The sequence below is a fragment of the Diadema antillarum genome, unplaced genomic scaffold (genome assembly GCF_040938485.1).
Source record: "Diadema antillarum isolate AM-2024a unplaced genomic scaffold, OU_Dant_1.0 seq00000070_RagTag, whole genome shotgun sequence".
NCBI classification, from domain to species: Eukaryota; Metazoa; Echinodermata; class Echinoidea; order Diadematoida; family Diadematidae; genus Diadema; species Diadema antillarum.
In genome coordinates, this window is record NW_027271169.1 from 1,005,858 (window position 1) to 1,074,838 (window position 68,981).

Below are 68,981 nucleotides of genomic sequence, written 5' to 3' on the forward strand. Positions count from 1 at the left end.
ACAGTGATGATGTCCATGTTCATCACCACCTGACGTCCCTTTTGGAAGCAGTTGAGTAATGTGGCATCCACTCTTCTTATACCAGCTGCCAGCACTGTGCACAAACACAACCCTCCTACACAGCATCATCTTAGAGCTAAGTCACATCTTGATGCAGCATTGCCAATGTTAGTCCATTGTTCCAAGTCCTGCGTTTCTGATCAACAGTTCAGCTGAAGGAGCAGCACTGGGGGAGGAGGAGGAGGAGGAGGGAGTGATGGTCATTTCTCCTCCGCCTCCTTTTCCACATCATTCTGACAAATGTCCTGCAAGGCCTGCAGCTTGTCGGCCAGTGCCTGACCAAAGGTGAGCCGGTACTTGGGACTGTGATGGTCCAGGAGGGAGTAGATGGTCTCAAAGTAGGAGCTGGATATATCCTTGGAGACAGTGTCGAAGCTGTGTCCAATGATCTGCATGAAGAAGTCAGACAGAGAAATAAACAGATTACAGTCTATAAAATGCAAGGGGTACAATGGGCATGGATTTAATGAGCTCCAAAGTTGGAATGTAGCAAAGATTTCATCTCCCCCAATGATGCTAAATCTTGCATTCTTTTTCAAAAAATCCCTATTGTACCTTTGTTTGCATATTTAGAAAGAGACAAGCACCTCAGTATGCATGAAAAACAGATGCACAAAGAAGATAGACTGACAAAGAGTTGGATCTCCTGGTTATTAACGAAATGGAATGAAGTGTTCATCTTGGAAAAATGTACAGTATTTCATGAAATACACTTTGTAGCTCTCAGCTTAAAAAAAAGAATCATGCATATTCTGAATAACATGTTAGATAGCACTAAGTCTAAAAGCTATTCTATCTAGACACGTACAAAACATCTATTTCATATAATTTGATTAAAAGTATTGTGAGTATTATTTGATAAGCTAGTAGTTGTGAATACATATATGTATATGGTTGGTGTCTCATGTTATTAGAAATTGTAGAGAAGTTGTGGAAAGAAGATGGCATATTTTCAGCAATGTTATTTGACTGTGGTGCACTTTACCTGACTTTAGACATAAGTATATTACTAGTCCTCTTTTAAGATCTATGAATAGAATATACGTGAGTTTTGTTTTGTTTTTATTTCCCCCGGTGGTTTCACAAAAATTGAAGTTTAAGAAACGATTCAATTTTAAACTTAATGAGTGGTTAATGCTTTTAGCACCCACAGAGCAGAGGCATTAGAATCAAATGATTTCAACCTAAACTTGAAGGTTTTTCAGACGTTACAAAGTAGTCCAAAGTTTTGGGATCAAAATGCATGCGTGCTTGATTAATGAGATGACATCGCCTATAGATGCATTGTGTTACCATATGTTTCAATGGGGCTATTTTTAGTCGCATTCATTTCATTTCCCTGGCCACCCCCACTGGCTCCACTGTGCATCTATCCATCTTTCACTGTGTTATCTCGGCATGGAAGGTGCGAGTCTCACAGCTGCTCATTCCACGTGACTTCATCCAATCATATCACGGCATCATCCAGCCAGCAGTGCATCCCCCAAGGGGTCTACCGAGTACCTTCAGTGACCAGCTCATAGCCAGAGGAGTATTTCTCTACCTCATTTAAAGGGGGACATTAACCTTCCAAAATAGATATAAATCATGCAGGTCATTAATGAGTATTACACACTATCATTATAAACAGCAAAGAGGAACAACCTGCGGTATACACTGTACTGTAAAACCAGAAACATTCCTGTACATGAAACTTTTGTGAATTTCGCGAGGAGCCAAGATTCATGAAAGAAAATGCACACAAAAGTTTTTTTTTTTCCTACAAAATGTCTTGAATGCCAGTAGCAATTCACAAAAGTTGAATGCTGCAAAAAATGCTGTCAGCTCCAATAAGTGAAAGTTTCGTGGAGTGAATGCTTCTGGTGTTACAGTTACACCATGTACATCATGGGAGCTTGACTTCTAACACACTTCTTGCATTTGGTAAATGTATTCTACAAACAGTTCCTAAAAGTTCCAAATATTTCAGATTTTTATGAGTATTGAGTAACATCAAAACATGTACATTACAATCAAAAAACAAAAAAAAAGAAGAAGAAGGAAATAATCAGAAGCCAAAAGCTTTGCTCCCATCTTTGTATATCCTACAATGTATGTTCACATGTTTGCAAGGTCAGCTGCCTTTTTATATGTCTACAGTAGCAATTGTACAACTCTAACCCCATATATGCCCTACGTGGAGGGAACACTGTATGCAGGTGAGAAATGCATGCATGCATAGGGGAAGTGTGGGAGAGTTGAGCCACTTTTTACGTTTAGTGATACTGTTCAATAACTATACACAATTTATGGATTATTCGTTCGCTGGTATATACTACAACTATTCAGGCATAATATGATAGCCCAATGAGACACCTAGCACAAACTACTTGGGGGTGACACTTCAACAAAAATATTTTGCAAAATGGCTCAAGTCTCCCTTGATGTGGTGAGAGTTGAGCCACGGGGTTGGGAGAGTTGAGCCACTCTGCTATAGGCCCTACATATCATACAATTTGTATTAAGAAGTTCAGGCTTATAAAAGAAAATGACTATGGAAACCTATCTAAGGAAAGATGGTGTAATGGTAACAGAGGGGGCGGGGCATCTGTTTGACTTACGGGTCATCGGATGGATAATGTGGATGTTGTTGGGGTCCACCTACGATCACATGATCAGGATTTCTAGATGCATTCTGATTGGATTTGCGTAATAAGTCAACTGTTGGTGTTATGAAGAAGAAACTGCCCGTAGGGCGTCACCCCTGGCGAGAACACCACATGCCTTTCCGATATTCCTCACCTCATCCAATTGCAGACCCGTTTCTTTGACCAAAAAATGACACTCATTGAGCCACTTGAAGGGAGGGTTGAGCCACTTGAGGGCTGAGCCATTGGAATACAGGGTTTAGCCATGGCACAACTCTCCCTCGACACGTTGGCACAACTCTCCCCACAGTCGCCATTTAAACTAACCCTCAAAACCTATGAAATTGACCACATCAAACATGTTGAAATTTGCTGAAAGAAACAAATGATATACAGACTATCTGCTAATCCAACTGATTCACACTTATCCTCTACCATAGGTGTGAGAGAAAACCACATATCTGACAAGTGGACATTCACTTTTGGTGACCAAAAATGTTTTTTCTTTGACTATTTTGTCATGCTTCGTCCAACGTCGCTGCCTCATACACTGGTATATAGTTAATCATAGGCATGAACAAGAAATGGCAGCAGCTGACTGCTGTCAGTCACTATGAAGATGTGAGGTGGCCTGGATCAACTCTCCCAGTGGCTCAACTCTCCCACACTTCCCCTACATACACTGCATAGTCAGATTTTTTATATTCGACATAAATTATATTGTAACCGTCAGCAACATAACTGCATAATACTAGGAGGGAATACAAAAGTGAGAGTGAAATAGCTTTAAATCCCTCGGGATGGGCTTTACGGAGGAAAGGTGGAGGAAAGGTGATAGTGCTTCTCCGACAGCAGTACATATTTCTATTCTGGACATCGATCCTCCTACCATATCACCGCAGAGAAAGCACGCCTTGTATTTAAAGTCAGACATCCGAGGAAGGCATCCTGTGACATCTTTTCATAAATCATTTTCCAATATTTGGAGTCATGGCCCGCACTTTATCACCTAAGAACATATATCTCGTATTCATATATTACTTCACTCATGGGGATGTATTTTATGACCTCTAATAACATTTCATGGGATCCCTTTTGAAGAGAATCAGGGGAAAATTTTCATGGGGTGAAGGCCGATTGCACTATGCAAAAACAGAAAACTAAAGCAAAACACAGGAGAGGACAAAAGAAAATAACATTTAACAAAACCAACTAGATATGTCGCTACAGCGACTGGTTATACCCCCGCCAAACAACATTTCATAAGCTTTGGTCAAAACAACATTTCATAAGCTTTGGTCAAAAAACTGAGGAAGTAGTTAAATCCGCAAGATCTTTCCTTGATCTTCTGCCATTAATATGCCATTACCATGGCAACGTACTTTCGGGTACTGTCGAAAAATGCGTCTTGCACATCTACAACCAAAGGCACACATCTGTACCAAGTTTCATGGAAATTGGGAAAAAACTGAGGAAGTAGTTTGCAACACAAAATTTTCCATCATTTTGGCTCATAATATGTGAGCTGTTACCATGGCAACATACTTTTTGTCACTGTCAAGAAATGTGTCATGCTGACCTATATCCTAAGACAAACATTCAATATGAATTCCATGAGAATTGGAAGAACAGGGATGAAGCAGTTTTGCCATGAAGCATTTTGCCCTATATTTTACCAATAACATGCCGTTACCATGGCAACGCACTTTTTGCCACTGCGGAAATATGTGTCTTGCACATTAACATATTCATATGAACATCTGTACCTAATTTCATAAAAATTGATCAAAAACTGTGGGAGGAGTTCGCGACGCAAGATTTGTACCCATTTTTGCCCATAATATGCCGTTACCATGGCAACGTACTTTTGGGTACTGTCAAAAAATACGTCTTGCACATCTACAACCCAAGGCACACATCTGTGCCAAGTTTTATGGGAATCGGTTGAAAACTGAGGAAGTAGTTCGCGACGCAAGATTTGCAACGGACCGACCGCCCGACCGACCGACCGCCTGACCGCCTGACCGCCCGACCGACCGCCCGCCCGACCGCCCGACCGACCGTCCGCTGATTCCTATATACCCCCTTCAAACTTCGTTTGGCGGGGGTATAATAACAAAAGCTGATGTTTGTGGTAAAGCATAGAACATAATCACTGTGATTATTGCTCATACTTTCACTTTTTCCTATAAAAAAATCCTCCTAAACACGACTTTTTCCTGAGATCAGATCTCATGTCTTGTCTATATCCTTCCTGTGGATTCAGAAAAATCAAAGTATCAGTTAAAGGACAAGTTCACCTTCATAGACATGTGGGTTGAGTTAATGCAGCAATATTAGTAGAACACATCAATGAGAATTTTAGGAAAATCGGACAATCCGTTCAATAGTTATGAATTTTTGAAGTTTCTGCTCAGTCACGGCTGGATGAGAAGACTGCTATAGCTTGTGATGTCATATATGAGTACAACTATATAAAGAAAGTATAAAGAAAATTCAAGATATTCTCACTTTTCTCACATAATAAAAGAACACTCGACTTCTCTCTTTCAGAAGTCAGGGGGAATAATATTACCCCTAACATTAAGTCAGTAACAGGTCGAGGAAATGTGCACTTTATTAAAAAAAGTCAAGTTTTGTGAAATTCTCTTTTCATTTTCCTTATATTGTTGTACGCATGTGACATCATACACTGTAGTAGTCTTCTCCTCCAGCAGTGATTGTACAGATATTTTAAAAATTCATAACTTTTGAACGGATTGTCGGATTTCCCCCAAACTTTCACTGATGTGTTCTACTAACATTGTTACCTTCACTCAATCCACATGTATATGAAGGTGAACTTGTCCTTTAAGATGTAAGGTTAAAGGGACCAGTACACAATAATGATGAGTTCTATCCAAAAGTGATGTCATACATTTCCATGACTGTGTGGCTATTTTGAAAGGTCCCATATAAAGTAATACAAAGAAATACACGCATTGATGACATGTTAACTGGCTATCATCTTGGTACACTACAATTTTCAATAATTGAAACATCAAATTCTGTCAAGATAATTCCTTCAGCAGTTTATCATCCTTTTAAAAGGGAACTGAAAGATATACACAAAGAAATCACCTAGCTCACAACTGAACCAAGCTGCAATATGTGCTGTACCATGGGAGATATGAAAAATTAGGAGACCTGGAAAGCTACCATACAAAATGTCAGGAAGGGTCAGGCTTAAATCCCAAAAGCAACAATACGAGGCATGGCTTGCCATACCCCTGGCAGTCAAAAAGGGCTGTTACACTTGACATGCATTGTGAGCATATCCTCTTGGGAATGTCAGGCACTGAAGTCCAACTCTCATCTATACTGTATTATGCTGGACCTTCAGTTTGCATGGAAGTCTGTACATGCCGCCTTGTCATGAGAATTCAAAAATGGAGTGTAAGAGAGAAACTGCCGATTAAACTTCTGCAATGAATGTTAAAGCTAGTCACGCTGAGTGATTTGTAGTTTTGATCATGTCAAATTGTGAAACTGAAATAAAACTGCTGAAGATGTCTGCTTAAGTATTCCTAAACCTACCAGTATGAGGGACGGCAGCACATTTTTCTTCATAAATGCAAACTGATCATCATACCACTTTATATTTGACTGTCAAAAATACAGTCTGATGTTATATTTCAAAATCTCAACTTTACCCATACATTCTACTGATACACAATGTTTTCTTTCACATGTTTATTCAATAAAAACTCCACATGCGATAACTTTATTCTGAGGATTTCTCAACAACGCACTCCAGCTTTAGAGAAATAATTCTCAGCAGCGCAGCATGCTAGACTTTGGAGCATCCGGGACTCAAGTGCAAGACAGCCAAATCTGTATTTAGCTCTGTCTGGAACTCGAAGCCAGACAAACAAGAGGTAGGTGTGCTCAAGTGGGGGAAGAGATTTGTTGGGGGGCTTCAGTCCATCACACCCAGAATAACCTGCCAGAATGGACTAGTCTTTTTCCCAAGCCTACATCTGCAGACATATTTCCCCCTTCAACGTGTTCTTGTAGCTCAGCGAATTGCAAATCCGAACTCTGAAGGGAAAAGTCGACTGCGATGTTCAATATTAAAGATATCTTGAATGGTGAAAGGTGTTCAGTAAAATCTTTGAAAATTTGGTTGCATTCAGACAAAGTAAAATGAAGAGAACTAAATGTATTAAACTATCAATTCAACAATTCCTTTGTGTCCATCATGGGTACTTCAATAATTGTATCTGTGATGGCAAACAGTAACAGTATTGATCTTTATCAAACTTTTGATAAGAATCATTACTTACTCTGGATTGGAATATGAATGAGAGTACATGTATAATAACCTGCCAATCATTTATATATTAATTACAGTCACAAAAGAATGATGGCATTTCATGATACTATTACATGTTTACTACACACTAGAGATATACAAGTACAAAGTAAGTATAGTTGCCTAATACTCATCTGTTAGTTTGTTTATACCAGCTTTATTACAATTAAGTATATGGATGTTTCTCTACTTATTACAATGTGAGCAGTGAATAATGACAAGGGCATTGTATTAAACAAAGAGAAGAATGCCAATAATATGAATTATACAATGACAATGCAATGAATACTCCATTCTTGCATGTAGTGACTAACTCTGTCTATGCTCAAATCCACTCAATGCAAAGATGAGTTCACTACATTTATATAGACAAAATTCAAACGAATGAAATGATGTTCAGCTTCATTGAAATCACACAGGTATGCAGTGAAATGGTTACAAAGTTTAGCACATTTTCTCCAAAACTATAAAATTAGGTATCTATAAGCACATACAAGTTTGTACATGTCTTATATGCAAATTAGATCAGATGCTGATGTCCTCACCACATAGCTCTCCCCTTCACACACACCCATACACACATACACACACACACACACACACACACACAAATATTTCAAACAAATTGTGTCATTAGTTTATATAATTTTGTGGTAACTCTACCCCTTATCCCATCAAAGTTATCATTGTTAAATCATTACAAAATAACAATAGTTAATACAAGAGACGATTGTGTTTTCATTCATATGGCAAAAGTGAAAATTAGTGCAGGTCAAATGCAAAACTGGTAAGGTAGTGACATCAACACCTATGACTCCAATTAGCATATATTTCAATGCAACTAATATATCAGTATTTTGTAAAGATGTCTGAAATAGTAAGGCAAGGGTCCCATAACTTGCACATTGTGTGTCCTACTTTCCTGGAACCTCTAACCTTCTACTGATCTGTCTGTCTGATCTTTACTCTATCATTATATCGTACAAGACAGTGTTAGACATGGTGTCTCATTGCACTATTAAGACGTCAGCTGAGATTTGTCCAGTGATGTGAGGATCTTGAAGCACATAAAATGTTAATTAACCACTTAAATTGATGACTCGGGGGAAATAGATCAGATATTCTAGTGACTTGGAATGCAGTGACCTAGGAAAAGCATTCCTCTCATCACCCATGCACCTGGAAGACACTAAAAGGAATTAAAAATGCAGTGAATCACGTTTGAAGAAGCAAGTAGCCAGTTACGAGGGTTTGCACAGGGTGAAATGCAATGCTGCACCATCATTTCTCCTTGATGAAGTGTGAGAGGCCCCATTCACACACAAAGAAAATGATGTTTTTTAAAATTGATTTCTGCATCAAAATAAAAAAACAAACAAACCCTGAATTCTCGCGAGTGGACACAATAGAATCATTAACTCTCTCACACAATAGGCAATGCTATGCAAAAATTGATCCAGCTTGATTATTATTTTTTTTTGTGGAACTCTTGAGATATTTTGCCCTGCATGGCATGTGATGCAATATTTGGTACCCTGGGGTACCAAATGAAAATTCGCCATTTTGTTGAATTAATGTTTGTTTTTTTCCAGCGCTAAACCCTGGCTTACCAAAAAATGTGTCAAAATATTTTTTAGTATTATTATGCACAAAAATGTTTTCTTATTTGTGATTATGCAACAATTAATGCATGCAACTGATAATTATTTTCTGCTCTGTTATAATCTTAACTGTTTGATATTATTGTACATATTATTGTTAGGACTGATTTTAAATTATGTTAAATTTGAATGAGATTGGAAAGTAAATTCTGTTTATTATCCAAGACAGTGTCAATTTGATTCACTAATGTTCTTGCATTGAGTGAATGAATGATCAAGTGTGTTTTTATTAAGAAAGCATAAAACATCTGGGTGCTAGAAATTACTTCGAAAAACACCTATGGTGCTAGTTCATTGCGACGACTTTGCCGTATCCGAATTCGGAATCGGCGTACTGTATCTGAATTCGGATACGCATTATAAATAATGGGCATGAGATGGCGCTATACAATGCGGTACTCCGGGTTACAACAGTACCCCGGTGTACGGCGTGCCAAATCATGTGTGAAAGGCCTGCTTAGAGACAATAGATTTTTGAAAAAATCCAGCAATGCAAAGTTGCTACACAAGGTCCGCACACTCAGGTGAACAGGGTCAAACTCCCATCATTGTTTAGGCATGCGCAGTCTGGAGATTCAAACCATTTCATTTGCAGCCACATGAATATCACTGGCATGTGTGAACAATGGTAAAATTATAAAATAGATTCTTGCACCGCGATACAAAAACCAATAACTCCTGTGTCTGAATGCTTCCATGAGGTAAACTGAAGCTTTGGGCAAACATTATGTAGACTTCAACCCCTATCCATTTCTGACAAGCTGAGAACACTTTGTAGCCTCCAGAGTCAACAGTATTCCACAGAAATGAATTTCTGCAAACACTCCTTTCTTCCCAAATTAGTTATATTTTTCCCCCAGTTACTGCTTTCTGTTTCAAACTGGAAATGTGCATTGTGACACAATGGAAACAGTGTATCCCTCACGATGTTGCGAAATATCTGCCATACAGTAAATAAACCTGATTTGACTCTGATAAACATCTGATCTCATGGCGAAACTTAGACCCATCGGCCCGAATCTCACGAAGATGGTACAATTGAAACCATGGTTTAAAGGGACTGTACAGTACTGGTTGAGGTGGGGATTCATGTTTTGATCATTCCTAAGTGAGATAATGAGAAACCTCTTATGAAATAAGAAAGAGCATGTAATTTTAAGAAGGATTTAACATTTATTTGATGAAAATTGGTTTTCAAATGGCTGAGATATCTAAAAAAGTGATAATAATAAAAGGCAACAGGCCACATCTCTTATTAGGATCTCTTTGTTTCGCCTTGTTTTTGGATATTATCTCAGCCATTTCAAAACCGATTTTCTTCAAATAAACTTTTGATGCCCCTTAGAATAACATGCTCTTTGACGTCTCATAGAGTGAGTTCTGAATATCTCGCAAAACGTTAAAGGGGATGGCTAGTAACCAATCAGTGTGAATCAGTGGGAATGCTGAGGGATGATTGTTCCAATCCTTGTGGGATTCATTTAAGAGTACATTATATATCTACTGCTGTGTGAAAACTATTTGCTTCAGAACGGTCTCATATTCAAGTAATGTGCAGATTAATGCCCCGTCACTGACCAGGGACGCTTACCTGGAAACATTAAACTGCACACTACTTGAATATGAGACCATTCTGAAGCAAATAATTTTCACACAAGAATAGATATATAATGTACTCTTAAATGAACCCCACAAGGATTGGAACAATCATCCTCCAGCATTCCCACTGATTCCCACTGATCAGTTACTAGCCATCCCCTTTAAGAGCTTAATCTTAACCTCAACCAGAACTGTACACACCCTTTAAACCATGGACAAAGACCACAATTTTTTATGGGGCGCCAAGTGTCGCATGGCCTATTTCGTCACGGAATCAGTCATTTCGTCAATGAAATGTTAACACTTTGTAACGAAATCACTTCAATGGTTTCAATTGTACCACCTTCGTGAATTCGGGCCGATGGGTCTAAGTTTCGCCATGATGCATAAAATATTAAGTTCATTTGAGTTTTGAAGAAAATCCATCAAGAAATGTGGACGGTATCTTAGAACAAAAAATATATTAAACATGGTGGTGACTTTTGATCCTGTACAGGGCGGAACATTGGGGGTAGCATCCAGACAACGTCGAGAACACAATTAGTGGGTCTTGAAACCTAGACTAATCTTTCACATCCCCCCCCCCCCCCCTTTTGTGCATGGGTACCTTCGTCTGTAATAGAATATGACCGGGATGAAAGTAATTGGCCATAGCAAAGACATGTACAACTTGACTCCAGACATTTCACTTCTATCGATACACGGCTACTACAGTGTAAAGTCATTAGACAGATCATTAACATTTTCTAGGCTGCCAAACAGTCTATTAGGCAGGAATGTACAACCCTAAATCTACCCCCTTTGGTGAAGATACCACGCCAACATAATGATTATACCAGCTCATGCACATTTAATCTGGACAATCTTCCTGGATGCTTCTGAGGAGGGTTTCCTGGAATGTTTATCTACAGTAATATGTATGTCTACAATGTATGTGCCTTTGTTGACAGAACTATAATTTGTCACTGTGCACATACATTTCCTCATTACTGTGTTTCTTCCTTCTGTTTTCACATCTTCTCAAAACAACAAGAAACAAGACTCACCAACATGAAACAAGACTCACCAAACAAGCTTTTGTAAACACCATTCACTGCATTTTATGAAGTACAATGAATGCAATTGTATGCTAATGGCAAAAATACTGACTTTACTAAAAATGCACACAAAGAGGAAGAAATCAGTAATAGAAAAAGAGCCGAATAAATCTCATGATTAAAGGTTATGTGAAACCTTTCACAAATTCACAGCATGATTTTATTTGAATCTTCCATTTCATATTTTTGGCATACATGCGCATGGGATGAGTTCTCATTCCTTTGGGCTCCTAAATGCTTCCCTAGCAGGACAACCCCTGCCTCATCAGCTGTTTACCCGCTGCGTTGGAGGTGAATTATGATGCCACAGACAAAACTTATTTGCATACTGAAACAAAATCAGTTTTGTACATACTCTGCTACAACTTGGGTACCGGAAGATGGTGTAAAACACCTCTCTCACCTCTCAGTGAGCACTGTAACACAGATAAAACATATCTACTGTATGCTGTAAAGACAGACTTGAAACTACCAGTAACAACAACTACAATGTACTACAAAGCAAAGAAAAAAAAATCAGGTACTACATACGCCTACTACTCAGCTCAAATTGTGACTCTTCATATGCCCAAACAGTGCATGTATAATATTGTACTGTACATTGTAGCTATTCACACAAGTGAACTACAACACATACCGTTAGATGTAATCTACTTCTTAATATCGGAACAAAATGAGATATATGTCAAACTTCAAGAGTAATCCAAACAAAGGGTATGCCGCTAAACACTGCCGGAAATAATGAGCTGGATATCAAAACAAAATAATAATCTCCTACATGTATAAATATCTCATTACTGCTGCACCATCACAAAGAGACTGCTACATTGACCCCCTATTGGTCCATGAACATATCGTCCAATTACCTCTGGGAGTGACAGACAGATGCCTCCAGGGGAGAAAGGGGGAGGAGGGAAGGGGGAGGGGGAAGGGGGAGGGGGAAGGGGGAGGGGACTGGGAGGAAATAATCTCCAGCACACAGAGTACAGGTCTTGATAGAGAAGTTTGGTGCTGAAGAGTTTGTATGATCAAGTGTTTGCCGCATTGTAATTGGAATTGCACTTCGGGATATCTGTACATCTGAAACATCTTTCAACCCACATATACTTCACACATTTTGAATTACACTGAATAAGAATACAAAAAACGGGCAATTCTGTGAAAAATGTTACTTTTCCTAAAAATCCTAAATCTGCAATAATTTTAAAAAGATATGAGCTACACGGACAAATTTAGCATCAAATGTTAGAACTTGTCAAGCTCTTTCATTTGAGTGGTATTTTGATACAACTGAAGTGCATTTAGGCATTCTTTTCTTCAAAAAACCCATTTTGGGCAAAGTTTTTGATAATTTTTGTAAAAACACACAATCTTTGACTCTCATAATTCCATATTCAGCAACACTTCAGCATTTGTTTTAAAGTGGTTTATGGTTATGAATGACAAAACCCCCCACTAATACTAGCCTTGTCTGAGATACGAACTGTGTTAAAATATGAATATTGGGACTTTAAAGAGTGGACAAAGTTGTAAAGTTGCAAATTTGAACACTCACTATTGGATCATCCACACACTTCTCAAATGCATTTGGTTAGTCATTGTCTGGGGAATTTCCCAATCAAGTTTTGGATTATGGGTATGTATGATAATAATCTAAAGTGTTTCACCTCTATTAAAAAAAACTAGAGATTGTAATTTGTCATTACTGACAAATTAAGGTGATCCGATTTTTTTTAATCAATGATTCGAGTCCTGATCGCAATAAGCATGACCATACAGGTTTCATCTCTGTTTACAGACGTTGGCCGTGTGATGTTTGGATTCTCATTTAGAAAAGGGAGTCATATCTGCCATCTTTGGTACCAAATTCTGTATACACTAGATAACGAAGATACAGCAACAGATACATATGACCTTTGACCCACCTTTACACTCCCAAGATGGCATCTGAAGAAAAAGTGGTTATTTTGTGAAATGATTCTTGCGACATCGTCCATACGTGTGCAAAATATGGGAAAGATAGGATAGGTATTCGCCAATATACAAGATGAAACATTTATGACCTTTGACCCTAATTTACATACCCAAGATGTTGTCTGATCAAGCAGTTGTTATTTTGTGAAATAATGTACGTGACATGAACTAAACATGTGCTAAGTATGGGGGTGGTAGGAGCTGTTTTTCTTGATTTATTGCAAACAAAGTTGCAGAAAGAAAGAAATATCTCAATACATCGAAGATAAGCTTTACTTTCAACCCAGATTTTCGATGTGATTTCGACGTTGTATGAAAAAACTAAGGGCACACTTACGACAGCGCAAAGTCTCAGCTACAACATAACACAATCTGGGAGAAATTCACCGAAGGGTAAGTGAGCTAGTGCTCGATATAGGCAAACATGTCAATTTTCACATCTAGAAAAATCCCCTCCCATAGAGATAACACGTCATAACGAAGATAAAGAAAGAAGTACACATGACCTTTGACCCCACTTTGTGAAATGATCCTTGTTATATGGTCTTTGTGTGTGCAAAATATGGGAAAGAAAAGACATGTATTTACCAAGATACAAAATGAAACATTTATGACCTTTGACCCTAATTTACATACCCAAGATGGCGTCTGATCAAGTAGTTGTAATTTTATGAAATAATGTTCGTGACATGAACTAAACATGTGCAAAATTTGGTGGTGATAGGGTATGTTTTTCTTGAGTTTTTGCAAAGAAAGTTGCGCAAAGAAAGAAATATTTCAAAACATCGTTGATGAGCTTTAATTTCAACCAAGTATTTTGACGTGATACCGACATCGTGTGAAAAAACAAAGGGCACTTATATGATAGCACAAAGTCTCAGCTACAACATATTAAAATCTAGGAGAAATTCACCAAAGCATAAAGTGAGATAGTGCTTGATAAAGATAGTCATGTCAATTTTCACATCTAGAAAAACTCCCTCCCATAGAGATAACACGTAATAGCGAAGATTGAGAAAGAAGTACATATGACCTTTGACCCCACTTTGCACACCCAAGATGGCATCTGAGCAATTAATGGTTATTTTGTGAAATGATTGTTGTAACATGGTCTTTACGCGTGCAAAATATGAAAAAGATAGGACATATATTTACCAAGATACAGGATCAAACATTTATGACCTTTGACCCTAATTTACATACCCAAGATGGCGTCTGATCAAGTAGTTGTTATTTTGTGAAATAATTTTCGTGACATGAACTAAACATATGCAAAATATGGTGGTGATAGGGTATGTTTTTCTTGAGTTATTGCACAGAAAATTGCAGAAAGAAAGAAACATTTCAATACATCGAAGATAAGCTTTAATTTCAACCAAGTTTTTTCACGTGATCCCGACAATGTATGAAAAAACAAAGGGCACACTTACGATAGCCCTACGTCTCAGCTACAACATATTAAAATCTTAGAGAAATTCACCGAAGCATAAGTGAGCTAGTGCTCGATAAAGATAGTTATGTCAATTTTCATTTCCATAAAAATTGCACTCCCATAGAGATTACACGTAAACTGGTCAAATTTGACAAGGTTACCGTCAATCCATTTTTTCGAGGTGATGTCGTCATCTAATCAAAATTGTGTAATTACATTTATGAAAGAACATTTCATAAGCTACAACATATTGAAATTTGGGTGAAAATTGGCAAAGGATAAGTGAGATACGCTCGAGTAAACTTGAAAATTGATGACGTCATTTTGAAAATTTACTTTTTTTACTTTATTAAGAAATTTGATATCTTTTAATCATTTTGTCAGCATAGTCAGCCCATGAAATGACATGTACAACTCATCAGCTTTGAGAATATGTAAAGAAAATGGGGGGTCACCGTCCATCCTGACGAGTAAAATCGGATTTAAAATTAGCGGTTTTTTGGCATAGCTGCACTGTATATCGCCATTGACGCGCGCGCGGAATTTCAAATTTGACGGGCCCGTATGACGTCATATTGTGTCGGATTGACTTGAAACTTGGTAGAAATATTCCTTGACATTTCGGACATCCGATCCGTGTGAAACAAGAGACCCGCGGGTCTAGCGCTCACCTGAGTATCGCAAGTTCACCTTTCACGCAGTCACTAATCTTATTCACAGCTCTACCAAAATTTGACCAGGCATTCTCAAGTAGAAGATGAAAATGTACAATAAGGGCCCAATTTTTTTAAGATTCCTTAATTTGGGGGGATTGGGGCCCCCGGGGCCCTCTGGGTGGGGCATGGTGCCCATTTTGATAAATTGAGATCCTGACCCCCTAGGGATGCTACCTGCCAAGTTTGACAAAAATCCATCATGAGGTTTTCAGGAGGAAGATGAAAATGTACAATTCAGGCCCCCATTTGGACCCTTCCAACCACCCCCCCCCCCCACCCAAGAGGGGCACCCCTGGATCTCCTATGAACAAACTTGAAACTACAGTCATTAATGCACTCACTCATAGTATTATCTCAGCTCTATAACTTCTGATTCTAGAGAAGATTTATAAAGATTCCTTCATTTGGGGGGTTTGGGACCCCTGGGGGCCCCCTGGGTGGGGCATGGTGCCCATTTTAACAAATTGAGATCCTAACCCCCTAGGGATGCTACCTGCCAAGTTTGGTGAAAATGGGTCATGGGGTTCTCAAGAAGAAGATAAAAATGTACAATTTAGGCCCCATAAGGACCCCTCCTCAACCCCTCCCCTGGGTCCCAAGGGGGGCACCCCTGATTCTGCCATGAACAAACTTGAAACTACAGTCATCAATGTACTAACTCATAGTATTAACTTAGCTCTATCACTTCTGGTTCTAGAGAAGAAGATTTTTGCGGATTCCTTAATTTTGGGGGGTTTGGGCCCCCTGGGGGCCCCCTGGGTGGGGCATGGTGCCCATTCTAACAAATTGAGTTCCTAACCCCCTAGGGATGCTACCTGCCGAGTTTGGTGAAAATGGGTCATGGGGTTCTCAAGAAGAAGATGAAAATGTACAATTTAGGCCCCATTAGAACCCTTCCCCACCCCCCTCCCCTGGGTCCCAAGGGGGGCACCCCTGATTCTGCCATGAACAAACTTGAAACTATAGTCATCAATGTACTAACTCATAGTATTAACTTAGCTCTATCACTTCTGGTTCTAGAGAAGAAGATTTTTACAGATTCCTTAATTTTGGGGGGTTTGGGCCCCCCTGGGGGCCCCCTGGGTGGGGCATGGTGCCCATTTTAACAAATTGAGTTCCTAACCCCCTAGGGATGCTACCTGCCAAGTTTGATGAAAATCGGTCTTGGGGTTTTCAAGAAGAAGATGAAAATGTAAAAAGTTTACGCACGACGGACGACGGACGACGGACGACGGACGACGCACGACGCACGACGCACGACGGACGCCGGACGAAGGGCGATCGCAATAGCTCACTTGAGCCTTTGGCTCAGGTGAGCTAAAAATTGAAAATTTCCATTTCATATTAGCTGTGCGTGCGAATATGTGCGCGCGCGTACGCGTCCGTCCAATTTTTTCAATTTTTCAAAAAATGCTCCAAATGGTCTGAAACGTGTGCAAAAAAAATTTGAGCTCGATTTGAGCATACAAATATTTCAATGCGCGCATACGCGCGCGTTTTGAAATAAAAATGAATTTTGAGAATATGAGTAGAATCCACTTGACTTGAAATATATTTGACGTAAATTTCATTGAAATATTCTATTCCATTAATGAGATATGCATGAAAATGTGTTTTCATATAATGACGTCATAGTGACGTCACGGTCGACTGATCACTATGATTTTACTTGCGCTGTCGTCTTTGCGACACGATACATATATGGTATAGGTTTGACATTGATAGGCAATGCACTTTCTGAGCTAACCTCTGCACAACTTTTGAGGAGAAATAAAGAAAGAATCAGTACAGATACAGAAGGTGATCCGAAGGATACTCGGATCACCTAAAAAAACAGAGTGAAGGCCGAACTTGGCTTACATTTCATTTACTTCTGTTGACACATTCTTCAGATACACTGTATGCAGGGCTGCACACTGACCCATTTTTAGGTGATCCGAGTATCCTCTCGGATCACCTATTGTATCTGTACGGATTCTTTCTTTAGTCTTCTTTATTTCTTTCTCCTCAAAAGTTGTGCAGAGGTTAGCTCAGAAAGTCCTCTGCCTATCAATGTCAAACTTATACCATATATGTATCGTGTCCCAAAGACGACAAATCTAGTAAAATCAGTGTGATCAGTCGACCGTGACGTCACTATGACGTCATTATATGAAAACACATTTTCATTCCTATCTCATTAATGGAATTGAATTTTTCAATGAAATTTACGTCACATATAGTTCAAATCAAGTGCATTATACTCATATTCTCAAAATTCATCTTTATCCTTAAAACGTGCGCGTACGCGCGCGTTGAAATATTTGTATGCTCCAATCGAGCTCAAAATTTTTTTGCACACGTTTCAGACCATTTCGAGCATTTTTTGAAAAATTGAAAAAATCGGACGGACGCGTACGCGCGCGCGCATATACGCAGGCACAGCTCATATGTAGTAGAAATTTCCCGTTTTTTTCACTTTGATCGGATGTCTGAAATGTCAAGGAATATTTCTACCAAGTTTCAAGTCAATCCGACTCAACATGACGTCATACGGGCCCGTCAAAGTTGAAATTCCGCGCACGCGTCAATGGCGATATACAGTGCAACTATGCCAAAAAACCGCCAATTTTCAATCCGATTTTACTCGTCAGGATGGACGGTGACCCCCCATTTTCTTGACATATTTTGAAAGCTGATGAGTTGAACATGTCATGTCATGGGTTGGCAATGCTGAAAAACTGATTAAAAGATATCAAATTTCTTAATAAAGTAAAAAAAGTAAATTTTCAAAATGACGTCATCAAATTTCAAGTTTACTCGAGCGTATCTCACTTATCCTTGGCCAATTTTCACCCAGATTTCAGTATGCTGTAGCTTATTTAATGCTCTATCAGTTTTATTCAGTCAAGTATTTCGCTGGATGAAGTCTTCACCTCGTAAGAATAGATTGAAAGTAACCTTGTCAAATTTGACCCATTTGCGAGTTATCTCTATAGGAGTGCAGTTTTTCTTGAAATGAAAATTAACATGACTGTCTTTATCGAGCACTATCTCACTTATCCTACGTTGAAGTTCTCCCAGATTTTAATATGTTGTAGCTGAGACTTTGTCCTATCATATGAGTGCCCTTTGTTTTTTCACACGATGTCGGTATCACGTCCAAATACTTGGTTGAAATTAAAGCTCATCAACGATGTATTGAAATATTTCTTTCTTTGCGCAACTTTCTTTGCAAAAACTCAAGAAAAGCATGCTCTATCACCACCATATTTTGCACATGTTTAGTTCATGTCACCTACATTATTTCATAAACTAACGACTTCTTGATCAGACGCCATCTTGGGTATGTAAATAAGGGTCAAAGGTCATAACTGTTTCATCATGTATCTTGGTGAATACCTGTCCTATCTTTCCAATATTTTGCACACTTATAGACGATGTCGCAAGAATCATTTTACAAATTAACCACTTTTTCCTCAGGTTCCATCTTGGGAGTGTAAAGGTGGGTCAAAGGTCATATGTTTTTGTTGCTGTATCTTCGTTATCTAGTGTATACAGAATTTTGTACCAAGGATGGCAGATATGACTCCCTTTTCTAAATGAGAGTCCAAACATCACACGGCCAATGTCTCTAAACACAGATGAAACCTGTATGATCATGCGTATTGTGATCAGGACTCGAATCATTGATAAAAAAAATCGGATCACCTTAATTTGTCAGTAATGACAAATTACAATCTCTAGTTTTTTTTTCTACTGGTCTGACCTGTCTGTGGGACCAGCAGGTATCCATAATGCATACAAGCAAGTACATGTACTCCTGCATACACATGTTAAGAAAGCTGCACGTTTGATTGACAGGTCATGTATTAAAGTATGCAACACAGCCGTTGTTTAGAATACCATTTGCAGGTCATGTTGGGTGGGAAGATTCATCTCAGACTCATCTCAGACTCTGAACATTCTACCATCCTCAACCTGATGAGAAAGTGTTTCAGAAACAGAATTATACATATACAATAAGACTTGTTTTTCTGCTTTGACAGCATACCAGGCTGAACCCACAGAGTCCAACAACCCACAGTTCTTTATGGTAGTTTGGTGCTGCACTTTATTATTGTAATTATCTTTTATTTTTAAAACACCAAAACTCTTTTAAAAGGTAAAGTAAAAAAAAATAATAATTTGACCATTTGAAGAATTGATTGCTTTGACTGCAGAATTTTCAAAGCTTATATCACATACAGATGTAATGTTATTAGTTATGAGATTCATCTATTGGCAATACATTTCAGAGGATTGAAGTTCCTGTAATAATTGGAAAATTTTGATAAGTTTCTTTCTAGTTTTCACAGATTTACTGAAATGAAACAGTTTCATGCAATCTGTCTCAAACAAGATTAGGGAGTGAAAGTCTGCCTACATGTACTTAACAACAAGTCAATAATTTCTGGAGCAGATTTCCCCGCGTACATGATGGATTGCTAACTGATGCAGACTGTGTTACCCAGTCCTTGCCCCACATCTTGTTGAAGAATTAGGGTTTGAGCTTTCTGGGCAAATGGGTCACCTAGGACCTGCCTCCCTCTATCCATCTAAATGTTGCCCACATAGCTATATACAACTAAATCCTTTCGCAGGGCCAGAGCACTTCAACACTTTCCAGATGGGAGGGCATACTGACACACAACATTTGACACCAACTGGTCCCTCTTTCAAAGCATCAGCCTACAAAACATGACGGTACTGAAGCTCAATATGGAAATGAACTACGTGCTCGGGATAACGCAGCCTTAAGAGCCATGCCAGAGCATAACATCTGGAAAGGTGAATACTTTGATGAGACATTCTCTAAACATTCTGTTCTAAATGTTTGTTCGTGTGTGTTAATCATAAGTGTGTCATGGGATCCTGTTTGTACAAGGTGTGGAAGTGAAGAAAGTAACAAAGCACACACTCGAGATGAGAAGTATACATCTCATGAAATCTGTCTTCAAGGAACATATCACCTCATGGATAATCAAAATGAGGCTCCTTGGCAACTATCTTGTCCAGTCCTGATGTTCTTACTATCATATAATCGTCTGATCAAAAGAGAAGCTTGAAATTTTCCAAAAAGTTTGGGAAAATAGATCGCAAATCTTCAGCAAAACTCCACAATACCTACAATTGTACTAGCTATTGAAATGTAATATAAACAAGCATGCAAGTAAGTTTTAGACAAGGAAAATGCAATATCGACCACAATATTGGCAATCGAATTAAACTAAAACACTATTTTTGGCAGATGCTAAAAGACCATACCAGTTCCTCTAAGTGATTAATAATATCACTACAACTGACATGGCATCAGAAAGTCTTCATAATTTTGCTTGTATAGATTATTACTATCCTGTTATATCATGCATCTGTACAGTAATTTGAATATCAGCCAAATTAAGATAAAATTGAGTCATTATCTCTCTGAATAAAGCATGATATCAAAAGGACACTAGGGATGTAACATGAAGGTCAGACCTGGCAACAAATGCACTTTTGCATCCAATATTGTGGTTCACTGAGCATGAAGGAGATGAGCCATAAATTGTTAGTGGTCCATTCGATGAAAACCGCAAAGTGGTGTTATGCCAAAGTGATATCTGTTTGCAAGTCTGATGGCATAGCTCAGTGCTCCATCTATGTACTTCTGTTAGTACTCAGATGCCGTTGTTTGATCCTCCCGTTACTAATACACTGAGAAAAATTCTTCAAATCGCAGACTCACATGGGAATGCACTATTCACCGAAACTTGTCCAAGATTCTATAGTATGTGAAGCACATTTCCTAATCACCATATACAATCTATTCTCCAGTTAGAATGTTTATAATACATGTACATGCCTATCAATATGAGTTTTGACAAGAATATGTATCAAAGTAAATTGAGTATCGTCAGACTCAATGGCATTCTAATACACATGCAACATAATCTTTGTTATTGGACAGCATTTCTTTTTCTTCTTTTTTTTGCCATGTAAATGTAGAGAGCAAAACTGGAAATATGCACATTTGGTGAACAATTGAAATCAAATTACTTTTTTCAAATGAACGTTTTCCAAAGTTAATTTTGAACTCAATTTGCTTTATTTCATGGGATGAAATCACAAACAGATGTCCATAAACAATCCATAGCTATGGTAGCATTCATGAATGAATAATGCCTCTGGTACTCTGTGGGACAAAGGCATCAAAAGAATATCCACTTGGATTAAGAATAAAATGCATGTACTGGCATATCACTAGACTCGCAAAGTAAATTCAATAAGCAAAAAATATAATCACTGAATAACTATACTCTCCCCAAGTTTCCTGGAAGCAAAGTCCTGTGAAAGAGAATATGACTTCTTCAGAGTGAGTCAAGGTTTCCTACATTATTCCATATCTGGTTTTAGTTTCAATTTCATTTTATTTCATTTATTTATTTATTTATTAATCTTATTTGTTGTTTCTTCAGAACAAATAACAAGGAAAAGGAATTTAAGCAATAAAAAGAATCTACATGCACTATACACTGAGGACTTGAGGTGTATTCAAGAATGTATGGTTTCTATTGAGATAATGTAAATGTTAAAAAAAAAATACCATGCAAATCAAAACAAAGTAGGAAAACAGGTTTGTTTATTTTTCATATGCCAACATTTGTGTGCAAACATTCCATCCACTTTCAAAATTTCTGCTATAACACCTATATAAGTTTGCCCAGGTTTCAGATTCGTGGCACAGCTCCAGATGAAGTAACCAGAGCCAATGCATACTTGTGTAAATATTGTGTTTTCTAAGTTCTGATTCATCAAGCCAACTTTCAATCTTAAGACACAAAATCAAATCCCTACATTAGATGTGAAAACATTCTCCAAATTGAACAATATTAATACAGTCTAGATGCAAAGATTTAATTTTGTGATCTAATTAAATGACGTGTGATATAAGTTTGAAAAACATCACAGTCCTATCTCCAGACTTAATTTCTAGTGTGAGGGAAAAACATGATAAGGAGCCTAGAGCTGAGACCACACAGTTCTTAAGACTTCTATGCTCCTGTGCAAGAGAATAAATCACATTAGTCGTTACATAAAGGCTTATCAACCTGCCTCATCTATCATGCAGATTAAAAACCTTGCCTATTGAAAAAGCCTTTATACAGGCAACTACCCTTACTTTTAACTTCACATGACGGGCATTCTCGCTGCAAGTGAATATCTTTGAATAATAAATTTGAAGCAATGCTGGTGCAACCGAGAGCTTGAGATGGCAGGTTTCCTCTTTTGGCAAATGCATGTTTACAAACTCTAAATAACACACCATTCAGTCATAATCACATTGCAATGGTCGCAATATTGACATGTCAATCACACTCTGTCATCAACATCACATCTCATGAGTAATTATTATTATTTTTTGTCAAAATGAATCTATTGAAAATTCTCTTTGAAAGAAACCTTGTGGAATCCCTCCGTCTGGGTAAAATGTCATATGACAACTGTAATAGCTCTGTAATAAACTACAACCTGTAAAATCACAGCAATTTCATGTGTAATGTATAAATATGTAATATACAATGTACATGTACATAAGCTTAGCTGCACCCCTCAGTGAATAGTTCTTTTGGAGTCACCTCTGCCCATAGTTTAAAGAGAAACTTGCAAGGCAAAGTATATTTGTACTATCAAATTCAAACACTATCACTGCCTCTGCAACGCAGTATACAAATGTACTTAGGAACTACTCTGGTATAAAATTTATAAATGTCACTTATAACTTGATATGTTATGCTTCTTATTAAACTGGTTGAAGATACTTGGGTTGATACTGGAATATCACGGTTGATACTGGTATGCAGTGCATTTTGTTTACCTTTCATGAAATCATATCAAAATGCTGAAGAAAATGTCACTTTGGAATTCATATCACGGCAGTCACATTCTATGTTCAGCGAGCACTCAATAACAATGAACTAAAAACTCTGTAACTCATTGATTATGATGAATGACCAGTATGTTTAGGAACCAGAGTATCCACTCAGATTAAATGTTATCTGGAAGCTGCTGTTTACAAACAAAGCCAGGCCAATCAGTCCTCTTTCGAATCTGTGCCGGGAGAAAAGTTAATCACCACTGCTAGCGATGAATTGCCCTTTAATAATCCTTCCGACCCGCGGAATTGATTAGCCTCCTGCACGGACTGATTTTCACCCTCTACTGGTCGGTAATCATCACCACCTAATGCAGAGAGAGAGAAGGCATCCAGCTTGCCTTGATCCAAGATAGACAGTCATTCATCAAAGTGTTCTTGAATCCCGGCTACCCCCAAATCAGTTCACGTTTCGGCCATACCACAGCTTCTTTCTCTACCGAGGTGCGAGAGGCCCGAGAAATCTACTTCCTGCTCTTTGAAATACTACCACAAATCAGAAGTGGTAAACACGATTGAGGGAGAGAGAGAGAGAGAGAGAGAGAAAGACAGACAGAGGGAGAAAAAGTGTGTGTGTGTGTGTGGGTGTGTGTGATGGACACAAAGATAAAGATTGATGGGTAGAGACAGACAGTGAGATAGACAAATAAATGTACATTTGATTCATCATATTAATTATTACAAACCCCTGCTAAAGCCTCTCTTACATTGCACACAAATTCATTGCAGACACTGCTGCATAACACCTCATATTTTGACTGTGCTCCAACAAGGTAAAGCACAGTCTACCCCCCCCCCCAAAAAAAAAAGAAGGAAAAAAAAACAACAAAAAGAAGATATAGGTGGCAAGATTGCAATTTCTGTGATAAAACATGATTCTGTGGACCACTGTTCATATCTTACTGTGTCACGACACAATTATCTGGAAGGATGTATGAAATCATCCTCCCATGTTACAAGTGCAAAAAGATACAATGTAGACTTGTTGTTGTTGTTGTTGTTGTTGTGTTTAACCCTTTCTGTGCCAAGGACTTTGGACAGTGTGTACAACACTATGGGCTTTTCTGTACCAGTCAGCACTCAAAGCACACAAAGGGTTATAGAGGTGGAGGTATCTGGCAGCACTTTAATGTCAATCATGTACAGGACGAGAAAACTCTGACACTGTTAACAGGGCTGCCAACTCTCACGCATTGAGTGTGAGACTCACTCATTTTGGTCCTTTCTCACTCGGTAATTTCATTTGCATGCATTTCTATTGATCTCACTCATTTTGACTCCTAAATTATAGCATTGGCCTATGGGAGTCTCACTCTCAACTAGTTTCCAGTGTTGGCAGCCCTGTGTTAACATTCCTCAGTCCTCTGTCATGTTGAAGAGGGGGAGAAACAAAAAACAAAATGCTCTGAAGCTTGAATTGGGACATTACAAACTCCAGATGTCGAGTTCATCCTACTGCTGTAACATCAATTCCATTCTATTTCCCCAACGCTCCCCCCACCCCCCCCCCCCCCATAACCTCCGACGTGATAACTAATTCAAGCTGGGATGTATCCCTCACATGGTCTGTGCCAATGGTCAGGACGCTTCAATTCATAGCCATTGTATGTACATGTACATGTAGATGTGACATTAAATCTGTCTGATCAAATCAGAAAGGAGCAGTGTGCCGTCTAAAGAAGCCCTGGCGTCATGGGACAAACCATGCAATAGGGAGGCTGGTCCGACTTGGACATATTTGGAAATCCCCGTAATAAATTGTGCACAGCTTTATCACTGATCTCTATCAAAGCGTGAGTACACATACAGCTGAAGCATCTACACTGGAGTCGAACATTACCGATGAGTGTACATGTCAATACACATATTCTCTGACAGGAAATTTCCTTTTCTAGCAGGCCTGCATTATTCGTGGTTTTCAAACGTACCCCAGTGGGCAGCGAATAAAGATGGATTCAATCGGGCCAACCTCCTCTCCCCATGCTAGGTACTGGATCTTTAACCCCATGCCTCATTCTTGTGAAAAAATCCCCATAGAATTAGCCACATGTTAGGCCCAGTTGCCAGAGATAAAAGGGTTAATTTGATGTCACATGGATGTTTTACCACCAATACCAGTGAGTATGACAGGCCAACATCAATTGGTTCAAACTAAACCAACTTCAAACAATGAATTTATCACTTAAACACAAACAACATTTAATCTCAGTGCTTTAAATGTGACTTTCACAAGGAAGGGTAATGTTTTACCCTGCATCATCTCTTCTTTAATTTCTTCATTTTTCTTCTGTGAATATTGGTGATAATCAAGATATCATAATCCTGTCTCAAGTAAGCATATTGGGCCAAATAAACTAAACTGAATATTTTCAAACAACCTGCAATGGAAGTGCTATCGGAACTGTATTCAAAGGTCAGAGAATTGAGCAATGGCCTTCAGCTATTACAGTGTACGTGACAATTGAACAAATCTTTTCTTTTCTTTTTATTTATTTATACTTCTATGAATATCGATGATAATCAAGACATCACAATCCTATCTCAAGTAAGCATTGGCCCAAGTAAACTAAACTGAATATTCTCAAACAACCTGCAATGGCAAGTGCTATCGAAACTCTATTCAAAGGTCAGAGAATTGAGCAATGGCCTTCAGCTCTACAGTGTATGTGACAATCAAATAAATGGGATATGCCGGTACGAAGTGAATGTATTTCTCCCACAAACTGAACGACATTCTGCCCAATGAGGGGCAATAAATCACATCCCTATCTGGATGAACTTGAGATGATGTCATACACAGGCAGTTTGTCACAGGCCTCACTCCATAATGGCTCCAGTGCCCTTTGGGTGAGGTTCAAGGAAAGTGCCAGTTTTATTTGTCCCTATCCATTGGGACTTTGCCTTTATTGAAACTGTGGTCGGGTTTTTCATTATGTCAGCTGTATTGAGAGTGTTTGGGGTCAGAGGATTCTAGAGTGGGTTGAGAATGTGTTAGGGGGAATAGGCAGCATTGAGGAAGGTTTGCAAATCAAATCATGCAATTCTTCTCCGCGAATGCGATGATTGGTAGAGTAAGCAGAAAGGTACGGCTGATGCTATATTCCATGTGGTCCTGTGACTTGGTGAACATTTTGTAAAATGCTACAACATTTGAGCATATTCACATAACCTTAGCACGTGATTGGTCCCTGTTGTGTTCACATTGGGAAGAGTATCCGGTAGTTCAAAATGTTATGGCAGTCATGGGTATGCCAATATTGCTACTTCTCAGCAAGCAATTTCCTCTGGTTTTCTGAAAGACATCTCAGGAAACACAACTGGTAGGCCTATATATGCCACTCACTTCATGCACACCAATGGGCAAACATCACAGGGAAGTCATGAATTAAATGTCATTGAAGTCAGCAATTTCTAAATATTCCTTCAGTACCCAAGATGTATTCTGGTCCTTGGCACATCGCCACATGAGATGCTGTCAAGATCCAGATATGCAAGGGAGACATCTTTTTTTTTGCACAACATGATTGTGATCTCGTCATGAGAATAACAATTTACTCTTCATTTTGTATTCCCTTTCACAAACATGAACTGCCAATCAGGAAATGCTCACAAATACTGTCCTTTCAAAGCACTGGTCTGTGTACACACTGGGAGAAATTTCAATTCAATGTCAATATCTGCGTGCACTCTCATCTTGTAGAGTGGCATGTACACAGTTCAGTATCACAACTAAAACATGGAAGTCAGCAAACATGAAGGGTAATTTTCCTTGCTAGGTTGGTTGGAGTTAGCTTTAGAGATGTAGGGTGTGTACGCTTTATCTGTGCTTGTGAATTACAAACCAGCACATTGCATTTTATATTGTGTACATGTGCTATGTGTTTATGTGTGTCTGATTGTCTGTGTATAACATGTGATACTGCAGGTGTGCTCTGTCGATTCACCATGTGAGTCATTGACCATTTACCCATTACTCATGACTTGTCATGCCACTCTTGTAATGCAATATATCTCAGAATAAGACTCTCAGGAAAAATATATGAGGAAAGAATTACCTTATTATGCACTCGCGCCACATAAATCTTGTCAGCCTCAGGGAGGAGACAATTCTAAACAGGGGAAACACTGCCTAGTTTTCCTTTGGCAGAAACTTGAATAACAGGTGCACAATTAATCTATGACATTTAAAATGACTGAGTGGTTATAAGATTTGTCATATGTACAATGTTGTAAACACACCAGGATCCCATATGAAATGTAATTGCAAGAAGGTTGTAAGTCCAGAGACACATTCAGGGAAATCATCATCTGCCAGATTATGTAATGGCTAAAGATTGATAATGACAATCTCACACTGTATGCCATTTTGACAGCAAAGCTATCAGTTATCACAACACAGGCTAGGTAGAGGGCGCACATGACACAAGGGGTACTCCTCTCTGTGGTTACAATAACAGGAGGATTTGTAGTCACACCAAACAAGCAATGTTCTTGAGGATGAATTCCCTGCCCTCAGTGTAACGATATAAAAATGTATGTTGAAGATAGCAAGGGCTTCTGCACTAATCATTTCAAAAGTAAACCACTATTGATTAGAGGAATACTTGCATTTGGCCATAATTGTGAAGCCAACTTTCTTGCATTCAAATTAAATTCAAATACAAAGCCAACTATGCAGAATATTACATACCTGAAATCCAATATTGTCAAAGGTCTCCACAGAGCTGGAGTAATTGTATTTGACTGTATGCGTTGTGCCGATGGGAGAAAACACTTACATACATTCTATTTCATTTAAAATGAATATATGAAAAATTATACCATTTTCGATAAGAGTTCAAAAAAGACTTCATACATGTACACAATTGTATGTACTTATCACACAGATTTTGACCATAGCTTATCTTACATTATTATTATTTTTTTGTCAAATAAAGTTTTAAAACTAATCAGTACACTTACTATTCCTTCTTTCATGAATCTATCACAAAGATACTATAAATTTACCAAAACTTTCTTTCTTGCATAGACCTATACCACTTTACCAGAACTATACCACCTTTTATTAGATATAGCAGTTTTTACAACTATTTAAAGAGTCATAGAATGACTATCTATCCAATCGAAGATACATTGTAAATGAAAACAAAAACTCACATTTTCTGGGTAGAAAAAAAAGGTGCTCACATTCTTCATGGCATTTTGATATCACACAGTGACCTGAAGATGATTCACTCACAAGATTTCTTTAAGAAGCCAGACACTTTGGTGTAACATAACAAATTAATATCTGCTAATGATACCTACCCAGCCATCCTCAGGTTGCTGCTGACAAGACACCATGATTAATAACCTACTGACATTGAACAAATCTAACCCCTAACAAAATTTATCTGGAAGTTACATAAACATCGACTGATCCCTTGCTTTCGGTTTCATTACAAAAAAAAAAAAAAAAAAACGTCCTTAGGCCTAGATGGTAATTTTTTTCTATAATGACCCCTTTAGCTGGAAAATGAACATGTTTCAAAAAAATCCCCCCAAAACAAACAAACAAATAAAACAATTCACTACTAATTTCTGGACCATTAATATCTATTTTTTACCCTATTAATGTTTTTTTTTTTCATTTGCATCACTGGTGAAAGCCCCATGTTTTTGACATAGTCTACACTACTGAGAACTGTGAGCTGCTCAAATCAGTTTGAGAGCAAATTTCCTCTGAAAATCATCATACGGTACATCATGAATACCAAATTCTCCTTTAAAGACAGTCACAAAATGTCTAGCACTAGGCCTTGAACCTTGAAGTAGTAATCCCTTTGAGCAGTTCCTTGAAACTATCCCGGGATGGTAGAAGTGTCGTGTGTCAGTGAGAGGTGACAGGATGATTTTAAATGTCACGAATGTACAATAAAAGTGACGGTGCATAGACAATAGTGCCAGTAAAAAAAAAAAAAAAGCACTACATCTAGGCCTGGAATCCATATTCACGTTTTTATTCCTGTATAAAACATCCATTTACAAGAAAACACAGAAATTGATAAAGATACGTGTAAGCTTTTTATCGATAGATCTACCGCCAGGTACCGACCGGTACCATCTCTTTGTTTACAGACAACCTCACACATACAACACGACGCTCGACGGAGCAGGCATTTACTGTCAACACTAGGCCGCCACTGTCCCGTGACGGCTCATGTGGTCTTCGTACAGTACTCACCCGAAATCCCTGAACCGTGAGCTCCACGCAGAATGTGTCATCTTCTTTGGTTACGATGTTTAGATATACTATATCATCACTTGCTGGTAATTTGGACGATATTTCCACATGCTTCACAGCGAAAGACACTTCTTGAACAGCCGCCTCAGCCTCTATTTTCATCAATTTAATGTCACTTTCGTTGAGGGTATTCTCGTTATCGTGAGCCATTTTGCTCAAATGATACGAAGATAAAATTATGGAACGCCAAATTTGTGTGGCGTTAGTTGGTGTGCATGGGATGTGTGAGGCGAAGATGTTCTGCAAAGCGTGTTGCATTCAACTACAGTATTCGTACGCGTGCGCGTGCGTACCGCTCCGATCATAGTGTACAACACAATACAATATGTACTAGGGCCCTTGTAGAAACTTTGGGCACTGTTTCATTAAAGTTGTCAGCATTAAAAAAGTTTCTCATTCTCTGACAAAATCAGTTAAATCCTCGGTTTTGATCGGCTGAAAAACTCTGGTCACTGACTGATTACTATTGCAATGGTCAGAGAATGACAACTTGTTGGTGCTGCCAACGATCATGAAACCTTGCCCTCATCAGTAAAATAGTCAGATGTGAAAAGGTAGAATTGAGAGGGGGACAAGGGGAAAGAGCGAAAAGGAAGAGGAGAGAAAGGAGAGTATGGGGGAAAAGAGGCCACAAGGAAGGAAAGGGAAGGGAAGAGCAGGCCAGAAGAAGATAATGGGGAACCCGGACAAAGGAGGTGAGGAAGACTGCACGACGGGGACAGGAAGTGGAGGGTTCTGTTTGAGGTGGGGATTTAGCTTTTAACGTTTTGCGAGATATTCAGAAACCACTCTATGAGATGTCAAAGAGCATGCAATTCTATGGCCAAGGGGTATCACAAAAGTTTATTTGATGAAAATCGGCTTTTAAATGGCTGAGATATCCAAAAACAAGGTGAAACAAAGAGATCCCAATAAAAGGCGTGGCCTGTCTTCTCTTATTATTATCATTTTTTTTATATATCTCAGCCATTTGAAAACCAATTTTCATCAAATAAACGTTGAATCCTTCTTAAAATTACATGCTTTTTCATATTTCACAAGAGGTTTCTCATTATCTCACTTAGGAATGTTATAAACCTGAATCCCCACCTCAACCAGTACTAGTAGTGTATTCAGTCCCTTCTAAGGTGGAGACGTAGGGGAGAGGGGAGGGGAAAGAAGGAAGGGGGCAGATCATCAAAGGAGCTGGAGGCCTGGAAGAGGGAAGGGAGGGGAAGGAACTTTAAAGGGGGCGGGGGGGGGGGGGTGGAGAAACAAGGATGAAGATGGTAGATGAGAAGGCAACGGATACCAATGAAGTGGATGAATATGCCATGGGAAGGGAATTAAGGGAGTGAGGATCGGGGTCGAGAAGGAGGGAGTGGATTTGTGAGGGGTGATAGGGAAAGTATAATAGGGGACTATGGAGTGATAGGTATAAAGGGAAGAAGGGAGCGGCGGAAGAGGAGAGGAGGGAACGAGATTTTGGATGAGGGCTGGGAAGGAATACAGGGGAAGGGATATATGGATAATGGGATAGGAGGGGTTGGGAAGAGAAAGGGAAAACATATAGGGATGGGAAAGTGAGTGGGGTGCGTAAAAGGGGGTCGCTGGAGGAGAGGAGAAATGAAGAATAAAATGGAATAGGAGACGGGGGGGGGGAGGAATAAACGGGGAAGAATATACCGTATTATAGGCCCTATATATAGACCTTATAGGGAGGAGGAGAGTTATGAGCACATGGAAGTAAACTGTAAAGACAGGGCTGTTCATGTCCTCCAATTTCACCCGGAGTACTCAGAGGATTCTATACGAAAAATATTGCGGGAGGTGCATATCGATACATTATATGGTGATAAATCTCCTTCCTTTTGCCAAGATTTATCTAGCATGGCCGGCGGAACCGGGGGTGGGGGAGGGCAGGGGGCTCGCCCCCCCCCCCCACACACTGTTTGTGCACCATACAAAGGAATACATAAGGTGTCATCACTTTGCGCCCCCCCCCCCACATCACACACTTTTTTTAACCCGGAAGTACGTAAGTGGCACTATAAAGAAATAGATATAGATCTTGAAGTGTGAGCGCGGTAAGGTTATGTTTTTTCCGCTGAAGACCTTATTTTTCGTTTTTTATTTTGCTTGTCAGCTGAAGAAACCCGGAAGTGGAAGGTAGAGATGAGCTGAGGACCCTTTTTTTTTTTTTTTTTTTTTTTTGCTTGTCAGCTGAAGAAACCCGGAAGTGCAAGGGGAGAAATGAGCTGAGGACCTTTTTTTTTTTTTTTTTTTTTTTTGTTAGCTAATGAAACCCGGATGTGCCCCCCCCCCCCCACACACACACACACACTTTTGAAAACGATCCGCCGGCCCTGTATTCAGAGGATTCTACGAAAAATATTGCGGGAGGTGCATATCGAGACAATACTCTCTAAAAAAGAATGAGTGAAAATATTCACTCTTGAAAGAGTGAATACAAAAAAAGAGTGCAATGAATTTAAAGTGAAATTGGAGTGAATTTCGAGTGAAAATGTTCATTTTCACTCATTTTGGAGTGACCTCAGGGATCACTCGAAGATTTTGGAGTGATCCCTGAGGTCACTCGAAAACGAGTGAAAATGAACATTTTCACTCGAAATTCACTCCAATTTCACTCCAAATTCACCTTCTGTTATTCACTCCTCACTCATTCTTTTTTAGAGAGTACGGTGACAAATCTCCTTCCTTTTGCCAAGATTTATCTAGGGCCTATAGATAGCCATAAATGACGTAAGAACAGCACAGAATTATTTCAATCACTATTAAAACGTAGGCCTATAGACTATTCAATCTCAATAGACCATATATATATATATTTGATAAATATTAGGGCCTATCAAAGTGGTAATGATACATGCTCGTGTTTTTATTGTCACATTATTATCGCTGTTGTAATCGTTATATTTTGTCACTATGGTAATTCTATAACCATTTTTTGTTGTTGTTGTTGTTGTTGTTGTCATGATTAGCGTGATATACTGTTTTTGTTGTTGGTTGTCTAGTCCTCCACAGTGTATAAAAATAATCGAAGTTATTACTTACTGTACATTTGTTGTCAAAGCTTTCCATAGTTCACCGTGATTCTGATGTAAACACAGGGCCATGTTATGCACACACTGATGACACGTGCCATGCGTACATGTAACTAACATGCGCCAGTCAGCCAACAGCGAACCGGTAAACTCGTCCTACTACGTTCTTGCTGCGGTATACGAGTTACGAGTACGGGGGTTGCTAACACAAAGCTGTTTTTCGCCTTTTCTGCAGTCACCTAGTTTGTCTCAAACTCCCAAATCTTTTTTCTTTGTCGATAATATTGTATTCATCCTCAATTGTATTGATAAGCGTAATGAAATCATAATAAGTCGTCGTCGATAATCTGTGCTGTGCTGATCTCGATCTGTGTTAGTCATCGCATGTCGAATTTCTCTTCCGCTACTTACGGCGCGCCCCTTCATGATCACCGACTGCTGAAAGGGCCCCTGAGCTGGGCTGGGCGGTGGAGTTGCCCAGCACCAACAGTGCAGTACGGCGGTGTGCTCTACAACTTTTTCTGAAAGCTTTTACCAGAAGTTTGTCCCTCGTGACATCTGTAATCATGTTCGAAGTAGTTTTCAATCATGTTTTCAAGTTCCCGCTGGATTTGGTGATACACACGCATTTCAACAAGGTAGGTAGGTAGGTAGCGCTAACTAACGTTAGCGTGGTATGTAGTCTAGAATTACAGGGATATCCGGGCAAACTTATTCCGTTACCGCGTTTACAGTGGTACATTTGTAGTTAACTCGTACAATGTAGTAGTGGAATGTTCCTGTACAATGACAATGTACCTACTGCCTGTACTGGCTACAACGTGTTGCAAGAACTTCCTTCAAGCGTATAATTACTGCTTGTGTAGGCTTTGTTGCTAAATCCAGGGAATAATCAGTGGAGAAACAAGAAGAAGTTCTGTTCGATTGGTTCTACTACCTTAAGGTAATTAATATTTACAAGGGTGGATCCACGAATTCCGTAACTGCTTTACAAAATTAATGGGGAGGGTGCACACACCCCTCCCCCATTTTTTCTTTTTATTTCTTTTGTTTTAACAAAAAATAAAGGGGGCGCCCAGTGCACCCCCCTGGATCCGCCACTATCTTTGTATGTATGAAGTGAAGGCCACTACCCGGTGTTAATACTACAGTGTTAACCCCGTTGCGGGGCGGTTATGTTAGTGTTACTGTTAGCACCAACATCAAGCTGTTCATGTTTGTGTACTTGATTGATATCAAATTAATGATATGTTCCTGGTAATTTTTATTGATGAATTTTTAAACATTGATAATATGTCATATGTGGCTGCCTCACTTAACACGAGTTGCTAAGTGAGGAGTTTCGGTCGAGTTCGAAGAACGATAGCACTCCAACAGAATTTATTCCGAACAGAGAGATATGAATTTGCGAAAACGAATTTATTGGAATCCAAATCTCCCATGTAGAAGTAGAGTAGAGTAGATAAAATACTGCAAGAAGAATAGAACAAATGAAGCGAACATTTAGTATGCTAATCAACTAACAATATTACAAGGAAAACAAATTCATAATAGCGACTAAGTGCGTGTGATATTAAAGAAAAGTGCTTACAAATAACTCTCCTTATACTAAGGTCAACAGATGTGCATTCACTGAACATAACAGATATAAAACCAAATCAAACCCACATGTACATATCCGAATACAGAAATGTAGATTATTTCTTAAGCCTTAAATATTACTGAGCATTACAATTCATAAAATGATAAAACAAGTACAGCTCTATCTGTTTTACTAGACTGTAAATCTATAATACATTGTAAATACACACATGCGAACGTACTATTCCAACAATGAATATGACCTTTAGACTATCATTTGAGTTACTAAAATCAGAGAAATAAAGGGAAACAGCATTACAGAAAGTAACTAGCAATAACATGAAAATCTTAACTTTTGTAATGAACTCAGAGTTGATGAGAAATTAAGCATAGTTATTCAGCCTACAATGTACATTAATCTTATCCTTGTAAAAACTGATTTCAATTATAACTCTGAGCAAGAAAGCTTCCAAGAATTGAGTTCAGAAATGCTAGAATAGTTTTGGTTATTGAAATTACTAAATACAAATCACCTTATACTGAAATAAAGAACTGTTCTTACCAATTGGAGGCTTTAAACTGTTGAAACTGGTTTCGGAACGAGGGAACGAACTTCGAAGATACGAGATACGAGATACGAGGTTCTAGATATGAGATGCTTTCTCAACGATGATCGAACATGATACTGACTAGTTTGGCTTTCTTGCTGGCTTTCCGAGACCAAGCTAGATGTTGCAAAAGCTAACTTGGTTCCCACGCCAAGGCTACCAGCAGAAGTTGGGTTCAAACAATAGGGGACTACACAATTTGAAAGGGGCCTTTGTTGTGTGCTTGGGAGGTTAAGTTTATGACTAAGATAGGGCCCAAGCGTCCAACTCCTATACATAATAGAGGCTGGACAGACATAGAAATTAACAATAGGGGCTGTGGGGGCAGTGCTGCAAGCTTCATATTAAACGCCAAGTTGCAGGTATACAGGTGTATGTAAGATACATGTGTAAGTAACTGTATACCAGCTATGTACAAAAATGTCACCATGAGTTATATCACAGTACACAAGTTGCATTCAGAATACTTCTGAGAAATATATACACAAAAAATAGCGATGAAATGGAATGAGAACTCTTATATCTCTTCACTGCATACTGCTGCAGTGACATCATACTTGGTAGATTGATATGCCCTTTGTACAGTTGAAGTCTGAAAATGGTGAAAATGTATGATAGAAATGCGCATTGCCCTTATCGATGTCATTGAATGCATTGCTTTCACAATTTGACACTATTAGAGCAGAAAGCACAAAGGGCTCATTAGAATTATCCTAACATCCAAATTTGCCTCTAGTTACGAACTTTATAGATTTGACAACTTATGTTAATTTTGCGCTGCAAAGTCATACTCGTATCATTGTCTACGTAAATGTTAATACAGTTAATATTTTACACCTCTTACGTAATTGGATGTGTGAAATAGCACTTGGCCGAAGTTTCATATCATAACAATCATAATTTGCCTATTCTACAGAAAAAAAGATATATTGACATGAATTAATTTTCACCTCTCCTATTGTGTTCTGCAGTATCCGAATGAAAAGATGGATGTAGTTGGGGTGAAAATAGAGGAGCAGCACTACGGTGAGTGTTCATTATGACTATTAGCGTAAAGATTAGTTTTAAGTCTGCTGTGTCTTTAAGGTTCCCATCGATTTCATACAAGATCTGCTTGAGTTTGTGCAGGTTCCTGCATGAGTTAGAGCCTGCTAAATATGTATTTATAACATAATGTGAAAAATTATGAGGGTATGACATCAACTTGCTCATTTTGATATTCATAAGCACTGGTCAAGAAATGTCTTTCAAAAAAAGTGATATTTAGAAATGTCATACCTTCCTTGTTTTTATCTGATTTTTGTCATTTTTTTAATCATTCTGTAGGGAATATTTTTTCTCTTTCTTTAGAAGTTTATTCATTTTTGGGGTGGATTTCTTCTTTAACCCATTGAGGATGAGTCTCGAGGATACTCGGGCAGGGGTCTTATAGCGTGTGTTGTTTCAAAATCAGCCCATCCTCAACGGGTTAATATATTTCGCTGTATCATCACTTTTTGCTGCTACCATCTGAACAGACTCTCACACTGCCGTACACTACTGGAGAAGAGTCATGACATGTCGGAACATCCTGCCTGCAATCTTCAAAAAGGTACAGTGTTTTGAAGGCAGGCTTCATTGGTACAATGTACTGCTTTCTTTGCTGGTATGAGTAGGTCCATGGTTGAGCTACTATTGGGTGATCAGTTCTGAGGATACAAAGTAGTCATTAGGTGCAGCATTTGTTCAGACTTGAGTCAACAATGCCTATCTCTAACCACATTATATTTGAACATTTGCTAAAGTTGATGTCTCACAAAAGCCCAGATATCATTCATTTATCCATCAATGTATTTATTCACTCATTTGTTTAGCTGTTAATTTAATCATGTTATATGTTAAAAATTATTTTTTATAATCAAAAGGAAGTGCACTCCTATAATAAGTAGGTCCTATTGGTCAGGTCATTGCCTCTAACGGAATTTGAGTTTGTTGAAATTATAGAAATGCACATTATTTCGTAGTACTAGTAGTGTTCAATAGGTCAAAAAACAAGATTATGCCAAAGCTTAGTGCTACAAAAAATTGACAAGTGATGGATGCAGTACATAAGTTCAGGTTTTGATTTCATTGATGCTGACCCAATATTTTATGGTGAGTTTTTGTTAAATGTCTGTCGTGATAGATATTCCATTGTGTATAATTGGCAAATATTCTTTGAGATTTCCCTGGTACGTTAGGTTAGAATGGATAAACGGGTTTTCATCATATCCAAAATATGCACACAACACATTTTATCAATGGATGTACATGTATACTGAGAAAATATAACAGTTTTAGCTCAAGAAAAGTAATGATGAAGTGTGCTCCAAAAATCAAATTTTCAATATTTCCATGAGCTCTCTCTCTCTCTCTCTTTCATTCTCTTTATTATTTTCTGCAACAGTTTCCAATCCTTGATGTAAATGCAGTTCTCCTTGAAGAAGAATGTTGGTATCACAAGAAGGAGGAGGTGCTACGCATCAAGAGCCGGAATGTAACCTGGCATGAGTATGCACAGGCTTGGGAGGAATCGGAGCTAAGGAGGAGCAAAGATTCATCACAATGGTAATAAAACCTACCCCCCCCCCAATGCTGCTTCCATGAATTGATTGTTGTTGGTTTTTTTTCATTGAGTATTTTTTTTTTCAAATTCTGACTCGAACTTAGAGGAAACAACATCCTTTTCTTTCTTTTCTAAAAAGACTTTTCGTAATCTAGATTTTCTTTGAGAAAGAGCAGTTTTTTTTTTTGCATGCCTGAATGATGACAACAATATTGTAGGTTCCTGATGTGACCTTCTAATCATATCAGTATCCCCATAAAGAATAGGTATTCATACATACCCGGTACCCAATCTCACTTGATTTTGATAGTAAAATAAGGTCAACTCTGCATTACAGACTGATGTACCAGGTAACAAAAGTCAAATTTTTACGTAAGTCAAAGCAAATTCTAATAAGCCAAGATATGAAAAAAAATATTTGTTAAAAGTCATCAGCTTATTTTCCCATTTATATAGATTTGACTCTATGCAGAATTTACTGCTCTGAATCAACAAGTCATTCCTCAATAGTGCTCAGTTCATTAACCTCTCGTCAAACTTATAATTTGCAACCTTGCATAAGGGTGCATGGTAAGAAGTTCTGTGTATATCCATAAATGTAGTTTGATATCAATTTGTCTTATTGTGTAGAACATGTAGGGGGAAATGTGTAGGATCTCAAAAAATCTACTATCCCTTTTAAATGCAACAGATAACATATTTTTCATTTTGTTTAATTTTGTTGATTTTGTCTGACAGGACAACAATGACTCAGCGTGGTGGGCTGGAGATCAAAGTGTTTGGAAAATTTGGACGAGTGGTGGAGTACTTTCTTCATGGACTAGCCAAAAGAAATGGAATGAGGGTACGTGATATACTGTTGCGAACATTCACATGTGAAACAGATATCAAAATATTTGGTCTTTCAAGATCTTTTGAGAGTTAACATGGTTTTACCTACACTAAATGATGACTTCAGAGACTCCAACCCAAAGCACCATCTGATCGGGAGATTCTCCCGCCTGAAACCCCTAGCAAACGGGAGACTCCAAGTTGATGTGTGCGAAGCTCAAAGTTCCCAGGGTTCTAGATGCTCTCTTTTGCTATCTAAGGCTTATTTTTTCAACACACGATAGCAATAAGTAAGAAATCCTTTTAAACGGGAGACACAGAGCCAGGGCGGGAGAAATTAAATCTCAAGCGGGAGAACGGGAGATTTTGAAAAAATAGGTTTTCGGCGGGAGATCTCCCGTCGAAAACGGGAGAGTTGGAGTCTCTGTGACTTGCCTGACAGCATGTTAGCATGCACGGTATGAAGGCATTTGTGCACATTATATATATAATATGGCTCCACATAACTTTAATGGCAAGTTATCCTGTTGGGAGAAGCTGTCTGAAATATATCATAAAAATCTGTGGGGGAAATGAAAGTTTCTATAAAACATTATGAAACTTTGCGAACTAGCCATAAGTTTGTAGAATCTAAAAGGCTTGATGGCAATACATTTTCTTTATGAGGCATTAATGTCAAAACTAGTTGATAGAAAGTATGACATATGAGTTGTTTTTTTAATATTTGGTGTGTGATAGGGATTTCTTTCTGTCTTTGCCATGATTGCTAGAGGACATAAAACTTCCTATAAGAAAATAGACCAGCTTGAAAGTCAAATTAGGCAGATGAGCACATGTTAATACCTGTTTGCTTAGTAATGTCATTTTCGACAAAGTGCAGTACTGTTGTACCTGATATGAGTAATATTCAAACAGTTCTGGAGTTAAAAAAGTGGTTAAAAAGATGCACAAATGCATTTTTGCGTACTAAGGTTCACGATAAAAACTTTGTTATTTTTTCTTATTTCATTACAGGCAATCTACCATATGGAAGATCTTTTGAGTGATAAACAGCGACAACCAGTTAAGGGTCCCTTCATCCATCTGCCACTGTAGAATATCATTCCACGGAGTCCAAGTGCAATAGAGAAAAGTTTCAGACTGCAAAAATTTCTTGCAGTGGTCATTTAATGCTTGAAGAGTTACAACCTGCTCAAGACACTGAATTGAGTATCCTTGTAATCTGCTATGTCAAAGTGATATTCGATACAGCAGCTGTGTCACAAATTTCATAGACTCTCAGTCAAACACCTAACTTGTGATATGCCTTCATGCAAGAGTATATGTGACCCTGCACCACAAAACCAACAAAAAATCGCCAGGCATGGATTTTTAGTTAAGGACAGATCCAGAAAGAGCAGACTCTAAGCTTTAAAATGATGTGTAACTCAATTCAAATGGACTCTTCTATTAACCTATTGAAATATTTGAAAGAAAGCACACACTCTGGAAAAGTGTGAACTGCTAGAGGCTCTGAAGTACAGGGTCTATTCAAGCACCTAATCTTTACAAACCGTACTACTTGTGTGATGAATGGGACAAAAAACAGGATGTAAACCACTGTTGCAATGACAATTAAGAGATTATCAGATTAAACTGAAATTGAGCATGCTCTATCAGCACATTCTGTCCATGATTAATGTCAACATTCAAAGCAGTAGCATTATCCTTTCAAAAGTTATTAGAGTTGAAAGTGAAGAGTGTGCAAAGGATTTTCAAGAAATGAAAGGGGGCCTCTGAGACATACCTGATCACACTACTCTGTCAAAAAAGGATTGTAGAAAAACTGCTGAAAACCCACTTTCCCATTCATTTTAACTCAAGAATGATGTAGAAGAAGAATAGCTCTTTCAGAAAATATGGAAAACTAAAAAGTGACTTGCTTGACCCATTTCACCTTTTTTGAGTCTTCACGTAAAATCACGGTGTGCGACTTTTTGTTGGTTTTGTGATGCAGGGTCACACATACAATGATGAGTGCACACTGATGAAGGTCAAGCTGAGCTCTACCTCTTTGATCAAGTTCTTGAGATCAAATCATCGCAGATTGAAAATGTGCGAACAAATTTGAGCAAAACTTTTGGGAAACACCCCCAACCTGTGGTTGGCGAAATGTGATATGAGAATGTGTTTCTCAATATGTTTACATTTACAAACAACTTATTTTTGTAAGTCTGAGACCCTCAAAAGTCATAATCAAGCATTCCTTGGGTTTTGCACTCAATACAATGTAGGTTACGTGATTATAAACCAGTCAAGCGTAATACCATGTGTTTTAGCTCAATCTGTATCTCCAGAAAGAAAAAACAATGGACAACTAAGCGTAAGTATTTATGCAGTGATCCACAAAAGAGTCGTACAGAAGACTGATGTGTGACATCATACTGTCACATGATCTACAACAGACCTGTCTGCTCAAACCATTCTATATAATATGCTCTGTCATAACAAAGAGTTTTGGATGATTGTGTCTGTATTTAATGTATTCTTTAAGACCATTTCAATGTATCATGCACAGAAAGTGTGCATGATTAGTAAGTCTGTGTATCTACCAAACAGTTATTGTTATTTCATTTATTACTATTACCATGTTTACTTTGACTGTTGTTCCAATGCTTGTGCTCATTTCCTAATTATTTTTATACATGTACTTAAAAATCAAGCATGTTCATCATGTGCACTGCATGCAAGTACATGAATATGCGCACATCGCTTGCATGTTGAGATGCGTGTTTCCGCATGTTACTATTAAAATTCCCAAAATTTGCAAAGATAAAACTCTGCAAAATATGTAGCCTATCCAGTATGCAAATAATAATATTTGAGTTCACATGAAAATGAAATATTTCCATCAGGGAATTAAGACTAGTGGCAAAGTACTGGTACTGTACCACCAAGTGCTATGACTATCATGATGATGTCCAGCATGTTTTATGTGCAATTCTTAACCCATTGAGGACGAGTCCCGAGTATACTCGGGCAAGTGTCTATGGGAAATTGGCCTGTCCTCAATGGGTTAATTTTCAGGAACTGTATTCCATCTATACCAAATGTCATATCCATCATATACAGTAAGTTAGTTTTTTTTGTATGTACTGCAAACTCACTCAGGGTTTGACATTGCAGTAATAATCCATGTCTATTGCCCTATGTCTTTAAGACGATCTGCTCAATTTCGTAGGGTGCTACAGTACACTCCCGTTACAACGAACAAGGTTATAACGAAATTTCGTTAAAACGAAGTAAAACTTCTGGTCCCAAAATTATCGCCATTAAAGTCTATGGTACAAAATTCGCTTAACGAACACGGTTACAACGAAATTTTCGTTATAACGAAGTCTTTTCCGAGCGCCACTGACAAAGAAAAACAAAAGAAATGTGCTCGCTTTAGAAAATACGTAGCGGAACGAGCATTTATAGCGTCTCTGCATGGGCGAACGTGTCACATCACTGTGTGTTTGCTTGGTGTGTCATGCACAGTTTCCGAGGGGAACTGGCGTTATTGTAATACAATAATCTGATATTGAATAACAGTATTTGTTTTATTGTTCACATAGCTTTCCAGTGTATGAAGAGTATTCAACAAACAGAATATGATATATGCGTGGCTTCCGTGCTTTCGTTATATATTGTATTTGTTCAGTTATAACAAAATTTCGTTATAATGAAAGAAAACCGCCGGTCCCGAGCATTTCGTTATAACGGGAGTGCACTGTATTGCCTAAATTGATGGCATTGTATTGGTAAAAACATATAATAAGAAGTTACACACTTGATTTCATAATAAGCACATACTGTATAAGCTGTTATTTTTGCAAGGGTTTAATTTTCACGAATTTCGCGAATCACAGTTTGACCGCGAATTTAACAACACGTGAAAATGTCACCATATGCTAAGGTAGTAGTGCGCTTATGAAGGCTTCTGTGTCAATTTGCGAAAACAGCATCTTGCCAAAATGTCAATGACTTCCTCATTCGCGAAAATATTTGTACATGTAATTAACAGCATATACAGTATATGACTTAAGGGAGAATTTTCCCTGCTTGATCACGACAGTGTGTGCTCCAGCAATGAATGATGTTATGGAAAATGTTTGCATACAGGGTATACAAGTGTGCTGTTTAATGACAGAATGTGTGTGATTCCAATAATGCTCAAACGTTTTTGGAAGAAGTTGGACCAAAATATTCTTTGCAATTGTGTATCCAATTTTAACTGTAATGGATGTGGTAATGAGACAGTTATTTGTGACACACATGTTAAAAAAAAGTGAAATGTCACAAAAAGAATAAAACACATAAAAATTCAGGTGATGTACAGAAGATAGTGCAATCGAACAATTTGCCAGTCTGCATAAAATCATGTCTAATGTCTAATTCTTAATAAGTAAAAGAGATTATGTAAATGTCAGTAAATCTTTGGCCATAATTATGTGGTGTATAGTGGGCATTTCTTATGACATTGTACATAGCTAGCCATCATATTTCAATATTGGGTCACTATTTTGTTGAGTGTGTGTGTGATGAACATTAACACGAAGACCTTTATATGGTATTAATTTTGCTCAATGTCAAATGGGATCTCAACTACTTTAACAGTATCAGAAAAGGCCCAAGTTCCAAAATGTTTTTGATACCCACTTGATATGCTGTATATAATGAGACATATTTCATTCCAATTCTTTATTGTCAGAAAGCCTTCAGTGATTTTGTATGAAATTGGGTTTCTTTATGTCACTGCAGATGTATATGTTTATCTCTCTACCAGGGAAACATGTTAAATGATGCAAGTTTTGGTACTTAATGTTGTTTTCCTATTATGCAATGAAAATGTATCATTCAACACCTGTCTTCCAGCTGGATCTGCAACAATGATGAATTTATATTGATTTACTACAAAGCAAGTCTTACCCAAGATCACATTATGCTTTTCTTACTTACATTTTCTCCCATCTATTGTGTCAAAAGTTCAATTATGCAATGTGCAGTCTTTGTCTTCTAGCTCTTATTTATAACAGTGTTCACTCTGTGGTAAAGTTTGCCCCAATTTAAGTTATTTTTAGTGAGCTTTGTAGCCACCTCATACATACACCCTTTCCAGCCAGTGTGACTGTCAACCATCCTGTTTGGTTTCTGTAACCGGAATGCAATTTTAGTCATCTATAATAGATTGACACCTTTCTTGCCAAGAAATTGTTCAAAGGAATACATTCCTATTTTCTGCTTAATGGTGATATACATTCTATCTCAAGTCTGTAATTTATTCCAACAATTCCTTCAGTCCTTAGGGAAAATAGCAATTTAATTTATACACATTGTAGTCACCTTTAACCTTAACAACAAAATAGACCAAATATATACATTTCTTTTTCAAGCCATAAGTAATGGCCAAAATTATTGTAACATTAATAAAAAAAAAAGAAATCGATTGTTTTTGAAGTTCCCATGGTAGTTGTTTAGTACATGATGTGACTCTTTATAAACTTCAGAAATACAGTCAGCCTTGCCTAAGTTGACCTGGCACAGGTCTAAACAATGGCTGAGTTAAAGGAAAACTTCACTCATGATGGATATGAACATGTGTTCATTATCTTACGTAAGTCAAAATTCGCATAAGTTAGAAAGACTTAATCCATTTCCATTGGACTGGACCTAAGCGAGGTTGACTGTATCTTGTCTTTATTGAGAAATTGTTTCAAGCTCTGTAGCTGTATCTTCATCGCCTCAGGGTAGTATCTTGATGTTTTGTGAGAATAATTGCTTCTCACGTACAAAGATGAAATGAAAATATGTGCTGGCAGTGCTTTTGTACAATCAGGCCAGTGTCACTTGCCTGAGGTAGCACTGTAAATACAGTGTAGCTGGATAATGAAGATTATCTTTAAGCCTATATCATGTCGTATTCCATGATCTCTCACTTCAATTCATGACTGTGTGTCAAAGGTAGTGCAGTGGAGTCTTGTTCTAAGGATCACTGATTTGAAGGACACAAGATTAGAAATTCTATTTATCATTGTAAAAAATGTGGACGTAGATGAAGTGCTGGTCCAAAGGAGTTTGTTATTAAAAGAGTTCATTGTACGTGTATACTGTTTCAGTAAAGAAGTGTATAACATCTGTTACTACCTGTAAATTTAAATGCCCCATGTGAAATAAATTACAATGAAAAAAGGATACAAATAAATGACATTTGAATACAATGTATTACTCTTGAGAAATATTGTTCCTGTGTACCAGCAAAATGTCATGTTGTGTTTTTGTAAAAGTCTTTTCTATCACATGCATGGCATGTATTATTCGAGAGTCCTTTAATGTCACATTAACACTTATCAGTTAGGCCCCTCTTATGATATGACTCAGTCGACAGACATAAGTAAGAAATATTTTCATTTTCTTACTTTGTTTTCTTAGAAGAGGAAATCAACCAAAAAATAAACCCCAAAAGAAAGAAGAAAATTCCTACAGAACATTCTAAAAAATGACAGAAATTGGATAAGAAATAAGGAAGATATTACATTTTGAAATTTCACATTTTTTTCATTTCTTGATTATTTCTTACAAATATTCAAATGAGCAAGTTGATGATGCCATGCCCTCACAATATTTCTAAAATGTTATGTATAAAAGTTAGGAAAATCATTGTTTTTAGTTAATACAGCATATTATTCCAATGTAGGTAACATTTGTTCTTTGTAATTTTGGGTGGTTTTAAGGCAAGTTCATATTTATACAGCTGAAATATGAGATTTTTGCCATTTTTGTACAGTGGAAACTCGATATAACAAGATGGTCGGGACCGAGTCATTTTCCTCGTTATAGTCGATATCTCGTTATATCAGTAGGCGTAAAAGAAGGCATAACATAAAGACACTAATTTGCACATGTGGGACTACCCATCATATTTCAATTAATACTGATAAGTTGATGTTGTGTGTGAGGAAATTACTCACCATTATGGGTAAGAAGATGTTTTTCGCCAAGGAAATCCAATATCAAGAATGTGTTTCTTATTAATTCCTGATGTTGGAATTTGTAAATTTATATAGCTTGCGATTGTATCAAGATCTTCTGTGGATTGGTATGTGGTTATCGTATGGGTGTGTGTTGTGTGGAAAGCTTGAATATGGTCTGCACAATGCTGTGTGTGTATGTGACACATTCTGTATGTACATTATGACTGCGTGTGTGTGAAGATGGGGAATTCCCTACGTAGAAGGCCAATCACAGCATCAGATTGCCTCACACCTGCTAAACGTCATGATGATGTCATGTATACATATGGCCGTCCCACCACATTTTCTGCATGTATCAGTGTGCGCGCACACACACACTTACACGTACAACATGCAGTGCTAGCTGGAGTGCTCTGAAGAAAATGATTATGTGTGTACAAGACAGTTTTTGGCGCATCAAGCTTTACAATCTCGGAAGATGATAGCACAGGCGAAGTAAAGCATTACCGAAGGCATTTTGCTTTACCTCGCTATAGCAGGTTTGATTGACTATGTTTTTCTTTGTTTGGAAGTCACAAAATTTATCTCGTTATAGCAGTTATTTCGTTATAGCCGATCTCGCTATAAGAGTAGCATTTTACATAGACTTGTGTGGAAGGAAATTTGGGACCGGGAAAATTTCCTCGTTATAACCGATATCTCGTTATAGCAGTGTTCGTTATACCGAGTTTCCCCTGTATATGAAATGTGGAAAGAAGTTGTGAAGAGCATGACATCAACTTGTCAATTTGAATATTTATAACTGATCAAAAAATGTTTTCTATTCTTTTTTGAAATTTCAAAATGTCATAACTTTCTTATTTCTTATCCAATTTTGATCATTTTGCTCTATTCTGTAGGGAATTGTATTCTATTTCTTGTGAAATTGATAAAATTTTGAAGTGGATTTCTTCTTCAAACCAGAGCTGCCGAGTCTCTGTGATTATGCAGGATCCCATGGAAGTCTCCTGTATTTCCCATTTCTTTTAAGGATCATCAGTATTTAGGTGCATTGTTTTAATGAATCTTTGAATGAGTATTCATGCCAAAAGTAGGTCTTGAAATTAAATGAAATTACATATACAAATATATAAATGTATATTATGTACAATATAGGCTACTGTATATGTGATAGTAGATTTTCAAGTGATTCAGTCATTGAAATAAGAGAATGAAACAATTTCACAAATTAGCTTGTTTTGGGCTTTTTCATGCAACTTAGATAACCAGCATATCATTTCTTATAATTTGTTAATTGAAAATTTCCTATATATTTCAAAAATGTGCACGGGATCATCAAACTTAATTTGAAAAATGCAAAAGTTTCCTTATATTACCCTCCCCACCAGGTTGTTGTTCTGCCCCGCTTGTCTGTGTTCCCCTCCCCAAATACAATGTATTGAACATATTCTTCAACTCCCCCCCCCCCCCCGAAAAATTCCTGCATACTTCCATGATAAGTTAGAACATTCATTATAGACACAAAGAAGATCAGAGATTTTTCTTCATGGCTGAGACATGTGTCAATTAAACCAGACTATTGAAGGTGAACGATCAGGTTGTGAACAATTATTTGATTTTTGCATTTAAGAATAGCGGCCTACATTCTATATACCCCTCCCAAACTATAGCCTGCTCAGCCATACATTGATTTACTCCCTCAAACTTCAAATTCAAATTCAAATTCAAATTTATTTCACATGCTAAAAAGAAAACATCACGTTCATCACGTTCACAATACAAAAAGAAGAGAAAAATATATACAAACATGGCACGTGAGGGATCAGTAAAAAGGCCGTATGAAGCCTATCGAGGCCGATTCCCTTACAAACAATAAATAGGATGCAATTCCCATCAAATACACATTAATGAACAAAAACAGCAAAGGAACATCACAACAATAAAAAAGGGAAAAATGGCAAAATTATTACAATAATTATTCAATTGCACTTTGGTTTAAAAACATGTTGTATTTACATTTCAAAGATGACTTAGAAAGGTCCACTACATATTTCCAATCTTGCCCCACCCCCACCCCCCCCCCTCCCCGAAAAGATTTTACCGGCCTTTGGGGTCCTACTAATTGACGCAAACTAATGCAAACTAATGCAAACTCATTGTAAACTCAATGCGAGCTACTAATTGATGCAAACTAACGCAAAATACTAATTAATGCACACTAATACAAACCGTTAGCGTTATCGATCAAGTAAATCCATCCTATCGAAGAATGACGTCACGTTTATTTCAGTAGGCCAACCTTGCTACTTCAAGCATCTCACCTCAACAGTCAGCAAAAACTCGGAAAACCATTTTATAGAAATATCATCGAATTCATATTTTTTTGACCAAACAGATGTCGTTTACATTTTATTTTGCTTTCAAAATTCAGAAAATGTAGAACAGAATGAGGCACAAAATACGGATTTTAATGATCGATCATTAAGGGCCGAAATACTAATTAATGCAAACTCGACTCAAACTCCAAGACATAACGCTATCCTATGTAAAAACCACGTACATCAATTACAAATATTAGAAAAAGACACCCCTAAATATTAGGTGTTACAAAAAACATTTCCCACTTTTGATCCTTAATAGTTCAAAAACTATATATCAGATAACGCTGACATTGATATGAGCAATAGCTGAATAGTTTACAATTTTGTTGGAGGCAATTTCAAAATGACAGCATAATTCAGTTTCATTAAATTAAACGTTAATTTTTCAGCTATTAGGTTTCAGATTTTGCGCTATTTTCAACCCTCTGTACAAAACTTTAACTTTGCACAGAAGTCAATTGGTGTGTATGGAAGCAAGGAGGTTCTAGAGAATGGAGTCACAACCGTCTAATTTCCTTTGCTAGATGTTCGAAGCCGCCGCTCAAAAATATTTGAAGCATGTGGCAAACTGGATCTGCCGCTCAGATAGGAAGTTAATGACTCGTGTCTCATTGCATAATCACCAGCCCCTTTCAAAGGAAGATATGTCTTTTTGTGATGGCAATTACTTTTCGCTATCCCTTCTTATAAAAGGTAGGTGGTACAGACACGAGGATGCGCGAATAGAAATTGAGCAAAAAATGCTGTAATAAAGACGAAAATTACTCGACTGGGCATACCCGGGCACTAATCTGATATATCTATCAATAAAGAATTATACTTGAAGATTATTCCAGATTAGTTTCATTTGTGGAAATTAAGCAGAAAAGTGATAAAAGCAGCTTTCCAGGATGGTACAGTTTTAAACATTTTCACATGATACAGCTCTGATTTACACTTTTGCGCAAATTTCTGGACGGAATTGACTTTTGTTTTACATGCTTTATCATTACGTAAAATGTCATTTCAATTAATAAATAAATAAGCAAAATATGGCCAACATTATGATAACATTCAAAATGAATCTTCAGATTGCTCAGCAAGACGGCGGCTTGGAACATCGATCATCAAAGGCACAAGTGCACCTGTGGAACTGTTTGAATAATTGCAGCCAGTTGGAACTCCAATGTATTAAACCTCCTTGATGGAAGTGTGTAGTTGACACCCAGACAACCAATGGTCCTGGACAATGACCAGGATTTGAATGCTACATTATTCATGAGAAATCCCACTATCACAGCTAGTCCTTATTCATTCTGAAATGTGGTGTATGCAAGCACATGGAAACATGTGCTTACTTTTTTTTTCATGTGCATGCATTTCACCCTTTGCTAGGAATTTAAACTAGCAGTGCCCAGGTAATCCATCATGAATAATTAATAAAGCATTCATGTGCCTTGGAGCAGAGCTCTGAACAGGTGGTATCCAGGTCCATTGTTCAGGGTCATTGCATGTACACACTCACATACACATCATTAGTTCCTGTGTAAAGTTCAGGTTTTGTACAGAGGGTTAAAATTTGACCAAAATCTGGAACCTAACTTTGAAATTAATCATGGATTTCATGAAACTGATATAGGTTTTCATATTCAAATCACCTCCAACTAAAATGTACACTATTCAGCTATTACTCATATCAATGACAGTTTATCTGATACATAGTTTTCGAGCTATTAAGCATCAATTGTGGGAATTTTTTTTTTTGTAACACCTAGCACTAATTAATGCAAACCCGGAGATACAACGCTATCCTATGTGAAATCACCTATATCGATTACAAATATCGGAAAATGACACCCGATGTACAAATGCAAACGCATAACGTTTTCCAATGTTAAAATAACCTAAATCGATTATAAATATCGGGAAATGACACATCGAAACACTTTAGTAATGCAAATTCCAAAACAAAAAGTTTTTCTACCTGAAAACTACCTACATCAATTACAAATATCGGAAAATAACACCTCGATATTAAAAAATAAACAAACACGATATTATATATAGGACATGTAAAACCATACTTCCAAAACACTATTATTTTCCTGTATCAAATTTTCACTCTTGCAGAAGCGCACATTTAATTAGCACCAGATTGAATAACAGTTTCCAGGAAGAGTGGGGTAGTGATGTACAGGAAATTTTAATTCCCAATGTTAGAACTCTCGAATTTTCTAGCGGGAGCTTTATTTTAAGAAATACTTCCAACACTCCAATGATTCGCAGAGAAATTTTTAAGCAAATTTCGTCGGGCATATCCCAAATTGCCAATTGTTTCTGGAAGATATAATCACATTCCTAGAAATTAAAGATTTTGTACCCATTGCAATAAGAATAAAATTGGTGATTAATTTTTCATTGCAGCCTCTTAAATGAGCAGCGAAAGAAATACTTAATCAGATATCACAGGAAATACCCAAAATGAAGGTGGATCAATTATTCAATTGTGGAAAGATGGCAGTCCTTCCTAGTTATACCAAGTTTTAAAGGGATTGTATAGTTTTGGTTGAGACCTAATTTCAGGTTTCTAACATTTTTTGGTGAGATAATGGGAAACCTCTTATGAAATATGAAAGAGCATGTAATTCTATGAGGAATTCAACGTTTATATGATGAAAATTGGTGATGAAATGGCTGAGATATCAAAAAAGAGCGATTCTACTAAAGTGTGGGACCCACACTTTATCACGATCGCTTTGTTTTACTTTGTTTTTGGATGTTTCAGTCATTCAAAACGTTACTAAGGAAATATGTTTAGATGACTGATATTTTTTCGACCTTTTCTTAATTCCTACCTAACCCTTTTTACAGCCTGTGCCTTATCTGCAACATGTATCCCACTCTCCCCTCATTCTCTTCCTTTCTCTTCTCGCTCTTGTGTCCATATTTCATGTAATTATTCGACCAAGTAAAGAATATAGGATACATATCATAAACATTTCAAACATGAAACAAAACCAGAATGAACATTACAAAGGAACGCACTGTAGGCCTACTGTATATGTCACACAAAATGAAAATGAAATAAATGGAGCCAAAATGAGGGTCAGGGGACACAGAAGTTATTTACTATTGCCCGTAGACATGTGAACCCGCACATGTTGCCCCTAAGAAACATTTAGCATTCTTAATTCATCGTATGAATATATTTCTGTATGTCTGTACGTTTTTAATTGTCTTTGTTGTTGTTGTTTTTTTTTTATTATGTTACTCATATTTCTTTCGTTAATTTGTCCAAGGAATTTGTCATCAGCTTTGTGTCCTTCTTACTGTTTCCTCTTACTCTTTGTTTATCCTCTCTCTCTCATGTGTCGTCATATTTTCCTTCCTTTTTTGTTCACTATATCGTTTATATAAAGCATGTGTTTCTGTACATTCTTCTTTGTTTCTTTTCATCAATCGTATTTCACTCTTATTTACTTTATCATAGTTGTTTGTATAAACTTAAAGTTACGTGCAACTCTGTATTATTGAAGTAATAACATGAAATATGATTTTAAATTGGACTCCGATAGCCAGAATATGGGTTGTTGAGTAAAATGAACTTTCAACTTTCGACTACAGTCCCGCAAACACGTCATGAAAGGAAGGTGTCAATCGATTAACAGGTCGTGCAACGCAAACTCCCGAGCGCATTAGATCGATTTTCTTTATAATACTGTATCTGATTCCTCCAAATTGCTGCCAATTACCGAAACGATGGAATAATAGGTAATATCAATACTGATAATTGACTTATATTTGTATGTTAATACTTTCATGAAGGCTTGTTCACAACAATAGGTAAAACAAAATGCACCGTCTAGGAGATTGCTTGCTTGCTTGCTTGCTTGCTTGCTTGCTTGATTGATTGATTGATTGATTGATTGATTGATTGATTGATTGATTGATCGTATGAATGATTGATTAATTCTATTCGATTTGAAATTATTTCCACTTTGTGTTCGCTAGCACAAAAACAAACATAATTGACTTACAATGATTATACAATAGCATTTTTGTCCATTTTTTTTTGGACGTACAAAAAATGATAAAGCACTTGAAACTTTTGCAACAGAAGAGCATTTATGTAGTCAAAGGATCCTACGCAGCTTGTTTTACCTGCCCCCCCCAAAAAAAAAAAAGATAAATCACATCGTTACTTTGATTGAATTGATCTGAATTCATTTCCACTTTGTGTTCACAAGAACAGGAAAAAATGAGATACAATGATTATGAAAAAAAGGAAAAATCTATCTTTTATGTAAAAAACATAATAATCTCAAAACATGTTCAAATTACATACACGCTTGCAACAAACCGTAAATAACTAGTTGAAGAACCTAAGTGGAGGAGTCTAAATCAAAAGCACAGCCAGTATATTAGATAGGCCCCCGAAAAAAAATCCCATCATAACAGAACCGTAATTTACACAAACAACAACAACAACAGCAAAGTATTCATACCTTTAGAAACAAGCCAATAACTATAACAACTGAAACTAAAGCCCCGCATTGATTACAGAAAATGAGATGGAAGGATACGAAACAGAAGGAATAGATGAGACAACTTAAGATTAGAAGGGAAAGAAGAGATGGAGAGGGGAGCTGATATCGAACAGAAGGATTGAACATTAATTCAAACATAACATTGTTGTGATATTTGGTTCCTAAATTGTCTCTTAAAATAAATGATAGACTGTCGATGTGTCAAAGTTGAATATGAATTGGTTAGTATATAGATATTCTTTGTATGTGGGGTTTTGTTTAACCTGATGATGTGAACAAACATTGATAAAAGTACTAACATACAAAGGCAACTATTAATATAGCCAATGTGATTTTGATTGTTTTGGTACAGTAATTGTCAGTAATTTGTGGGGAAACAGATTCATTTTACGACCAACTGCGCTAAGGAGTTTGCATTTCAGAACCTGTTAATCGATAGACACCTTCCTTTCACAAGTTTGTAGTACTGTGATTAGTGGAAAGTTAAAATTTTATTTCCTTCACTATATAACCCATATTCTTGGTATCGGAGTCCAATGTAAAGTCATGTTTCAATCCAATAATACAAACAGAGTTGCAAATAACTTTGAAAATATAAAAAATAAGTATAATTAAGTAAATCAGAGTGAATCACGATTGATGAAAAGAACCAAGAAAGTGTACAGTATAAATATAGGCCTATTATAATACACGACCCCGTGAACAAAAAAAAAAAAAAAAAACAAGAAGGAAAATATGACGAGAGAGAGGCGGTGGGAGAGAAAAAGAGGGGAAGGGGAATTCCTAAGAGTGAGAAGGATCCAAAACTGGTGACATGAGCACAGCTGTACAAATTTAGAATGAAAAAAAATACGAGTCACGTATAGTTAAGAAAAACAAAAAGGGAAAATAAAAAACCCAAAGACGTACGGAAATATTATGCATATGATAGGTGAACAAAGAATGAAGGAAATGTGGAGACGAGAGAGAGAGAGGAAGAAAAATGAAGAGAAAGAGGGGGAGAGTGAAAAGACACGTTACAGATAAAGAAGTCACAATCTGTTAAAAAACAAGGCTTATGCAGTAACTAAGAAAAGGACGAAATACAGTCATTTTAACATGTGTCATCTATAACTACAAAACTTAGTTTAACTAGAAAGAACTGCCCTTTTTTCATAGTTTTCACAATTGAATGATCCACCTTCGTTTTGGGTATTTTTCTGTGCTATCTTATTAAGCAGGTCTATTTCTTTCGCTGTTCATTCAGAGGCTGCAATGAAAAGGTAATAGAATTCATCACCACTTTTATTCACACAATCTTTGATTTTAAAGTATTTGAATATCTTCCAGAAACTGTTGGGAATTTGTGATTAGCACAACGGAATTTGCATGAAAATTTCCTTGCGAATTATTCCAGTGTTGGAGGTATTTCTTAAAATGAAGCTCCTGCTTGAAAATTCGATAGTGCAAGCATTGGGGATTAAAATGTCTTCTATACATCACTGCGCCACTCTTCCTTATAATTTTCATTTACTCTGGCGCTAACTAAACTTTTGCTTCTGCTAGAGTGAGATTTGATGCTTGATTGTACCAACTTTCCGTGAAACCTAGGTTGTCAAATATCTAGATTTTAAAATATTTTGGGGTGTTATTTTCCGATTTGTAATCGAATGAGGACGTTTTTACATAGGGTAACGTTGTGTCTTGGAGTTTGCATTAATTAGGATTTCGGGGTGTCATTTTCCGATATTTGTAATCGATTTTAGGTCAGTTTCACATAGAATAACGTTGTCTCTTGGCCTCGGGGTGTCATTTTCCGATATTTAGAATCGATTTAAGTGGTTTTCAATAGGATAGCGTTGTGTCTTGGAGTTTGTGTTGAGTTTGCATTAATTAGTATTTCGGGGTGTCATTTTTCGATATTTGTAATCGATATTACGTGGTTTTCACATGGGATAGCGTTGTGTCTTTGGAATTTGTGTTGAGTTTGCTTTAATTAGTATTTCGACCTTCAAAGTAATCATTAATCATTCTGTTCTACATTTTCCACATTTTTAAAAGCAAAATAGAATCTACATGACATCTATTTGGTCAAAAAATATCTTAATATTTCAATCCAAATGATTTTCCGCGTTTTAGTTGACTGTTGAGATGAGATGCTTGAAGTAAACGTGAGGTTAGGCAGTCGTTGATAGGATGGATTTACTTGATCAATATCTGTTTCGAGACGACTAAGTGGCCTACAAAGAGCTAGGTCCAGGTGCTTTAATTCTCCCTAATTTTCACCGCTAACGGTTTGTATTAGTTTGCATTAATTAGTAATTTGCGTTAGTTTGCATTAACTAGTAGTTTGCATTGAGTTTGCATTAGTTTGCATCAGTTTGCCTCAGTTTCCATTAGTCTGCGTCAATTAGTAGGACGGGGCATTCGGCTTTACAATGTTGTTTGTGAATATGGACAGGGAGGTGATACCTCCCTGTCCATATTGAAAAAAACCCCACACTTTCATTAGATTTTTTTTTTTAATGAACAAACAAGTCAGATATCAATTGTGAGGCAATGACAATGTCCTCGTCACATATTACTAATGTGCTTGAGACGGCCATTGCAGTTTTGGAACATGCAATAAACTTCGATAGTCATAAGCTTTCCATTCTTTAATTTCTGGATTCAACTTCTACCAATATCTGCTTGTTTGGCCTTACTGTTCTGCCTAAACAACGGCGTAGCCAGGATTTCATCTTAGGGGGGCGGTTAGTCTGTGAGGGAGCGAAGCGACCGAGCCCGAGCGAGCGGAGCGAGCGAGGGGGTGAGGGTGTTGGAGGGGGGTGTCCCCCCTCCCACGGTAAGAACTTTTTGCATTTGGATGTTGCAAATGGTGCAATTTGATGCATGTTTTTGCGCGTTTTATCGACGTGAAACAGTCCCACTTGTTTATGGTAGCAGTTTATTTTGATGCAGGTTATTATTGAACAATTTGCCTATAAAATGGTATAATTTAGATACACTTCTTGTATTAATTCTTTTCACTGAATATTATGAACGCGACTGAACCCGAGCGAGCGGAGCGAGCGAGGGGGTAGGGGAGGGTGTGGGAGGGGGTTGTCGCCCCTCCCACAGTAAGAACTTTTTGCATTTTGATGTTGCAAATGGTGCAATTTGATGCATGTTTTTGCGCGTTTTATCGACGTGAAACAGTCCCACTTGTTTATGGTAGCAGTTTATTTTGATGTAGGTTATTATTGAACAATTTGCCTATAAAATGGTATAATTTAGATATACTTCTTGTATTAATTCTTTTCACTGAATATTATGAACGCGACTGAACCCGAGCGAGCGGAGCGAGCGAGGGGGTAGGGGAGGGTGTGGGAGGGGGTGTCCCCCCTCCCACAGTAAGAACTTTTTGCATTTTGATGTTGCAAATGGTGCAATTTGATGCATGTTTTTGCGCGTTTTATCGACGTGAAACAGTCCCACTTGTTTATGGTAGCAGTTTATTTTGATGTAGATTATTATTGAACAATTTGCCTATAAAATGGTATAATTTAGATACGCTTCTTGTATTATTTTTTTTCACTGAATATTATGAACGCGACTGAACCCGAGCGAGCGGAGCGAGCGAGGGGGTAGGGGAGGGTGTATCCCCCCTCCCACAGTAAGAACTTTTTGCATTTTGATGTTGCAAATAGTGCAATTTGATGCATGTTTTTGCGCCTTTTATCGACGTGAAACAGTCCCACTTGTTTGAGGTAGCAGTATATTTTAGTGTAGATTATTATTGAACAATTTGCCTATAAAATGGTATAATCTAAATACACTTCTTGTATTAATTCTGTTCACTGAATATCATGAACGCGACTGAACCCGAGCGAGCAGAGCGAGCGAGGGGGTAGGGGAGGGTGTCGGATCCCACGGTAAGTACTTTTTGCATTTTGATTTTGCAAATGGTGCAATTTGATGCATGTTTTTGCGCGTTTTATCGACGTGAAACATTCCCACTTGTTTAAGGTAGCAGTATATTTTAGTATAGATTATTATTGAACAATTTGCCTTTAAAATGGTATAATTCAGATACACTTCTTGTATTAATTCTTTTCACTGAATATCATGAACGCGACTGAACCCGAGCGAGCGGAGCGAGCGAGGGGGGAGGGGAGGGTGTGGGAGGGGGGGGGGTGTCCCCCCTCCCACGATAAGAACTTTTTGCATTTTGATGTTGCAAATGGTGCAATTTGATGCATGTTTTTGCGCGTTTTATCGACGTGAAACAGTCCCACTTGTTTAAGGTAGCAGTATATCTTAGTGTAGATTATTATTGAACAATTTGCCTATAAAATGGTATAATTCAAATACACTTCTTGTATCAATTCTTTTCACTGAATATCATGAACGCGACTGAACCCGAGCGAGCGGAGAGAGCGAGGGGGGAGGGGAGGGTGTGGGAGGGGGGTGTCCCCCCTCCCACGATAAGAACTTTTTGCATTTTGATTTTGCAAATGGTGCAATTTGATGCATGTTTTTGCGCCTTTTATCGACGTGAAACAGTCCCACTTGTTTAAGGTAGCAGTATATTTTAGTGCCTATAAAATGGTATAATTTAGATACACTTCTTGTATTAATTCTTTTCACTGAATATCATGAACGCGACTGAACCCGAGCGAGCGGAGCGAGCGAGGGGGTAGGGGAGGGTGTATCCCCCCTCCCACAGTAAGAACTTTTTGCATTTTGATTTTGCAAATGGTGCAATTTGATGCATGTTTTTGCGCCTTTTATCGACGTGAAACAGTCCCACTTGTTTGAGGTAGCAGTATATTTTAGTGTAGATTATTATTGAACAATTTGCCTATAAAATGGTATAATCTAAATACACTTCTTGTATTAATTCTGTTCACTGAATATCATGAACGCGACTGAACCCGAGCGAGCAGAGCGAGCGAGGGGGTAGGGGAGGGTGTCGGATCCCACGGTAAGTACTTTTTGCATTTTGATTTTGCAAATGGTGCAATTTGATGCATGTTTTTGCGCGTTTTATCGACGTGAAACATTCCCACTTGTTTAAGGTAGCAGTATATTTTAGTATAGATTATTATTGAACAATTTGCCTTTAAAATGGTATAATTCAGATACACTTCTTGTATTAATTCTTTTCACTGAATATCATGAACGCGACTGAACCCGAGCGAGCGGAGAGAGCGAGGGGGGAGGGGAGGGTGTGGGAGGGGGGGGGGGGGTGTCCCCCCTCCCACGATAAGAACTTTTTGCATTTTGATGTTGCAAATGGTGCAATTTGATGCATGTTTTTGCGCGTTTTATCGACGTGAAACAGTCCCACTTGTTTAAGGTAGCAGTATATCTTAGTGTAGATTATTATTGAACAATTTGCCTATAAAATGGTATAATTCAAATACACTTCTTGTATCAATTCTTTTCACTGAATATCATGAACGCGACTGAACCCGAGCGAGCGGAGAGAGCGAGGGGGGAGGGGAGGGTGTGGGAGGGGGGTGTCCCCCCTCCCACGATAAGAACTTTTTGCATTTTGATTTTGCAAATGGTGCAATTTGATGCATGTTTTTGCGCCTTTTATCGACGTGAAACAGTCCCACTTGTTTAAGGTAGCAGTATATTTTAGTGCCTATAAAATGGTATAATTTAGATACACTTCTTGTATTAATTCTTTTCACTGAATATCATGAACGCGACTGAACCCGAGCGAGCGGAGCGAGCGAGGGGGTAGGGGAGGGTGTGGGTAGGGGGTGTCGCCCCTCCCACGGTGAGAACGTTTTGCATTTTGATGTTGCAAATGGTGCAATTTGATGCATGTTTTTGCGTGTTTTAACGAGTTGAAACAGTCCCACTTGTTTAAGGTTGCAGTATATTTTAGTGTAGATTATTATTGAACAATTGCCTATAAAATGGTATGATTTAAATACACTAGTCTTCTTGTATTAATTCTTACACTGAATATCATGAACGCTGTCTGTTCAGCAATCAAACAGAAAAAGCATGCACACGAGGGTGTAGATAGGGGAATATCCCCTCCCACACGAAGGTGATTTTGCGTTTTCAGACCTGAAATTCAGCGATCTGGTGCAAATTTTTGGTGCAATACTTTTTCATCGAAGTGTTAAAATCACGGAATTTAGCTCTTATTCCGAATGTGCACCATCTGTGCGTATGTATAAAGTCTAGTGAGGTAGAGCTTAGGGGAAGGGGGATTCCCCCTCCCGCTCGCGGAGCTTTTGCGTTTTTAGAATTGAAATAAAGCGATCTGGGTATAGCCACAGTCTACTTCTTTGCATGGCGGGGTGGGGGGGGGGGGGCGAGCAGGGAGAAGGCGTGGGCGAGTGTTATCTCCACCCTTCCCTTCCGATGGAGCTTTTATCTCTTTAAGGTTGAAATTGAGATATCTCGTATACGCATATTTGATGGAATCAACATTTGGGAAATCACCAAAAAAAAAAAAAAAAAACTGATGGGGGGGGGGCTGAGGGAGGAAAGGGTCGATTAAAAGGGGAAATTCCCCTTATACATGAGGGAACCTTCAGTTTTCGGAATATAAGTGATAAGTCTTGTGCACTCAGAATTATTCAGAATTTTTTGTAAATCTAAAAAGTGTACTTAGCTAGGGAAAGAGGCACAGAGGGGGAGGGTTTGGGAGGGGAAGACCCCCTCCCAAGCACGAGAGATTTTGCATATTTTGAATTGAAATTCAACGATCTGGTGCACACTTTGAGTGAAATATTCAAAAAAAAAAATATCTTATTTGATGAAAGGTTGCAAAGGAGACCCGCTTCGTGTGCATGCATACAGTATACACGCATTTTTTTTTTCCGCCTCCCAAATCCCCGGTCCAAATCTTAGGGGGGGGGGGGGGCGACCGCCCCCATCGCCCCCCCCCCCGGCTACGCCAGTGTGCCTAAACAATACCACATTATTCGTAACAGATAGTTTATAGCGATGTTAGCACTCCCGTGGGCAAGCCGCCTCACATGGTAATAGTATAGATAAATCTGACTTCAGAGCACTGTAGCTTAAATGGTAGCCGTAACTGGGGGCTTCCAAAGAAGAACAAAAGCACTTTCAATGGGTAAATGAGATGAGTCAGGTGCGTTGCAATGTCAGTGCATGAATTATCTTTTGTCAGGCATACCTGAAGCCCCCGGTTAGAAATTACCAGAAAAACAGTACCCAAACCGAATTGGTCTATACGAGTGCTTCACATACTGGCAACCGAGAATTATAGTGAGCATTGATTTCGCATGATATCAAAGAATCTATTCTCCATATAGAATCTTTTATGACATTCGACATTGCAAGGGTTCATCTGACAGGGGGTTATACCATATACGTGTAGTTTAGGCTGAGTAATGGAAAATTTAACGGAATCGCTGATTCGTTAGCTTTTTGAACGAAGCAAGTACAGTAATTAGTCACTTATATACTGTGGAACGATTTATTCCAAACCCTTATGCACTGTAGTATAAATGGGCGAATAGCAAATGGAAATAAATGGACGAGTAGCAAAATGGACAATTAGAAATGGTGTGTTTGATTCAAATGTTTATTGCAGACTCTTTATGTCTGGAAAAGTACCAAACATAGCATGCTTGTTAGGCATTATAGATTCAGGAATTCATGCATGCTGTTGGTATGTATATAATAAGACTGGTAGTAGCGCAGATATGTAACTGTAAAGATTGGTCAAGATGCTTGCATCGGTGGAGAGTATGAAATTTTGTTTCTAGAGGTATTTTCGGGCGCTGATTTAAAGAAAAAAAAATTGCCGGATCCAAGAGACATGACCACTGGGTCGGCCCCCATCCTGAATTCCAATATCATGGCCGCCATGAAGAAACAATTAGGGCTTAAATTTTTTTGTCTTGGCTTCTAAATGACTTGTGGCAATAATATTTCATGCACAAGGGCTTTGGGACATGCTAACTTCAAATTTATGTGACGGATGGATTTGAAATGTCTGACAAACATATCGAAAGGCAGCCCTTTTGAATTTCAGTGTGCATGCCGCCTCGACGAAAAGTTGAAAATCCCTATCTGAAGCTCTATTTGACGAATGTCGCTCCGTGCAGGGAAGAATTAATGAGATCTATCGCAGGTGTTGATGATTTGCTTCGACGAAACACAGCGTTCCTGTTTAAATATGCATAGTTCCTCAATCACAGCAAACCGAACGAGCAGCAGTTCGAAGCCCCTTTCAATACCTTCGGCAGCAATGTGGATAGAGAACAGGACACGTGAACAAAAATCAGTTAAAAAAATTTAGGCATACTTCGGATTGTTAACTGTAACATGATACTTAAGTATACACATAAATCGGGTCATGCTTTAGCCAATTACATTTCACAATCAGAAAGATTTCACATTCAAGTTCTAAACTTCCCAAACGAAGCCATTTTGTGCGCAAGGTAGTTGATCGATTTTTTTTTTTTTTAATGAAGAAAAACTGAAGGGGTTCGTTCTCTGCCATATTACCCCCAAGTCCCACACAGGATTTCCACATTTCTTTTGAACGGAGGTCTCCATGATATATTCAAACTCTGTAAAAGAGCGGCTTAGAGCACAGTCAAAGACAGTGGAATGTCTGTAAGCATTCAAGAATTGTCATGCAATGAATCTACGAAAAAAATGCACAAAGTGCGAAAAGATTTCGCTCCTCCTCTAAAGGCATATCGAGATAACGAATGCCCAAACGAATTTAAAAAATGGAGATGCGTTCGAATCCGTTGCTAATGCTTAAGAATGGTTCATAACAATAAACCAAGTTTGACGTTCTTTATTTCCAGTAGCTAGTTTCGCAGAGATAAGCTGGAGAAAGTGTTTTTGTTGTTTTTGTTGTTGTTGTTGTTGTTGTTGTTGTTGTTGTTGTTGTTGTTGTTGTTGACATGTTCAAAATAAAAGTCAGCTCCGGCGTATCTCTGCGAATCCCTGTACAGCAGAGCAACAGCCCCGAGCTTTACATGCATTATTTGCATGATATTCGACTGTCGAAAGGCTTCATTTGAATAAAGAAACGTTACCCGCTTTGGCAAATTAGGCTGCGTTCACATAGAAGTATTCGGTATTCGCTATTCGCTATTCGCTATTCGGGCACCCGCACCGTCAACTCACCATCCCATGCAGTGAGGATTTCTTCCTCCTACATCCCAGAAAATCTTATTAACAATTTCTAAACTGCATCAGAATGTCAGTCTAGCTACATGCTTATTTTTGCTAAAGGGCAAATCCAGACCAAAATTGTCATTATTTCATAAACGAGAGACGGTATACGCTGCAAGAAAATCAAACAAGCTCGATTTCCACTTTGCTATACTATTCGCAGCTATTCGGTACTTTCGAATAGTGCCCTCTTATGTGAACCGGTGTGAGGAAATCCTATCGTTCGATCATTTTGCTAGGTCCATGATTCGATTCAAGATATTCGCGTGCCCTCGAAAACGAGCCCCGAGTACCCGAATAGTATACTTCTATGTGAACGCAGCCTTACGCATTACTTTACGAGCCGGGATTACCCGTCATTGACAGTAGCATGGGGGTGTCAGAGGAGAAGAAACGAGAATCTTTTCTTTTGCCCATGCTCCATGCCGCCGAGAAGTTATGCACTCTACCGCAGGTGTTGATAAATTGCTTTCACCTAATACAGCACTTCTGTTAAAGTATATGCATCATTCCTAAAATACAACATCCTAGCCAGTAGCAATGCGCTGCCCCTCCAATATTTTCAGCAGCAATTGTACAATGTGCAAAGAATACAAATCTATATAGGACACACGAAGGAATGTAGTAAAATATGTACTTCTTTAACTGTAAAATGTGACTAAACAGGCAGAAACCCGCAATTGCCAAATACTAAATTCGAAAGATTTGATAATTGAGTGTTAAACCCGGCAAACAATATTATGCACTAAATATACGCAAGATTGTTAAGTATTACATTTTTTTATGAGATATTAATATTCAGTCCGGAGGTATTAATAACAAGGAGATTTGAAGAAGAAAAAAAAATGTTATTCCATACACGATTACCACCAAGTTGCATACAAGATTTCAAAATTTCCTCTGAAATACAGTTCAAAATTCCATAAATCAAGAACCTCTTCTTTGGTCTCCATATCCAAACACTATGGAAGGGCGGCGTGGGGCATGGAACATCAAAGCCAGTGAAATGCTAAGTGTAAGCGTTAGGGTTTGTCTTGCTATAGAACCCATATGCTATTCGCACAAATTGCGAAGAGACTCCACTCTTTCTCCAACATTTTTTTTTGGGGTGGGGGGGTGGGGGGTGGGGGGAGGGGGGTATAGTAGTGGAGAGCACTAGCTGTTATTTTAGACGCGATCGCCATAACAGAGTGACGTTTTGATTACGAAACTGTTGTATACAGTACATAAATGTACCTCTATTTTCTCAGCCCCCCTGACATTCACAACGCTCCCCAATTCAGGAACTACTTGATTAACAAAAGACATTGGAATGCATCTTCACAGTATAGTGGACATAACTTGGGTGTTCAACTGCAATGTCTTTTGAACATGGAAGCATGACAGTTAGGCTAGGGAAAGCTGCATTCCAATTTCTTTCATTAATCATTAGTACCTAATTGACTGACTAAGGCCACTGGTAGGATCTTGGTTTTGAAGTGGGTTTTTTTTAATGGGCGTATAAGAAAAATAATAGAAGACTATTATGAAACATATGACATGTATTTAGACATTCATTTGGTCATTGCACATGCCGTCGAGGGTATCATGAATCAACGCAAAGTCCACATGCATTTGCATTATAGGCCCTATAGTTCATTTACAGGAAAATCGAGTCTTTGTTCAACATGACTTTTGATCAGTAAAATAATGACATCAACCAAACACGTTAACGATGTATGTTTTTTAAATTATGGAAAATTTGGAAATCAGGGCTTTTTTTTCATGATTTCCCAGCAAAGTCATAATGAACAACCATAGACAAATCAGATGAGATGATGAATTCGTAAAAGCTCATATTCCTCTCCTGCATAAATGTTCGCTGTTTTTATTTCTTTGTTGATATGAATAGACAGGTAATGTATTCAGATCATGCATGCTTATGATTCACAAAAGTTGCAAAGCTTGCCGGAGGCTGGCCCTACCATGGACCTAATATGCATGGACTGTTCACTGCAGTCTTTCTTTGATGTATATGATCGTCGCCGACACCTGATTATGTGCATCTTAATGAGTTCATTTTGTTTCTAGAGGTATTTTGGGGGCGCTGATTTAAAAAAAATGCATGATCAAAGAGACATGACCACTACTAGGTCGGCCGCCATCCTGAATTCCAATATGATGGCCGCCATGAAGAAACAATTAGGGCTTAAAGATTCTTGTCTTGGCTTCTAAATGACTTGTGGCATTAATATTTCGTACACAATGGCTTTTGGACATGCTAAATTCAAATTCATGTGACGGATGGATTTGAAATGTCTGACAAACATATCGAATGGCCGCCATTTTGAATTTCAGTATGCCGCCTCGATCAAAAAGTTGAAAATCCCTATCTTAAGTTCTAAAGGACGAATGTCGCTGAAATTGGTTGCACATAAATATTATAACACGCTTGGTTAGGAAATGGAATAATGTGATCTGTCTGACGAACGGTTTGTCCGCCATTTTGAATTTCAATATGGCTGCTAAGACCAGTATTACGACTAATTACATAAAAAATATAATACGAGCGGGGGAGGGGGGGGGGACTGCTGATTCAGTTTGCATTGGTGAAGAAAAGGATTTCGTCATGAGGGCAGGGAGTAGGTCTACACATCTTGCTCCTTTGGTTATGTCTACAGAAGTTGGTCTAAAAGGCAACAGGCGCCGATAATTGCCTGAGTATACAATTCAATTTCTCACAGTTTGGCAGGCAGGTGGTTACTAGAAAAGAAGTGACATCTCTTCGCGATTTTGCAAATTTATGCGTAGGCCCTACATGTGTAGGATGACAATTGAAAAAGTAGCATTTTTCTGGCTTTGGTGTTTCATGTTCCAATCCACTCTATAACGCCTCCCTGTTTTCCTTCAGGTACGCTGTCGGCGGTTATGATGGGATCCAAGTAGGAAAGCATGTTTAAAATATTATTGTAACGCTTTTGACAGAAACTGTAATTAACGGGTGATGAATGTCCATGGTCAAAGCAATTCAGTATAAAACCTACGATAGAGCGTGTAACATCTGAGCGATACGGAGCAATCTGGGGGTATAAAAAAGAAAGGATAGATTGTTTAAATAACACCTCTCAGACGGACGTCGTGATAGGCATCTTTCAAGAACGGCCGATTTCGATCGCACCAACGAAGACACGGGGAATTGTCCATATAGGGCACCCAGAGGACATCTTGTTCCTTCTGTATTGTTCATAGTGCCTTGCCTCACATAGCATCAGGTGGCGGGAGTTTGCATGCATTTAAATACGATTCAGATTTTGAAAGGAAACACTTGACTAAAAATGATAACCTCGCCCAGTTTGGATACTTGGGTGACTTTGAGAAAGTGCTGATTTCGATAGCATTAATGAAGACACGGTATTTTTTGTCATTAGGGCAGCGAGTGATCAGGTTGCCCCTTCGTACCGTCCGTAGATAGGAGCCTGCCTCACATAGCATCAGGTGGCGGGAGTTTGCATGTATTTGAATACGATTCATGTTTTGAAAGCAAGCACATTAATGTTAACCTCCTCCAGTTTGGATCCTTGTGCGACTTTTTTTTTCTTTTTTTTTTTAGAAACTGCGTGATTTCGATAGCACCAATGAAGACACGGTATTTTGTTAATGTGGCAGGGAGTGGTCACGTTGCCCCTTTTGTAATGTTAGTAGTAGTTTGCCTCACATAGCACCAGGTGGTGGGAGTTTGCATGCATTTGAATGCGATTCAGGTTTTGAAAGGAATCAACTGACTAAGAATGTTAACCGCACCAAGTTTGGGTCGTGTGATAAGCTACGCCTACTTTGAGAAACTGCTGACTTTGTTGGCACCAATGAAAGCACGGCATTTTCTCGATAAGGCATCGATCGAGTGGTCAGGTTGCCTATTTTGTGATGTTCGTAGTAGTTTGCCTCACACAGCATCAGTTAGCGAGAATTCGCATGCATTCGAATTTATTTCAGCTTTTGAAAGGAATCATTTGACTAAGAATGTTAACCGCACCCAGTTTGGTTCGTGTGATAGGCCAGGCCTATACCCTATAAGAAACAGCTGATTTTGTTCGTAGCACCAATGAAGACACGGTATTTTGTCAATGGACATTTTGCCCCTTTTGTATTGTTTCTAGTATAGTCTGCCCCACATAACATCAGTTGGCGGGAATTCGCATGCATTTGAATAAAATTAGACTTATGATTGGAATCCCTTGACTAGGAATGTTAACCGCACCCACTTTGGGTCGCGTGACAGGATATATTGAGAAACTGCTGATTTTGTGAGCACCAATGAAAACGAGGGATTTTCTCATTTGGGCGTTGAAGAGAGTTTTTACTCCTGTCATTGGTTAGGGGGTAGAGTCAGTGAAAAGTATTAAAGGGGACAGCGTGGATAGAGACCAGCCTGTATCACCGCTGGAGGAGAGTCTATGCAAGGAGGTAGTACCTCCTTGGTCTATGCTATATACATGGAGGAGTCGTGCATGCTGAGGAACGAGTCATTTTTCCCTGTAGCAAGGCATCCGACATCATACCGGTGAGGAGCGGGGAGGACCACACGGCCGTTTCGTGGACATCATCTCTCCTAGGAGTTGGGCAGCTGTCTACTTTGGCTCCTTTGTACCGGCATTCAAAGCAAATATAAGTAAAACACATTTAGTACTCTATTTCTTTATCTATTTATTTGCTTCACGAAATATCTGTAGACTATATAGATCTATGGTCTTAGTGAGGAAAAAACTACACACAATGTGTGCATCCAATGCTTTTTTATGTTTACAAGTTATGTTATGTAACATTGTTTGTGTGGAAACTGTATTAACTGGTTACTTATACTTTTTATACCTGTCGTATCAAAGGTGAATGCTAGTCGACAAGCCCAAAAGCCTTTTTGGGGGACGTGCAGCCAGTGAGACCAATCCAAGCTCGGACACCTGCTGGACCGACCACGGAGCCATCCCCGGCATAGACACCAGTCCACCTGTACCCGCCACAAATGGGCCATTAGTAGTTTAGTCTGTCTTTTAAATCTATGCTTGCGATATATTGTGTCACTTGTGTTACGGTATAGGGCGTGTCCAATATGCCACTTTATCTCTTTTATCTCTTGTACAGGTTCCGTAACCATTTATAGAATCTAGCAGTTAGCTCAAGTGGACATCATTTTAGCAGAATACGGTTTTAAGCGGTGATAATGTATTGGTTGTAAGCTCTCATTGCCTTTGGTTTTTGAATTCAATATTTGGGACAGAAATTATAGAAAATTGCTATGCTACTACATGCCATATGCCACCGTATCATCTATATCCTCGACTTCCGTTTGGTTTTCTTTTTATTTGAAAAGGTAAAACTAAAAAAACAAGTGAAAAGTAATACCGATTCTGATCAGTGTAGTGAGATGTAGATTGCGGAAAAGTTTGATTGATATCATGTTTTTGTGTCTCTAGTTAATAATACTTCTACAGGTTACTTGTCCAGTCTACGACCCAGAATGCCGAGCATCCCATTGCCTTAGTAGGGCATACAACCAACGAGACTAATCCACGCTCAAACAACCCATTACTAGAGCTGACCATAGAGCCATCTTCGACGGCCGGGGCCTCCCCTCCCGCACTTCACATTGGTCAGCACGGTGGGGACGACTTTTACAATCCCGGGTAATGCATCTAAAGTTTTTAGTAAGTGACTTGGCTGTCTTTGTGGGGACTGGCTGTTTCTTTGCTTCATCCCAGATAACTTTATTCCTTTATGATAGAATCTGTATGATCTTAGAAGGCAAATGACTGCGAACAAGTTTCGCTTTTAATTGTATATACTTTCGGGTGGAACTGCTGTTAAACACCATTTTGTACATCAAGTAAGGTTAGATATTTAGATAGATCCACAATCCATTTTGGCATTTCCTGACAGACGATATAAATCTACTAATATCTTATTAAACCATAAGACTGAATGGAGGCTCTCCAATAAATGACTTTAGACCCTATATTCTTTTGGTTTTAATTTTCTTCCCAAGAAACCAACAAAATAGCTGGCGACGTGCTTTGTGATGCATGTCCTATAACGGTATTCACCATTGCCTCGAGACATTTAGCTGAATAACATGACTTAGCCTCTAATAACGACAGCTTCATCTCGAGACTTGAAAATCGCTTAATCTCAAGACCTGCTCAGGCATCAAATTTTTAGTGGAAATGCAGATTGCTTCATGGACTTCTTGTAGATATCTTGTACAGTTGATTGCAATAAAGATGAAATAACGTTACGAAATTAAAATTTTAACAAATATTTTCAGAACCTGTTTGTCTTTATTTTCAGAGTGCCCAGATTGAAATGTGACATCCATCTCATTTTGTATGCAGAGTATATAAGATGAAATATGTCAAAAGTGCAGAGTGTACAGACCCCAGGGGGTGTGTTGTCACAGTGCCTATCCAGTCAGCACTGTGACAGCACACTCCCTGGGGTCTGTACACTCTGCACTTTTGACATATTTATCTTATATACTTTGGCATATGAAATGGAAAATAAAATTCATTTACTCAGGCTTGTAATTTCGGGAGTGTTGTGAAGGTGTGAAATGTGACATCCACTTCACTTTGTATACATCACAGTATACAAAATTATTTCAAAATAAACAAAGTGTGTGTTGGTGTGACTGCGTGGCGTGTCCCATAACACGTACTAAACAGACTATACAAAAAGATATAGAAAAATATTAATTTCTTAAAAGACAAAAAGACTCGACCGGACAAGACCATGTGCCATGTGCCACATACAGGGGGTGGAGTTTAAACAAGATACACTCTTGTTTACAAACCATCCACTAAGTGTGGCACATTCTTTGATACTGGGTCATGTCAGGTTGAGTGTTTGTGTCTTTTAAGAAATTAATATTTTCTATATCTTTTTGTACGACAGAGCAAGAGTACACAGACCCAGGGGGTGGGGCTCAGAGCAAGAGTACACAGACCCAGGGGGTGGGGCTCAGAGCAAGAGTACACAGACCCAGGGGGTGGGGCTCAGAGCAAGAGTACACAGACCCAGGGGGTGGGGCTCAGAGCAAGAGTACACAGACCCAGGGGGTGGGGCTCAGAGCAAGAGTACACAGACCCAGGGGGTGGGGCTCAGAGCAAGAGTACACAGACCCAGGGGGTGGGGCTCAGAGCAAGAGTACACAGACCCAGGGGGTGGGGCTCAGAGCAAGAGTACACAGACCCAGGGGGTGGGGCTCAGAGCAAGAGTACACAGACCCAGGGGGTGGGGCTCAGAGCAAGAGTACACAGACCCAGGGGGTGGGGCTCAGAGCAAGAGTACACAGACCCAGGGGGTGGGGCTCAGAGCAAGAGTACACAGACCCAGGGGGTGGGGCTCAGAGCAAGAGTACACAGACCCAGGGGGTGGGGCTCAGAGCAAGAGTACACAGACCCAGGGGGTGGGGCTCAGAGCAAGAGTACACAGACCCAGGGGGTGGGGCTCAGAGCAAGAGTACACAGACCCAGGGGGTGGGGCTCAGAGCAAGAGTACACAGACCCAGGG

General features: G+C 38.4%; 2 protein-coding genes across 2 annotated transcripts; one reads left to right on the plus strand and one right to left on the minus strand.

The window, feature by feature from the left end:
* Positions 1-260: 260 nt before the first annotated feature.
* Positions 261-29,886, minus strand: LOC139726015 (GSK3B-interacting protein-like). The gene is made up of 2 exons (XM_071637094.1): positions 29,677-29,886; positions 261-449 (listed from the first exon to the last, which is right to left on the minus strand). The coding sequence occupies exons 1-2, from the start codon at positions 29,884-29,886 to the stop codon at positions 261-263; spliced, it is 399 nt and encodes a 132-aa protein (XP_071493195.1).
* Positions 29,887-33,346: 3,460 nt separating this feature from the next.
* Positions 33,347-39,479, plus strand: LOC139726016 (PRELI domain-containing protein 2-like). The gene is made up of 6 exons (XM_071637095.1): positions 33,347-33,418; positions 35,941-35,995; positions 36,487-36,560; positions 37,395-37,555; positions 38,292-38,397; positions 39,399-39,479. The coding sequence occupies exons 1-6, from the start codon at positions 33,347-33,349 to the stop codon at positions 39,477-39,479; spliced, it is 549 nt and encodes a 182-aa protein (XP_071493196.1).
* Positions 39,480-68,981: the final 29,502 nt, after the last annotated feature.

Excerpts from the sequence above, each read along its gene's own strand:
- LOC139726016 (XM_071637095.1), top strand. The coding sequence starts at position 33,347 with ATGTTCGAAGTAGTTTTCAATCATGTTTTCAAGTTCCCGCTGGATTTG. Across the intron at positions 33,419-35,940 it reads TACACACGCATTTCAACAAG|TATCCGAATGAAAAGATGGA; the intron begins GTAGGTAGGTAG and ends TGTGTTCTGCAG. Across the intron at positions 36,561-37,394 it reads TGCCTGCAATCTTCAAAAAG|TTTCCAATCCTTGATGTAAA; the intron begins GTACAGTGTTTT and ends TTTCTGCAACAG.
- LOC139726015 (XM_071637094.1), bottom strand. The coding sequence starts at position 29,886 with ATGGCTCACGATAACGAGAATACCCTCAACGAAAGTGACATTAAATTG. Across the intron at positions 450-29,676 it reads TCACGGTTCAGGGATTTCGG|ATCATTGGACACAGCTTCGA; the intron begins GTGAGTACTGTA and ends TTCTTCATGCAG.